The 60,948-nt window shown below is 50.0% G+C and overlaps 1 long non-coding RNA gene across 1 annotated transcript; it reads left to right on the top strand.

Annotated features, from left to right (window-relative positions):
- The first annotated feature begins 7,320 nt into the window (after nucleotides 1-7,320).
- On the top strand, nucleotides 7,321-31,086 carry LOC134477546 (uncharacterized). The gene is made up of 3 exons (XR_010049564.1): nucleotides 7,321-7,947; nucleotides 8,760-8,987; nucleotides 29,834-31,086. It is a non-coding gene; the product is annotated as an uncharacterized LOC134477546 (long non-coding RNA).
- Nucleotides 31,087-60,948: the final 29,862 nt, after the last annotated feature.

Below are 60,948 nucleotides of genomic sequence, written 5' to 3'. Positions count from 1 at the left end.
GTTTTGTCAAATGATCTCGGGGGAAGACCTGCAAATAATGTAGGGGAAGAAACTATTGACCCACTAGGTGTCCAACGTGAGTGCATGCTCTCTAAAACTGAAGAATGGATTTTAGGAACAAGGGAGGTTAAGAGCAGAATATATTTATGGAGAGAAAGAAAGCTTCTGTCTGAGAGAGAGATAGTGGGTTGCCTGTTTGACCTTTAATGGAGGATTAAGACAGGGCTCTGACAGCATTACTTTAGGTCACTCAGAGACAAGATAGCTGGTGATCACTGGGAGAATTGCCTTTCACTTTCTTTGTGGAGTGCAAGTGGAAATGATAGGTAACTGGAGACTGATGATTACCCACCCAGGGCTGTTGGGAGCTAGCGTCCACTGAGGGACCTTTGGGTGTCCACTGGACAGCTGCCCCAGCCACGACCCTTCAGTGCTCCCCTAGTTTTCACTCATTCCATGCAATCAGAAATCTGTCTGTGGAAAGGAATTCAGTTGCCTATCTGGTCAACATTCCATTGGCCATTTGTGTCAATGGGGATAATGGAGAAGCTTGTCTTCTGCTTTGAGAGTGGCAGCCACCCTAAAGGTAATTACTAGCTGGTAGAGTAACCACTGTTTGGTTTTAGAGTTCTATAAGGGACAGATAAAAGCTGGAACTGAATATAGACTATAGTTTTTTTAAAAAAGACCCATTTTACAGAGTTTTATATCAAAGTCCACTAGGTGGCACTCTAACAATAAAAACCACAGCAGTCACAAGTCAAACAAGTCAGAGGAGTCTAAATGCAACATACATGAAATGGAATACTAGACCTTGTCAGCAAAAGTAAGACATTCCCTAAACTCAAGGCATAAAGCAATTTATAAAAAGTGCAAGCAGTGACAAATGAGAATGACCATTATGATTACCTAATACAATTCAATAACCAAGAAATTAAAGCAAATCCTTGAGCTCCTATTAATTATTTTTATCTTGCAAAATGGAAAAATCAAAAGTGTGTGCTCTGTTTACTGAGAGCTGTTGTCCAGTGAGTAGCCTGGCCATGCTGTGCTACAAAAAACGATTCACTGTTCAGGCTTCAGATTGGGAGAGAGACTGGGGGCTTAGCTGGTCTGAAACACCCAGTGAGATCTAGCACAGCAGCTGTGGCCGGAGCTGCAGGGACCTCAGTCTGAGGGTGTTGTCGGGCAGTCTCAGCAGGGGTGGAGGTTTGAGAGAGCATGAGACCTTAGCTTAGCTCCCTCCTGGGTTTCTGCGCTAGATGAAAGGCTGGTGCAAGGCAGAAACCAGCAGAGACCAACAGGCAACATGGCCTGGAATTTACTGTGCCTGGGTGCAGGCAGGCAGAGGGTGAAAAGGCCATCTGTATGGACAGAGAAAAACAGAGGGCTTGGACAAAGTGGGTCAGGGACCTCAGGTGAAGAGACTTCAGCAAACATCCTGTTATAAAGTTTTATGAATGTCTGATACCTCAATGGGCAACATCTTAGGGGTGTCTTCAGCTGTCCTAGTGCTCAAAAGAGTCCATGCTCTATTTTATCTCTTTTCATGACATCCTGGGTGTGCCGAGGGCAGCAGCACTGGTGCTGAGCTGGGTTTTCTTTGGAAACAATGCCTCTGCTGACACACAGTTGGGTGCTGGGAGAGTTGTGCCCGAGTTGAGCCCAACACGCAGGATTGTATATCCAGCTAAATTATGATTCAACAGGAAAGGCAAAACAAGTTTGGAGTTTATCAACTCTTTAACAAGTGAAAGAAATGCTTAAATACTTTAACAAAAAACTGGAAATCATGCCTGAACAGAAGCAGTGGGACAAAACCAGCAGTGATAAGAACACTGCTTAAGTGATAAGAACACTTAGCAGATAGATATATCTAGGCAAGCATTGATTCTAAAAACTAGTAATTTTAACAACTGATTCTGTGAGGCTTAAAAAGTAAAAATAAAATGCAAGACAATGATAACATAAAGAACCTGGGTTGGACACAATTAGAGTATTGGGATGGCACTAAAGTTTAAGTCAGTTTAGTTAAAAATGAATGCATACAGCTGAAACACTTAAACACAATCTTAAAAGGACAGAAATGAAATATATAGCTTTCAGAACAGAAGAACAGGTGAGCAGGCTTCTTGCAAGGGGTCTTGGATGTGAGGCTGAGTTATTCACCATTGACTGCAGGAGGTGGAAAGGAACTGAATGCTTTTTAATTCAAAAAGAGTGTGGATCAAAGCAAAGCCCATTTCGTTGTCCCCTGATCCACTCAGGACAAAATTAAATCACTTATTCTCTACTCAAAATATCTTAAGAGTTACCTCTGTACCAGCATCGATCAGTTTATACATTCTTTTTGCACACATGTACTGTTTTCTCCTGAAGCCTAAGTCCTAAAGAGAAGGAGCATTTTGCAAGTTAAAAGTTGCAGGCCTTTCACAGAGTGCAGACTCTGGATGCCGTGGTTTACTGGAGGCGCTGTGGTTGTATTGATACAGTGTTTCATCACTGTTATGAAATAGCTGAGGCAACTAACTTATAATGAGAAAAGGTTTGTTTTGGCTCCTGATTCTGGAGGTTCCAGTCCAAAATCAAGTGGTCTCATTGATTTAGTTTGCTTTGTGGCTAGAAAGCACAGAGAAAGAGGGGGTAGATTTCAGCTCCCTTTGAGGGCACAGTCCCCACAACTCAAGGGCCTCCTACAGGGGTCACACCACTTCCCTAAAGCGCCACCCAGGACCAAGCCTTGAACACGTGCCCCTGGGGAAGTCTAATGCACAACCCATAGCAGTGGAGTTCTGTGTATCCGCCCCTACCAGCTTCCCATGGCAGCACACACAGCCCTCTTCAGAAGACTGTGGAGGAAGCTGCTCCAGTCAGGCTCTCTGTCACACTCTGGGAGCTGGAAGCACCTGGCAGCTTCTGCCCCAGAGTCCTGTAAGCCCAGGTCCTGCTTCAGGTTGGGCCCAACCCCGCGAGTCATTTCCCTTCTGAGCTCTGCTGAGAGTCCACTCAGCCTGGGCTTGCTTGAAAACGCTTTGCTGTTTGGCTTCTTTCCCTTCTCTGTCCCTCTCCACTTTCTCCCGTAATACACACCTTCCCTAGGACAGAGCTCACCACAAAGCATTCGCCTTTCATGGGAGGGCACATAGTAAACCTAGCTTTCCTCCGCTCCTCCCCACCCCCTGCCCAGCCTTAGTTCCTCTCTCTCTTCCCCGCCCTCCCTTTCTCAGTCCCTCTACCTTAGCCCAGGAAGAGGGCAGTGGATCCCCACAAAGTCCACATGAAGTGGTGGCCTTTGATACAGTCTTTTTACGGGATTTATTTTACTAACTTTCCAGTGAGACTGATCGCATAGATTTCCTTGTTCCTCATAGGTATTTTGTACCTATTTAAATAAAACAACAGGCATAGTTTTGCAAGATTAGTGCTCGTGGCACACACTTGTAGCAGACTGGGAGTCCTCAGGGACTTGGGAAAGCTCTCTAGCCGCTGGTGCCCGCCGGCCCGGCCAGCACACCTCCCACAGCAGGTGCGGGCGGCCACAGCCCAGAAACACCTGGGGTGAGCCTGGGGCCGTCTGGCTGCTCCGCATCGTCTGAAAGGCAGTAACAACTGCGGCGGAGGATTAACCATATGCCACTTAATTCCTGTTAATCGGGGTTGAGGGGAGCTCCGGCTTGTAAGTAGCAGATGAGCCGAAGGCTGTCCTGCCGGCCGGCCGGCCGGGCTGTGCTCACAGACGAGCTGGCCCAGCGCACGCCGGGCTCCCGCCGCCCCGGCCTTCGCCCCGCTTCTCTGGCTCTCTCCGCTCCGTGCGCTCCGCACTCGCTCCCCTGCAGCAGCCTCGCGGGTTCGGGCCGCGCGCCCGCTGAGCTGGCGCGTTCTCTTCTTGGCTGTCTGCGCCCACCCTTCTTTGTCCTCCTCGCCTCGCTGTCTTGTCCCTCGCTGTTCTCTCACACGCACTCCCTCAAAAGCACAGATGCGTGCGCACACGACCACATCAGCCTTGCGGAGCACGGCCTCCTGCAGTCCCCGCACAGAGCAGTCCAGACCCAAGGCGCCCTCCGGGCCGGGGGCGCTTGCTGCTAGCTGGCCTGACTCCGAGAACTATACCACGTGGAGCTCAGAACCAGGGGGCGCCAGAGGAAGGGACACCCCGCTTCTGAGTCTGACAGTGCTTGCTCTCGAGCTGGGAGCTGTGATATTGTTCTGATTCCATCACGCTACAGCTGTCCCGCAATGTGCGTGTGCGTGGAGTGTCCGTGTCTGCCTCTGTTTTTCTTCCTTTCTTTTGAGACAGGGTCTTGCTATGTAGCTCAGGCTGGCCTTGAACTCTCTGTGACCCTCCTGCCTCAGCCTCCCGAGTGTTGCGGTTGCAGGCGTGTGCCTGCCTTCTTGTATGAGGACACATGTGCACACGTAGGTCTGCAGGGCGCTCGCAGGAGGAGGTGTACAGGGAGTGCCAGGGGCTGAGCGTGGACTGTGTGGAGGTCCGCAGAAGAGCCATGGAGAGGTGTCTGGAAAGAACGTTTGCGGGAAGGCATACTTCATGATAGCCAGGAAATGAAGTGGGAGAACATTGTTATTTGCATGTCCGTGCGTAGGAGGGGCTTGGACCAAGAACGGAAAAGAAGCTTTCCTGTGTTTCTTAGAATCACCCAAATCTTCTCCCGGGAGAGTTCCTTAACAGGAACAAGTGTTCAGGGTGCGGCCGCCCTCCAGAACTAGTCCTGCTTCCAAGGAGCTCATTAAATGACTGCTAAAAAACAATCGCCGTGACCCTGGCCACCTGTTACTCGGCCGCAAGGACGCAGGCCCAGTGCCCCCGCCCTGCCTGCGGACCCTGAGCTGTCGCCCCCAGCTGCCGCAGGAGAGGGGATCGGAGAGAGCGCACTGCAGCTGCGGCCTCCACGCCTCTGGGTGTCTCCCAGCAGGCCCAGTAGGGGAAGGCGGTCCGTGTCCGTTTCCCCGCCTCGCCGCGCCACCTTGTGGTCAACTCGCACTATTACCAGTCCTTAATTCCCAGCTCGTCCCCAGCCAGCCCTTCTATGCGAAGGGCCCCAAGCGCTTGGTGTTGTGTTCTGTCCCCGCTGCTCACAGGGAACTCAGTGTAAGGCGTCCCCACATTTTTAAGAGTAGGCAGTCATGAACGGAGCCTGCGGCGTGGCTCCGAGCCCAGAGCTTGACAACAAAGTCTTCGAGCCCACGGTCCAGTTCTGCACGTTTGAGGGAGAGGCAGGCCAGAACAGTCCCTGGCGGTCCTGCCACTCACAGGGGCCCGAACAGCTTGTAGGGCGGCTTCAAGCACTGATTCTCAAAGTGCAGAAGTGCGGTTTCCTAGCCGGCGGCCTGCATGCTTTGCCCCTGGAAGCTGTCTGCGGGTGGGAGACCAGACCTCCCCACAGGGAGGGGCCCGCGTCCCGTGAAGAGATGCAAGTGTGCTTCTTGTCCAAAGACTACCAAAGCTGAATTGAGCAGAGAGCTGCTGGCTCTCCTGGGCCTCACCTCCCGTTCAAGGGCTGTGCTGAAGGCCTCCTGTGCGTGCTCAGGCAGAGGTGCTGCCTGGCTCCCTGAACCAGCGTCACTCACAGGCTGGACTTCGCCACATCATTCTTTGGACTTGGAATGCCTTCCCTACCCCATCTGCATGTGCCTCTAAATGCTAGTCATCCTCAAGTGAACCAAACTGCGCTTCTTCCTTGGGGCTTCTGATCCTGCCACCTGGGGATTCCCCCTTGCCTTCTTGGAAGCCCGCTCCAGGGAAGCACGGAGCCTTGACTTTGGCACATCACCCGTGCTTGGGACTGCACTCCTGCAGTCTGTACCTTCGCGGCAGGTCCCTTGCCAGGTGTGGTACCAAGCACATTAATCTCCATGCAGTGTGCCGGTGCAGTACTATAGCTCGCTAGGTGCTGGGCAGATCCCTTATTGAACAAAAAGGAATTGCTCTCTTTTTCAAAGTTCAGCTTAACTATGGTGTCGCTGGCAGGTGTCCACTGTTCCAAGGTGGGTGGCATGCATTCTCATTGCTGCTAAAATATGCCGTCCTTCTACCGCACTGTGCATCACGCTTCCTGAGGTCTTTCCCACTGGCTTCCCGCCACTAGACAGCGATAACTCCTGAGAAAACAGACTGTCTGATGTCTGCAGGACATGCAGGTGGCAAATAGTAAGAGACCAGTAACTGTTTGATGAGCGAACAGATCCAAAAACGATTTGATAGGTAGAGGCATGGAAATGGGAAAAGAGAGAGGAGCTAAAAAGGATCTTGGAGATTCTTTTAATTCCAAAGTTTTATGACAATGGATTTTTAAACTTTTCTCTTTTTATTTCAAAGAGAAAGTTGTCCAAGCTATTTGGAAAATGATAAGCTGGTCGGGCCAAATGCTGATTTTCTTTTGAAGGGACATCATTTTGCCTTTTCAAGAGGTCTGCTTCTCCCAGGGTATGGGGGATCTCATGTTCCCTGGGCTAAGCCAGGCCCACAACTTGGCAAGATCTCTAGGGCGTTCATTTTTGTCACCCAGCCCCGTGGGAGGGTTGGTGGGTGGGAGGGGAACTGTTTTGGGAAAGAGTGCTGGGGAGTGTTTATGTGTGCTATGAGTCAGGGCCGCAGGAGCACGGAGCCTTCCTCCCTGCCCCTCCCTGTGGGGGTAGTTCTCACCAGCCTCAGGGCGGAGGGTGGAGGATCACCAACTGTCTTTGGAAAGTTTGGGAAGTTTTCTTAGTCATAACTTACACCAAGTCAGCTGGAGCTTTATGTAACTGGGCCTTCACTCTGCAGAGGAACAGGGGTGCGAGGCATCGGAATGCTTCCAGTCTTTCTACAGCAGCTCTCACGTCCCCGGGCCTTGTTCCTGTTGCAGCCCTCCAGGTCCGGAGGCCACAGATGCCTGGACCCATCTGAGGGATAGTCCGGGTCATTTTAATGGAGCCCAGGGGAACTGTGCAGTGCCCTTGGGACCATTCCTTGTTTCTTTCAGTCCAGCCATGATGGGGAAGGGAGCAAAGCCAGCTCTGCATGGCTGGAGGCCACCTAAGGGTGCCCAGTGTGAGCTACAGGGGCCCTTTCCTGCCTTACTTCCCCTCCTACTGCAGCAGGGGCAGCCTATCTCTGTTCTCTTATCTCCTTACTCTCAGTGGTGAGAGGCATCACTGGGCTTCTTGTCTCTGACACTGCAGCCAATTTGCCTGTCATAAGCTGAGTTCCTCCAGAGACAGTTCCAGAGAGCTTGAAATGATATATGTGTGCGAGCATGTGTGTATAAACAGGATCCATACCCGGAGAGAGGAAGTTTCCTGTCTGGGAGGAACATGAATGCCTGTGACTCACCTGGCTGAGGGACCTGGCGCTGCAGCCAAGGGAAGCGATAGCAAAGCCTGGAAGCTGTGCCTTGCTCAGGGCTTCCCTGAAGCACCAGAAGGGGTACTGGAGGAGTCCAGCCTGCCCTCCTGTGTTGCTAGCTGGAAGGGCAGTGGTTCTTCCTTGTGCGTCAGGTCCAAGGAGCTGGGCTGCGCCTTTGGGAAAGATCAGACAAGGCATTGGCCTTGCCAGAGGCAGGAAGCTAAAGCGCAGAGTTCTGGTGGCCTCCCGTTCAGCTGTTCACCAGGACAAGGAGTGGAAGGAATGGAAACATTTGCAAAACCAAGCCAGATCATGAGGGTGCCTTTGCTGGCAGTGAGGATGATTGCGGTGGCCCAGTGGCCCAGAAAGGAGCAAGTTCCCCTGGATAGAGTTACAGAGTCAGGCCTGTGCCAATGAGGATGCACAAGCAGTAAGAAAAGAGCTTTGCAGGGAGGAGCAGCCAGTGGCTTCTGCACCCTGCAGCCCAGTGTTACACCCCTGGCTCCTCAACACCAGGAAGTTCTATGGGTCAGGCGGAGGAGCCAGGAGTGAGTGCCTCTCGGGATGTGGCCAAGTCTGAGTGAGACTGGCCAGCAAAGAATAAGGTGAGGGCTGGGCAGGAGATGGTGGGTGAGGCTGGAGGGTTCCCAGGCCGCATTCATCTCCATCCTGAGTTCTGAGCTATGCCAGCCTGATGCTGCGGGGAAGAGAATAGCAGGAGAGTGCTTAAGCCAGAGAAGACCCAGTGTGTTCCCCAGCTGGGAGCCTCTCTTGACATGCTCTGGATCTCCTGGAACTAGATGCTGAGGCTGGGGCTGCCTCTGAGTTCAAGAAGGAATATGAGCTAGGAAGAACAGAACAGAAGTTCCCCAGCATACCAGCAGGTGCCAGGTGGGGACAGCATGGTGAGGCGGGAGGCAGCAGCCCTGGGCAAAAGCAGGGCAAAGCTTGCCCTGAAATGAGATCAGGCAGCCACCTTTTGCTTCTGCACTTGTGTTGAGACTCTTTTAAACTCCTCTCCTCTCCTTTCCTCCCCTCCCCTCCCCTTCCCTCCCCTCCCCTCTCCCTCTCCTCTCCTCTCCCTCTCCTCTCCTCTCCTCTCCTCTCCTCTCCTCTCCTCTCCTCTCCTCTCCTCTCCTCTCCTCTCCTCTCCTCTCCTCACAGGCTGAGCCCAAGTCTCTGGAATGTCATGCCCTCCCACACCCCTCCTGCCTGCCTTCGAGTTGGGACATTTTCCATTGTTTCTGAAAGATAATTTAGGTCTTGAACAAAGTCTCCAGTGAGCCCTGCTGTGGCACTTGGCACTTCTCTGTGATCTGTGTCCACCCTGCACTGTCCTTGGCTTGAATCCATTTGCACAATTGCTTGATAGGGCAAAATATTCCTTAGCTAACCTTTGTTCTCACCCTCTTTCCAGGTCTCCGAATCCACCGGAGCCTCAGTTGCCTTGCTGGGCTTGCTGGCTGCCTGGCTTCTAGGAGCAGAGGAGGCTACAGAGCAGCGAGGCTGCACTACAACCACCAGAACCACCTTTCGGCCCAAAGGAACATTGGACGCTACCACCTACCAGCGACGTGACCCTGAGCAAATTGCCAGTGCCCTATTTCTGCCTCTGCAGCTAGGGCAGGTTCCCAGAAGATGAAAGGTGAGGCTTGGAATGCACCAAGGTGGGCTTTGCTCTGTGACACCCCACTCAGTAAGCTCTCCATGACAGTGGTTCTTGTTTTTAACCCACAACCAGCCTCACACGTCTAATTTTAACTGCCCCATCCCAGACAGTGCCCCGGGGATGCCGCCTCCTCCTGCCTTTGCAGGGACCAGCCCGTGCCCTGCCCCACTTTCATGCACATAAATGTCCTCCTACCTCCGGTGCAGACGCTCACACTCCCCGCTCAAGGCCTCACTGAGTGCCGCCTCCTTCCCAAAGCCTTCCGTGATCATTCAGCCCACACAGAGCTCTGTCTCATTGTGCTGCCAGCCAGTGCCTTGGAATTTAACATTTAGACCGCAGACTTCCAGACTCGAGAGCCAGAGGAGTTCTTGGGAATGACCCTGGCCAATTGCTCTTAATCAGCAGTGGTGAACAAATGGCAATAGTGCCACAGTATTTTTGTGCCACTCTCCGTGTGGGCATTGCCAGTCACCTATGGACCAATGGGCTGGTGGGCTCCTGCTGCCCCACAAGCTTTATCAACACAGTGCTCTCAGATGTCAGCCCATCACAGTGTGGCTACCACCCATGGCCCAGCGATGAGAAGTTATTCATAACTTCACTGCAGGTAGCTGAAGCCTTTGAGATAGATGCAAGTACTATATCTGCTTCCGGCCAAGGCACCAGAGTTTATCAACTCGGGTCCAATCTTTACTCAGTGCTGCTTATATCATACTAGGGACCACTTTGTTTTATCTTTATCTTTTTATATTCTCTGCCCATTGGTCTTCTTGTCCCAATTAAAATGATCATATTTGGAGGGTATAAACCAACATACTGAATTGTTCTAATATTCTCCACAGTGCCTAACACAAGACAGGATAATTGGGGGCTTACCTGCAGATGTACTGACTTTCCCACAATTCTTCTCTATCTGCTTTTTGTTTGTTTGTTCGAGTCTGTTTCTTTGCTATGCAGTTGAGCTCACTGCATAGCCCAGACTTGCTTAAACGTGTGGTGATCCTCTGGCCTCAGCCTTCTAAGTGCTAGATTACAGGTGTGCATCACCATCACCATAACTGGCATTTCCATACTTCTTGCTCTTCTTTGGAGCTTACCTTGCAGGGAAAATGGGGTTTTAAGGGGGTTCCATCTCTTTAGATCGGATCTGGGTGGTCGCCTTGAACACCTCCTCTCTGCCCATGGTTGTCACAGGTTCTATAATCACCTGGTAACTGGAAGCCAGGCAGGTGGTACTCTAGCTCTGGGTCGTCTGAGAAGGCCCCTGGAAGGAGTCCCTTCTTTCAGAGCTCACCATCACTACTGAGTTGATGGGGCTGGCTGGGGCCCTGTGTGGGGAAAGATGAGAGAAATGGCACTGATGCTCGTCTGTCCTGGGTCCCTGCAGCCAGCAGTGGGTGTTCACAGGGGACAGTGTTCACAGGGACAGTGCTGTGCTTGGAAATGGGGCACAGCCTGGTTCAGAGCACTGATGGTGCTTCCAGCCCTCGTGGCCCAGCTGTGGCCCCTGGGGATGCAGCTCCCAAATGCAGTCCACTCTTACGCATCCAAAGCCAGCTCAGGCCCAGAAACCACCAGCTGCAGAGCCTCCTGGTGCCCATGTCTATGCCCCCGCCACTCTCTTTTAGCCAAGGCCCCAAATTCTTATCCTTCTCCTGGTCTTGCTGCGACCCCAAACCTCTCACACCGGATCTTGTCCAGTTCCATATCGGCGCTTCATCAAGCTCTCTAGTCATCTCACAGGTTTGCCAATTTTCTTTCTAGGGCTTAGATTTTTATTATGTCATCCCCTGCTTAAAAATCATTGGCACCTCATTGTCTTCCAAAGAACATCAAACTCTTGTGCCCAGCTCTGCAGTACTTACATTTAGGGGGTTGCCTATGACTGTGGAGGTGCCCTCTGCATGGAGGAGTGTCCAACATCACCCCTGGCCTCCACCACTCTGCCCCTACCAGATGCCAGTAACAGTCTCCTCCCCCTCTGCTAGTTGTAAGGACCAAAAGGTTCTCCAGATAGACACAGGCCTTGTGTCCTGGGGGCCACATCTGGTGGAGAACCCCTGTCTTGGTGGCTGGTACCTTGCTAATAGCAGCCACTAACAAAGAGGGCCTACCTGGCTGTGGGCTAACAGCTTCTTAGGACATATCTCCCTTTGACAAGCCACTGAGGTGCAGGTTGCTTTGCACCCCCTTTCTCAGACACCCAGAAGGAACCCACTTTTTCTTTTTCCTTGCATATGGGGTAAGACAGGGAGATAATGAGCCACTTCACGAGATGAGAGCAGAAAAGCCTGAGACAGTTAGAGCCAGACGTGATCGGGGCTGCCTGCTGGTGAGATCGATTCTTCCCACTGCACCCTGAGCACCACACTTGCAGGCTGTGCAGTTCTCCACCTAAGATCCCCTAGATCTTGTGCCACTGACTCGGTACTCAGAGCTAGGACAACCGTTTCTGTCTGGTCCTCTGTGAAGGCCCCTGGGCTCCAGCAGGAAGAGGTAATTATTCTTCCTGAGCCTGCCCGTGCTTGTCTGGGGCATGTTCTGTCTGTGCTAACTGTGCAGGTATCTCTTTTCTCGCCTGCCTGTCTGGGGGTGGGGACATGAGGGCAGGGATCCAGCAGTCCTCCTTTGTGCCTCACGAATAAGTGAGGGTGTAGGTGGGTGGCTACTCCTCCGAGCTGGGTAGAGACAACGGTCACCAGAGGCTGTAACAGCAGCTGAATGAGACACCAGTTTCCTTCCTCCAGGCTGGCATGTCCCTCTCGGCACAATACACGGCTCGTGGAGCCACACACCTGGATTCTAACCCCCTCGGTAGGAGCCTCTGAGCTATGGGCAAACTACAGGATGTAGGAGTGAAGGATGCCCGGGGCTTGCTCAGTGCTGACACAAAGCCTCTGCATGTAGAGTATTTACCTAAGGGCCAGAGCATGACGTGAGGGCTCTGCTGGCAGAGGGTGCACAGCCCACCTGTGGTCCCGCAGCTCTGGGAGCACCGGCCATGCTGTGTGTTTCCTAGGGATGCAACACTGATGTGCATATACGGTCATATTGACCAAGAATCCAGCTCCAGCTGCTGCCGTGCAGTCTAGAACTGAGGCAGGCAGACCATCGCCTCACCCCAAGGCAGGGAGGGCACTTGAAGCCAAAGCTCGCTGTCCATTCTGTTTTCCTAGTCTGGGGGATGAGGAGCTCACAGAAAGGGCAGCATTTGGCCTTGCCCGACCGCTCCAGGCCCCACACAGCTGATTGGGGAGAGGTGTCTTGGGGCCAAAGGTGATAGCGGAGGCTGGGAAGGGTCACAGGGAAGCTCAGCACAGCAGTGGCTGATTCCTGTTCTCTGCCAACATCTACAATGATGTCACAACTTTGGGTAAGGAGGCAGGTGGCTGGGCAGAGAAGACAGGGCTGGGGCTCAGACAGGGCTCAGAGGGTGCCTGTGGCACTGTGTACATGGGCACAGGCTTTGGATTCAGGCAGGTGAGTGTGAAGTGGGTGTGCACGCATGGGAGTGACAGGGGCACTCTAGAGGTGAAGAACATGGTGTGTGTCTATACGGCAGCCGTCAGTGGGCTTAGATGGTGACGTGTGCAAATCCAGGCACATTTCTGGGCTCATCACACCTGCAGGTGTACACGTGTGTATAAAGGATGTGATAAAGAGTATGATATCTGTGTGAGCATACCCCGACTACCTGCCCTCAGACCCCACACACATGTGGATCTCTGCACCTCAGGTGGCGTCCACTTCTGAGCCCAAGTTTTAAGTCAGTGCACACGTACAGCATACACAGATCCAAATCCCTCTACATCTGAGAAAGACAAGGGGAGAAAAGGGCCAAGAGACAAGAGATATAAAAATAGCTGAACACAAGCTCTTCAGAAATCAGAAGGCTCTCTGTTCTCATGAGTCACTGATTTGCAGATTGAACACACACACACACACACACACACACACACACACTCACACACACATACACATAAAACACATGCAAACACAAACACCAACACACTGCCAAGCCGTGCTTGCATTGCTGTACATGTCTCCTTCATGTCCTGTGCTCTGTGGCTGTGTCCTCCAGAGGGAAGATGACCTGTGGCACAATGATGCTGTGGGCCTCCACAGAAGGCTCCCTCTTTGAGCCTAGATGTTGTAAACCTCTAGCCAGCCCCCCACAAACACAAATGCATGTTCCCCTCTTCCTTCCTGATCTTCTGGTTCTCTATATTTCCTGCTCTCCCCTCCTTTTGCAATGGGGCTTGGGAGGAAGGGGTGTTCATGCTATCCTACTAAGTTTACGGAACCTTCCTCAGGCAGCCAGGACACTGCAGAGGGCAGACGGCAGCCTGCACAGCGTCTCCGGAGCAGGTCCTGCTCTGGAGAGAGGAGACAGCTCCGGATGCCATGCAAGATTTATGAATGTAGTTTGCTAATTGCGTTAGTGGCTCTGCTAAGGGTGGTGCATGCTATGGCCTAAACAAGGCAAGCCTAGCAGAGGCATCCGAGAGGAGGCAGGACTGAAGCAGTGTGTGTGAGCATCCTGCTGTCCTGGGTCACCTGTCCCTCTCTTCCTTCCCTGTCCTTTGCTAGTGCAAGGCTCTTTCCTGCCTCTGCCAGGCTCCACCTCAGCTCAGCAAGCCTGATTCCCTCCTCTGGGCCCAGCCACAGATAAGAAAATGCCAAGTTAACCAATGCCTCTGAGAATGCTCTTCTCTCATTCTTTCTCCCTTCTTCTCTCTTTTTCTTTTTCTTTCCCTTTGTGTCCTTTACACCTCCATCTACTTTTGTGGAATCCAAATCTACATTACTCCAAGTGTTTAAACAATTTAGAGCCAGGCATGGTGACTGTAATCCCAGCACTCAGGAGGCTGAGGCAAGAGGATCACTGTGAGTTTGAGACTAGCCTGGGCTACACAGTAAGCTGAAGGCCAGCTGACTGCACTGCATAGTGAGAGCCTGTCTCAAAAACAACAACAAAAACAACTTAGGTCCCAAAGGCCCTTCGCTGGCTCTCTGCCCTGTCACTATACCCCTGGTGCATGGGGGCCTGGACTGGGTTGACTGCTCTCCACAGTGTCTCTATGTCCTGCACCTTGTCAGAGATGGGGGACTGAAGCAAGCAAGGGGTTTAGACTCGGAGGCACATCCAGGGATTGCCTAATGGGCCTGAGGACAGCGATGGCTAAGTGTGCAGGATTATAATGAGCTCTTCCACCCTGTGCCTCCCAAATGGCAACGCTGGGACTCTGTTTCCTATTCTTGTGCCCCGTGATCCCCAGACCTGGGATGCTGCAGTGCAATGGGCTGCCTGAGGCTGAATCTGGTCCCCACACACTGTGAGTCTGGTGAGTGAACGTCCCTGGGCCTTCCTCTCCTCAGGTGTCAAAGAGACTGCTGTACCAATGCCTACGTCACAGGGTCCTTTTCATCTTAAAACAGTGCGGGCATCAATAGCTGACCTAGGTCAGCCACTGACCTCTCTGAGCCTTGTTTCCTCCCAGAAGACCCAGCAGAGGCCAGGCCCCAGGTCTCCTGCCTGGCTCTTGCTCACCTGCTCTTTGCCCATGTTGGGCTCACTCATCTCCAGTCCTGCCCTCTGGCCCCCTCTGTCTCTGCGTCTTCTTCAGTGCTCTGGCTGGGCTGGAGCTGGACATGGGCAGAGGATGGGCTATTTTTAGCTCCAGACAGTAGCAGCAGCTGCTGCCCATGAGCCTCTCAGAGCTCCTCTCTCCATAAGGGATCCCAGCTATCACGGGCCAGTCTGAGGTCGGGGAGGAGGGCTGGGACCCGAGACGCTGGCCTCTCCTCTGTCTTCCTCAGACTTTCTGTTGCAGGGTCTGCTTCTCTCTGGCTTGCTTCCAGCCCTGTACCCCTTAGTCTCTGGGAGGCCTCCCCATGGAGCTGCAGAAGCTGCAAAGTGGGACAGGGAGGAGCAAACTGAATCAATATGGAGGTGAGGGAACAGGAGGCAGGTTCTGCCACAGCGAATTCCGCAGGCTGGTGTGCAGGGTGCTGTCATCCAAAGCCAGCTGGGCACCTCTGCGCCTCTTCCTAGAAACCCTCCCCCTGCCCCGTAGAGCAGCAGCCTCCCCAGAGTGCGTATGCAGTCATGGGACACAGTGACCACCTCAGGTGGTCTGGCCACAGAGTTTGGTTGCACTGCTTTGATCTCTCCAGTGTCCTGGTCATTCACATTAGACAAGCAGGTCCTGAAGGACAGTATGGTATTGAAATTCTTGCAGTTTTTGTGATTACTGGAGTCCCATGTGGGAGTGGTCATGGGAAAAGAAGTACTGTGTGTGAGTTTTCTGATGCAATAGAGAAGCAGGAGAAAAGAAAAAATGAAAGTGATCATTTATTGAGGACTTGGGGAGGAGCCCATAACTCACTGGGGTTTGACTTTCTCCTCAGCCAATTACAGAGGGGGTAGAGGGTTATATGACCTCTGATTGGAAGTGGCACATGGGGCAGGCATTCATGACATGCGAGGAACTGATTGGTATTTCCTTTGAGTGGAAATGGGACAGAAAGTAGCAATTTGGACCGAAGGGGAAGAAGGAGGGAGTGGCCATCAGGGTAAATGTTCCTGCTTTGGCTTTCTACTATGTTAGACCACCACCATAACTGTACAATAATTTATTGTAGGGCAAGAGCCCTTCACTGTGCAGACTCCTAAGCTAATCAAATTTGTATTTGCATCTTTTATGCCCAGGCACTAGGCCAGGTTCTAAGATACTTTAGATACTAGGCAAAAAAATAGACAAGAACTGTACCCTGAAGGAACTTACATTCTAGAGCACATTTGTATTGCAAAATATGTACTCATAAATCTAGGAAACAGTAGTCCAACACTCTCAGGTTTCTGAGTGCTGGTAAGGTGCCTAGCAACTGATTTCTGAGTGCTGACTTCCCCTAGGCTCCTGGTGCTTAAAACTGATTTTCAACCTTTTCTACATTGTATATGTCTCTCTAAATCAGAAAAATGTCCGGAGCACAGATGCTCTAAAACCTGCCTACAATTTGAGGGCCTATGTGTTTTTCATGGTGGACTCTGGCTTCAGAGTCCCTGTATGGGAGTGGGAGACAGCTGCTCAGCCCTGTGTGGCAGACCTGTCACTGCATTTTCCAGCAAGAGCTATGCAGCTGAATTTTAATCACAATGTTTTACTGATGTGGGTCAGGAGAAGCCAACCACCAACTAACCTTCTGAAAAGTTTGTAATTTTTACCAAACTACACTAGAAAGAATTTCCAAAAATCCTAGCAAGTTACATGTTGTGGTTCCCAAGGAACACTGTAGCATGACCTTGGCTGAGTCCCTTCTCCTCTCTGAGGTCTTGGCTTTGTTATCTGTGAAACAGACGTGGCTGGGACACTGAAGCCCCTTCCAGGTCTGCAGAGCTCCCTCCCTTTTCATGTCTGCCCTCTACTGATGGGAGTGGTCGGAGAGGGCTCCAGTCTCAGGTGCTGCAGGGGGAGAAGGCTGAGTCTCCTGACTGCCTTCAGTGGCCCCTGTCTCCTGCCTACCCCAGAGCTCCTACATCTTTCCAAGCCACTGTTCCTGCTGATTTTGAGGCCCCAGGCTGGGGAGACTGCTGCTGGGCTTCCGGATTTAGCTGCCATTCTGTGATTAAAGCTGAGGCTGCTTTTGTACTGGCAGAGGTTACAGCCTTCTAAATCTCAGGTCCATGGGGAAAGGCTCAGCACAACAAAAACACCCGGAGATGGAGATGGAGAAGTGGGGGTTTTCTGTGGGACTATGACTGCTGGGCTGAATGTTTGGATGTGCGAGGGTGTGGGGGGCTCTGTTTCTCTGGGCTCATGGCACATGTCTGTAAAGGGGCATGAAGGACAGTAGGAGCCATGCTGCTTGGAGGAGACCTGTCCCTGCAGTCCTCCAGCTGGGGTACCTGCTGGGAGGCTGGGGAATGGGAGAGACTGGGAGCTGGCCTGCCCCTTGTGCCATGGGCTGCTTTCCTGTGGGGCGCCAGGGGCACAGATGTGGGCTGTTCCTTGGGTCACCCTCAGAGCAAAACCCTCTGGCCCAGCCATGGCTTCGACACAAATGAGATGGGCTCCCCATTTGAGTTCAGAATTGGGTTTCAGGCACTGAGGTGTTAGGGTTGCGCATTTACCCTCCAAATACAAGCTCTGCTAACTCCACATCCCTTCTTTGAAATCCACACCGCATTTTCCTTCTTTTTTCCCCAGGCCTCCTCAGAACCTCCAGGCCAAAATTTAAATATTATTAGCCAGAACGGAAAGGCCTGGACTGAGTTGCTCCAAACCCGCTGCAGAGCCTGGCAGGGAGTGGGGTCAAGGCCATGGCACATGAAAGCACAGGTTTGTGGGAGCTGCCCGGGCCTGGGCATACTCTGTAGTGTGTTGAAGGTAGAAAGGCCCATTAAGAACACTGTGCAAAGATGACAGTCAGTTTTAGTGGAGAGTACCAGGAAATGCTCCTCTATATCTCTGTGTACCTCCAAACACAAATGGCTAAACTTTTTCTGTTATAGTGACCTAAATACGTGTGGATTCTGCTTACATCTCCACAGGCACACACACCGAGCCCCCCTTTTGTTTTTCAAACCCATGCACTGCCAACCATGCACTACTCACGGGGAAGTCATCTGAAAGTCATGCACAGGCTCTGATGGCCTCATAAAACACAGTGCACTAATGTGCTCGCTGAACACCAATGCTTATGCTGTGTGCATTATTGCGTGCAAAGACACCACCCCCTCACAGCACTCCTTCACGGCGGGCCACGCTCCTCCACTGCAGACCACACCTACCGCCGGCCCAGGCCGCCAACCCCACCCACGGCACCCCGCCCCTCCAAGCAAGCCCCGTCCCTGCCCGCACAGTTGCCTGGCTTTTCTCTTCTTGGTCCCACCCCCTACAGCAGTCTGTGGGTGGAAACTTCTGTGCCCCTCACCGCTTGGCGGTCTTCCTTTTGAGTAGGAACAGCAATGTGCTGTTGCTGAAGGATTATGGTGCTAGGATCCGGGCACCTGGACTCCCAGCTTAGTTGGGTGCATAATAAGGTACTGTGAGAGCTTATTTTTGTACACTCCACATGCCTGTGAGGCCTTCCACAGACATTCAGGTCCTGCCTTGGGTTTGTCTTATAAAAGCTGTTAAGTGATGTCTGCTTTATCTTGGTCATGGCAGGGAGCCCCGTAGAGGACAGTCATGTAAGAAAGCGCCCCTAAGGCCAAGTGCGTGCTGATGTGGACCATCAAGGCAGTTTATTTCATGTGCAAAGCTCACGAGCTGGCAAAGTTAGCGCCCGAGCTTCCCATGCTTCCCACGTTTGCATGATCGCCCCCAGTGCTGACCAGGTTCAGAGACTCAAAGCAACACTGGCACCCCCCCCCCCCAGGCTCTGCTGTCCTCCGGTGGCATAGGCCTCACTGTTACCTGCCCCAGACGTGTCACATCCACGGAGCGGGCAGCTTAGTGAGGGGTCAGAGGACCCCTGCACCAAGCTGGGCACACGGGCACATGGAGGCCTGGCATCTGGGAAAGCTCCTCTCTGTGCCTGAACACCGGTCCATGCCATGCTGTGAAATCCAGACCAGAGGCCTGGGGTGTGGTGGTTTGCAGAGCAGACTGGGCAGGACCATGTACCTGTGCTCCTCAGGCAGGTCGGGTTTGTACCAGGCAGTCCCATGAGCTTCGTGACACCAAAGTGGGCGAGGAAAGACAAATGAGACTCAAGGCTCTGAGCCAGGGCAGCTAGCAAGTCTGGGGAGGAAGCAGCAGCTAGAAGGCTGGGGCCAGTGCCAGCCTTGGGAAGGGCCAGCAGGGGGCACAGGGCTGGCTGAGGCACAGCAGGGGTGTGTGAGACGGTTCTGTAGGAGTGCTGGCTCGCTCTGCAGCTTAGAACTCATAGACCCAGACACTCGCCTCCCTCAGTTACTCCTCTCTGGAGCACTGAAGTAACAGTGGGACAGCTGGTCCTGGGCCTTGTATTGGAAATGGGGGTGGGGGAGGGGTAACAGGAGCTGTGCTCCTACAAAATCTCAGCGCTCCCCACAGTGAATGTGGGCATGAGCATAGATGGGGTGGATAATGGCCACAGAAGGTACGCCTGCCCCCTGCCAGCACCCCTCACCTCCCCCCAGTGACCTGGAGCTTCTAGCTGGGCTGGTCCGGAAACTATGGTCTGTAGGGCTCAGAGGAAGGGGGATGGAGCCTATAAACTCCTGCAGAGCTGCAGCCTGGCTCCACCCCTCCACTGCCGGAGCTCAAAAAGATGACGTCACCTTGACAGAGCCTTCGGCTGGCCTGGGCTTTTTCCTGGGAGCCAGCAGCTGCAGGGCCTGAGGACTTGCTGAGTTCTCCTGCATTACTCCTCTGTTCCTCTCTGGAATAGGTTCTGCTCTAGGGGTCTCTGTTCTGGGGTCTTGAAGGCACACCTGGCTCTTCAGACTGTTTGGAGACGGCGTTTCTTCCACTGAGCTCAGCCTCTTGGGCAGCTGGTCTAAGCACTGTGCCTCACCCTGCCAAATGCCTCTTTTCCTTGCCAGCACTAGCTGCAGCTCTTTTTCTGCAGCTCCAGGGAGAAAGATGAGGTCACTAATTCTGACCAGGCAGCAGGCTGCCCCAGTGAAGCCCTTGTCCCCTGCTTATGGTCCCCTGTCCCCTCCCCTACCCCAGACCCTACTGGGTGCTTGTGTTGCCTGCTTGCGAAACATATGCTTGGCTGGCTGCTTGGTGTCTGCTGTTTACCCGTCTCTTCCTACTTAACTTCTGTTTCTTCTTGGCCCATCTGGCTCCCATGGTACCTGTCTCTCACTCAGACTATGCCTGCGCTCGGTACTGCATCTTGCACCCTCTTTTCCCTCCCAATGCCACCTTCTCCCCCAGGGTCTGGCAGGTCTTGTTCACCCTAGCACTGCAAGCAGAAATCCTCGACCAGGGACAGAGTGGCCGGGGCACAGTAGGAGCCTGCATGGGGGTGTCACGGCAGTGTCCTGAGGATGCTGTTTTGGGATGGGACCGAGGTGGGTGGACCTTGCAGACAATGCCTTGGACCAGAAAGAGGGCTGGCTCCTGGTGGAACTGGCTCTTTCTAGCCTTTCTGGGCTTCTTTCCCTCTGGAGCAAATTCTTGGATGACATGTTACCACACAGAGTACTGCAGATGCTGCTGTAGGTCTTCAGTTAGCAGCTGGAGAGACAGGCCAGGGAAGCCCCATTTTGGTTTGATCTGGGATCCACACAGCTGATTTTGGCTTGTAAGAGGCTGTGGCCCCCTGGTCGCTCTGGTGGTGGTGAGGGCTCTAGAGCCCTCCAGGAGAAGGAGGCATCCAGGCAGGCAGCTGCTTGTTAAAGGAGGGAGGTGCTGGCTGCCCAGTTCCTCCCCAGCCCAGGAACAGCCGCACATACCACAGCGGCTCTCACTCGCCCTCACCCTCACCCTTACCCTCCAACGCAGCCCCTTCCTTAGGGACGAGCACAAGGTGGCAGCTCACCTGAGGCCTCAGGATGAAGCTGAGCAGGGGATGAAGCTGGAGAGGGCTGGTGAAGCAGAGATGGAGCCCTCATGCTTCTGGACAAGTCAATCCACCAAGCTGAGGCTCACTGCTTCCCAGGAGGCTGAGCTGGGCCCTGAGTCAACAAGGGTGCACGTTTTTGGGGACCCTCCGCTGCTGCTCCACCTAAGCACCTGCTTCGGCGGAATCCACCTGCCTGGCTGCCAGACCCCGCTGCGAGCCCACTCTGTAACCATGCTGTCGCCCATTGTGCCATCTGCCGGCTCCTTGGCTGCCTGGCTCCGCTCCTGTGGCCTTCTTACTCCTCTCCCAGCATCTTCTTTCTCCCTGCTCCCATTCCTCCAGAGATACCACATTCATGTCCTGGTTCCTGAGCTCTTGATCTTCCGTTGCCTTTTCTGCTGTTCTGGATCTCTGCTGTTTTCCCCATGTTCATTTACATTCATTCATATCTGTTTCTGTCTCTCTGCCTCTCTCTCTGTCTCTCTCTCTGTCTCTCTGTCTGTCTGTCTCTCTGTCTCTCTCATACGCATTCATTCAGTGGCTCCCTGAAAACTCACCTGGATCATTTGACTTGTGAAAAGCCTTCAGGGCTTGATCTTCTTAGTCTCTTCCTACAGACCTGCCTCGGACCACTTCTAGATTGTCTGGGTGTTGGCAAACTCACCCTCTCTGCACCCAGGGTGACTCCCTTCACAAAGCCTCCACCTCTGTTGGGACAGGGCTGTGTGAATGTATCCGGGCCCACAGAGAAGCTGCAGGGCCTGGGGCAGGTTTTAGAGCAACTTGAGGACTCAGCCCTGGAAACTGGCTCCCAAGTACTGACCCGCTGGTGGCTCTGCACGAGCTCTGTTATCGCTTCGGCTCTCGGGGAAGCTCGTAGATGCAGGCACTGTGGTCCATCCTGGAAGTCACTTCGCCACCGCTGCCTGGCATTCGAAGCACAGAGCAGAGTCAGGCTTGGCTCTGGGTTTTGGGCTCTTGGCTATGGCACACAAATAGGTGAAGGGCAAGGGGGAGAAAGGGAGCAGGACCGGCCCAGCCCCACGGAGGCGAGGAGTGGGTGAGCAGGTGCTGCTGCTCTGGGCCCTCCCAACCCCGCAGTATCAGGAGGTGGCCAGAGCTGCATCCCTTTGTCCTGGCCCACTGCCAGCTTACTTCCCAGCTCCCAAGCATGCCTCCGCCTTGTTATCACAGTGCCCCTGAGCCCTCTGTTTTATTCTCCCTTTTCCTACCCACCGTTTGACTCTTTTCTGTGTCTGCCTCTCCCATTCCGTGCCGCTCTGCCTCCTCCTAAACCTGGCTCTCTACCTCAGGGAGCCAGGAGGGGACAGGACTGGGGCCCATGGGAGAGGGACAGAAATGGGTTTGGGGCCCAGGAGCTCCCACCCATCTCTCCTTTATGCACAGCTGAAGGTTGTAACCCCAGGCCCCGCGTTGGCCCAGTGCAGGTTTGTTCTCAGTTTGTGTAGAGACCTGATGGTAAGGCCCAGAGCCTCAGCTCAGCAGGCCAGCCAGGTAGGAGGGATCTGACTGTCCTGCAGCTGGGAGGGACAGTCCTGCTCTTCTCCAGCGATGGCTCCTGACACCTCCCGCCCTGGCCTCCCTGTGAGGGCCCTGGGACTTCTGTGCCTTTGAGGGGGGCTTTTCTTTTACCACTAGCTGCTTCCTATTTTTTACATGGGACTCCTGGGCTAACGTCTTAACTTTTTTCTAAATTTCTCAAAACGAAACAAAGCAAAAGCACCAATCCTAACTCTTAAAAAACATACCTCATGTGTTTAACCCTTGGTCCCTGGCAGAGGGCCGGACGTTGGTCAGGGCCTCTCCTCTGAGGGGGTGGCACCCTTTCCTCAGCTCTCCTCACTTCGTGGAAACCAGGTCTGGCCTGGGAAGCCAGAGCTGTGCTGTTTGTGTGCAAGGAGACGGGGGTGGGGTGGGGTGTGGGAGGTGTGGGGGGGTGTGTCTTAAGAGGGAGCCTCCCAGAGCTCCTGGCAGAGTGGAGAGCGTGGAACCCGAGGCGGGTAAAGGGGTACCTCTCTCACTGCAGAGGACTGTTCAGGAGGCAAGCAGAGCATCGTGAGTGCCAAGGTGCTTGGCGAAGCCCTGGCAGGCCTTGCTGGATCCACTGTCACAAAACCTCTCAGCCTCACGTTCTCATCTTCCAAAAGAGCAATAATAATCCTGTCTCATACCATTGTTGAATGAAAATGAAAAGCTTTAAGCGTGAGTGCTTCATGCCTGACCATACGCTCTAGAGCAGTTACTAGTGACAGAGCAGTGGTGGAGAGTTTGGGTGTCAGTCACAGCACTTGCCCTCTGTGAGGCTTGGGGGCAGAGTTGAGAGGACAGAGGATGAACTCAGAGCACAGAGAGGCTGAAGCCTGCGCGGCAGGGGAGAGCTGTGCTGGCCCATCCCTCCAGGGTTGGAGGCCCCTGTCCCCCTACACAGGCATTGCTAGCAGAGTGGCAGACCACCCTCCATCCCTTGCCCTGGAAAGCAGAGTTTTATGGCTCGTTGGTGTGTATTGACCAAGGCGATGCCTGGCCAGGGAAGGGCATAGACAGTAGGTCTGCAGAGCAGAGTCCAAATGTGCTGGGGCGGCCTGACTTCCTCCCAGGATGAAAAGGTGAGAGACAGAATCAGGGCTTGGAGACCAGCATCAAAGCATGCTATCATTGTGGAATTAATAACTAAAGTGGGTAAAAGAAACATTAAAACATCAGCGACATTAAAAACCCTTTACCTGTTCCTGCTGCACGAGGGCAGCAGCTGCCTTTAATGCTTCTGTCTGCGTTGTACTCTCGTAGAATTGTAAGTTCCTCCTGGACAAGGACCTTGTCATCTTGGATTACATTTCTGTGCAGTGCTTTGCAGACACATCCACTTAATACACATTACTTGGCTGAGTGATTGGAAGAGAGCAGGCACAAAGAGAGAGGGAAGTGAGAGGTGAGCTGTTTTTATATAATCCTTTGTGTAGAGACCACTCACACCTGAGCTTTGGGGCAGATCTGGGTGCAGCTGAAATTTGACTTACTTCCTTAAAGGAAAAGAATGGTAACACTGGCTGACTAACTGCCTTGCTTTCTTTCTATCCCACAGTGGCAGGGTCTGGGTGGGGTGGGAACATTAGACGACATTCGACGTTTGATGGCCAAAGACAGGGGGGAAGTTAAGCAGTTATAGCTCAGGGAAACAAATGCTTTGGAATATTAGATAGGACTGACTGGTCCCATTGCCACAAAGGAGGAAACAGGCCCAGAGAGGCAAAGCGACTTGTTCAACCTCATTCATTCTGCTGGTGGTAGGACTAGGAGGAGAACACAGGTCTTCTGAATCCCAATCTTGAGCTGCTCCATTGACTACCTCTAAGAGGTGATAGGTATGTGTGTTCCCCTCCCCTGCCCCAGCTTGGCATAGGGGTCTTCTGCTTTGGCGATGGAAAGCCAGGCTAAGGCTGTGAGCCCATCCCAGAGGCCAAGAGAATGTGTGTTTCTGAGCCCTCTTCGTCAATCTGGGCAGAGGCTGTGGGCTGAGAGCTTTCCCAGGGAAGCAGAGATCAGAGAGGAAAGTTTGCAAAGGGCACCCTTGGCATGAGGACCAGAGCCCAATGCAGGTGTTTCTGTGGTCCTCACCATGGCACTCCGGTGGCTGTGGATCTCACGGTCTTCTCTTCCACCTGTAGTTGGAAGAAGACACAGGCTGAGAGCCTTGTTCTGGCTTGCAGGCTCTGGCTTCTGCTCTCCTGCTTGGACTGAGCCAAGGAGGGGAAGTGTTAGGTCTGAGAGAAGGGGGAGGATGGGAGAGGCGAGAGGAAGAAGTCCGTGGGAGGAATGGAGTGGAGGGCCGTAAAAGTAGTGGGCAGCGGTGACTTTATTCCGGGAATGCGGGGAGGGGGCCCCCCGCCACCGGCCCCGGGGCGCAGCATCTCTGCACCCCGGGGCCGGTGGTCTCTCCGGGAACACGAGGAGAGGAGACTGGCGCGCTGGCCGCTGGAATCCGGCGATCTCCTTGGCGATCTCTCTCTCTGGCGAACTCTCTCTGACACGTGGCGTGGGGGAATCTAAATAGCCTAAGCTTAGGGCAGCGCCCTAAGGCCATTAGAGATGCACAGGTATCTCATTGGCGCACAGGTTCTTAAGGATGGGGATATAGGATTACAGTCAAGTCCATAGGGGGCAGTGGGGGGGAGGAGTTTAGCAGCAGCCTTTCCTGGTTACAGTGTTCAGTCTGAGCCAGCAACTCTTTCAGGAAGAAGAATGGGAAAAGAGAAATAAAAAATGGCTGGAAGACAAGAGATGCCCATTGTGTGGGTGAGAGTCCTGGGGAAGAAGGTGCACTGCCTGGACTCTCAGTTACGAGGCTGGACTGGGAATTTCTGATTTTACAGGGCATGAAGAGCAGCTATGAATGGGGAAGGTCAGAGGATGGAGCAGCGGTGGTATGGACTCTGAGGCCATTAAAGTTAAGTTTGGGCATAGGTCCTTTGTGGTCTGATTCAAGTGACCTGACCTTTCCGTTCCATAACGTGGGGTGATACTATTGACCTTATGAGTTGCTGAACAGGTAAAGCAAACAAACGTACTGGGGTTCTTAGCACTATGCCTGGTTTCCTTTCTGTCACCAGCCAAGTGTTCCTTCCCTTTGCTCCCTGAAATTCTGAGAGCAGAGTTGGCCCAATGGTCTCCTGTAGATGTTCCCCTGGCTGCTGTGGCAGTGGAGGGCTCAGTGGGCCTCAGGGACCTTCTGGAGTCCACAGTGAGCCACCTGAATGTGGCCTTCTTGAATGACCTGGAGTTCTTTACATTACTATGCTAAGCAGTCCGAACAGTTGATCCTGGCTGTGGAAGAAGCTGCATTACTGCTCGGTGAGCAGATGTTTCACAGTGTGTGTCAGAGAAGGCATCAGGTTGCTAGGCCCAGAAACCCTACCCTAACCCCGCCTTCAGGGGCTTGTTCCTTTGTGAGAGGTGAAAGATCATACCTTGCACCCTCTGCTGTCAGCTAGTGCGTGGGCAGAGACGGAATTTGGGAGCAGAGAGATGCAAGTTCCAAACTCAGTCTTACTGCTTTGTGACTGCTTAGGCATCTCTCCAAGACTCAATTTCCCTATCTGTGAAAAGAGTATGATACCTTACTTAGAAGTTTGCTTTGAATACTGGGGCGGGGGATAGGTCAGTGGTAGAGCATGTGCTCAGCTTGTACAAGGTCCTGGGTTTTAACGCTCTGCACCAAAAAAGCCAAGCCAAACCAAACCAAACTAAACCAAACCAAAACATGTTGCTTTGAAGATTGCTTTGAGGTAGGCATACTGTAAAAGCATACAGTAAAGATAGGAAGATGCCCTTGGATGATGGTGGTGTTCACTGGCATCCTATAGCCAACCAGGTGCTTGATGGTCTTGGGAATCATAGCAACGTGTTAACCTGCTTCAGCAGCTGCTGGCTGTATCTACCCTGTAATCAGTTACATTTGACCTAGTGATAGCTGTTCTCAGGCTTTCACTACAAACCAGCCCCCACTTCACCTCCCAAGGAAAATCCGACAGCCTCTGAATGCTCTGAATGACTGTGTTAGAGGTTACCAGCTATCACCCGGCTGCAGGCTTCTGTGGGACATGACCAGTTGATCTCCTTAGGGTGACTTGTGAGCAGAGGCCCAGGCAGAGGAGCTGGCATCTCTGTGTTTGGGGCTGCTTCTCCCGCATTGGGTGTTCAACTGGGGAGCTGGCTCAGATCTCATCTCTAGCCTTTTGGTCTCCTGTGGGGCCCACTTGGTGCCAACCCTTTGCCCTCCATGCCCCCTTTGTCTGCTCATAGCAGACCCTTTCACACCTCAATTAGCCACTTAAGGAAAAGAAAGCACAAGTGCGGGCTGGGGAACCTGCCCAGACCATGATGAATAGTTTCCCCAGCCTGCAGTTGCCATAGCAGCCAGCTGGGAACACCGTTTCCAGGGCCTGAGGCGCTAAGATGCAGGGAGTGCTGCACTGCGGGGTGGCCCACCGTCCTCCCCCCACCCTGCCCTGCTGGCTCTCTTTGCAATAGCCACAGCCATTGCCATCGCAACCAGCATGTGTGCTGGCCAGGGGCAGTGTCCAGGGAAGGGAGATAGCATGTGCGTGCCTGTGTGTGTGTGTGTGTGTGTGTGTGTGTGTGTGAAAGAGAGAGAGAGAGAGAGAGAGAGAGAGAGAGAGAGAGAGAGAGAGAGAAGTTGGAGAGGAGCAGGAAAGAACAGCACTTGGCACTCTTAATCATACTAATACCCCCAAGGCTATAAGGACGCTTCCTGATTACGCCAAGAGCCTCATCAGTGATCTCTGATCATTCCAGACTTCTAAGAACATGCTTGTATATTGGAGTGTGTGTCGATTTTTCTGGAAAAATGGTTTGTAGTTTTCATCAGATTGTCAAAAATGCTGAAGATCCCCAGCAGATAAGAATCTTAGTTACCAAGGTTTTTACCTTTTGGGATCAGTGGAACAGGCAGGTTGAGAAAGGCTTTGGAAAAGGAAGGACTACAGTGGGCCTGAGGAGCATGCGGCTGGCGGCTTCTCCAGCCCTCGGAGTACCCAAGATCTGGCGACTGCTCTGGGAAGGGTGAATGGGGCTGCCTCCTAGCATAGCCCTTGTTAGCACTCTGTGCTCACCACCCCCTCTCCTCTTCAGCTCTGCTGTGGAACTCGGCTGTGCCAGGCCCCGGACTCACATTCTACAGCTGCTGTCCACGCTATCTGGTTCAATCTTCACTCAGCACAGCCTTTAAAACACAAGACACTGGAACAATGAAGCATTCTAAGTAACTCGCCCAAGTCAGAGTTCTGAGTCAGAGAAGATAAAATACAACATGTGTCAAGGAGGATGGCCTGGACCACAGTGCCTGAGAACCCCGGTGGACTCACGAGCTAGGTGACCTGGGTGATCACTCACGAGTTGAGGATCTGGACAGTTCTTGTCCCCTATCCCTACAGACCAGCTATGGCGTTAGATGAATTGAAGCTGTACCTGAAAAGTGTGCAGAGCAGTTCTATCCCTGAAAGCACTAGAGGGAAGTGGGCTTGGACTTGACCTGCACGTGGTGCTGCTGGCAGGGGATGTATGGAAGAGGGACAGTGACCGTGCAGTGTGTGCTGTCATTTCTCTTTACAGTAGCCCACCCTGTGCCATAGGGTATGCTTTAAAATACTTTTCTACCCTTTTTACTATTTTTACTTGGCCTAAACTTGCTCTGAAGAGCCTGTTTTATGCTGCCTTTAATACATGTGAAACGTTGCTGGTTTTGCTGCTTTTATTCCATTTTTTGTTTGGGATGAAAGGAACCTAGAGGTCACCTCTAGAGACCCCAGCACCTCAGAGCCTGGTAACCATAGGGTGAGTACTGTCTTGACCCCACAGAAGCACATAAGTGCTGAGCTCAGCTGGGCTGCTTACTCTGTGAGCATGGGCAATTCACTTGGCACAGCAGCCACAGTTTCCTTATCGCTAAAGGACAAGGATGATGACAGCACCATGCTCTCTCAGAAGACAACTGTGTGGTAATCACTATCGATTTCACAATGATCAAGTCAAGGTCTGGGAAATTCTTTGTAAACTGTGCCATGCTATAGAATTGTACTCAGGATCCGGCACTGAGACAACTCGAAGAGCTGTGTGCCCTTCCCCTGGCAAGCAGCTCAGGGCAGGGAGCCCAGAGTGATGCCCTGAGGCGGGCAGATGGCAGGGTGCCTGTCAGTACCCATGTGCCTGGGCCAGCAGCCAAAGTGGGCATGCTTAGGAATTCCTCAGAGGCAGCTGGGTCCGGGCCTGGTTGGCAGGGCCACAGGGAGGCAGGTGTGAAGATGAGGCTGAAGGGAAGAGGGCAAGAGGTGGGGTGGAGCTGTGGGCTGCCTTCCAAAGGGTGTTGCAGATCATGTGGAGTGTGTGGCAGCCTTCTCTAGGAGGCTGAGTAATTAGTGGGAATGAAAAGGAGCTGTGTTAGTCACTGCCGAGGAGAAAACACAACAGGTATTATCCAATCAGCTAATGGAGGGATTCATAGTCTCTCTTGGCTGCCGGGAGGGAGGGATTTCACGTCCCTTTTGATTTTGTCCCGGAAGACTCATGGTGCTGGAACAGATGGTGAGGGGGAAGAGGATGGGCCCTTCTTCTTGAGTCACTTAGCTGCCCGGGTACCTTTTAGGGGTTCTGGAAAGTACAGCACACAGCCAGCACCTCGGGTGAAGAGGCAGCTGGTTGAAAGAGAGGCGAGGGCCCCACGGGGGAGGTGGTGTATGGAGATGACTGGAGGCCCCGTCAGAAGCCATACTCGGAGGTGATGAATCCGTGAAGGAAGAAGAAGCAGCGGCTGGGAGTCATCACTGAGTCAAGCCTAGACTCCATCTCCCACCTGCCTCACCTGCCTCCGGAGGGGGAGCTTCCTGCAGAGGACAGGGTCTCAGAGGCTTTGGGAGAGGCACCTGCTATGCTGAGGAGCTTTGGAGGCTCTGCATCAAAGATCTTTGTCCCTTTAATGTTCCAGAGGTAACATGAGAAGGTTGCAGCTCCTCCCTGAGATGCAGGGGTTGGAGCTGGGGTGAAGGGGAGGAGCAGTGTGGGACCCCAACATGCCAGTCTAGCTTCCCTGCTTCCCACTGGGAGTGAAGTAGGATCTTGCTTATTCAAGGGACCTGAATTCGACCTCAAGAAGGTACTCACCAACCCTGTCCAGTGCCTCGCTCTCCCCAAGTCCATCATAGGTAGCTGCACCATGAACATCCTGAAGCCACCAGCTGAGCCTGACCACTCTGAGGACAGGCCTGCGGTGGAATGGTGCTCAACACCTGTGTCCCGGGAAAGACCACGCTGAACCTGTTCCTTTGAACAAGCGACATTCACTTTTCTTCAGTTCCTCTCCTTGTTGTTCCCAAGAGAAGCAAGAAAACTTGATTTGTAAGATGAACCAGGTTGGGACCACGTGTGTGGTCATCATGAGGGAGCAGTAAAGTGAGTAACACAGTGGCAGAATGCCAAAAAAGACAAGAAAAGGTAAATATTCAGTGAAAAGGACTGTTGTGCGTTTGTTGAGCTACCACCCACCTTGGAGGAGTTTCTAAAAGCAGACACACCTTGACAGGTCCAGGTAGTTTTCATGAAACCTCAATGGTGGTACTTTTTGTCTGACTGTTCCCCATGGCCATTCTCAGGGAGGTGGCCACCATGTCACAGGGCTGGGGCTGGCCGTGGTTGGGTTCCTCCAGGGCTCCATCTCAAGCTGGACGTCAGCAGGTGTGTGCCTAGAAGACATTCTAATGGTTTCAACTTTTCTTTATCTTAAGGGAGAAGGAAACTTACCTGTGCGAAGAAGGACAGTTGGACTCTGCACAGTTCCCAGGATGCGAGAGTGAGAGGGTGGACATGGCGAAGCTGGAGTGTTGCTTCCTGAACCTCAGGGACACAGAGCCAGTGTCACACTGTACCCTCAGGGCACAGCTCCAGGTGCTTCATCCTCCTGTGAGGATCCTTACGTGGGGAGCTGAGAGCCTGCCAGGGTCACCTTCAGATTGCCTTCCCGAACCCTGTCTCCTTCGCTGTCTCCTGCCCCATACATTTCATTGGCTGGTCAGTGTAGGGACACCTGCACAAGCTGGTCTGCTATTCACCAGGTTCAAAAAAATTTGCATGGAACTTTCCTTTCACCTCCACTGTTTGTTACAAAATGGGGGAAACCAGAGGTCCTTTGTCTCAGGAGCAACCCTGAGCAGGTTTGGGTTTCGGATCCATCAGAATTCTGTCCTGCAGATGATGCTCCTGAGCATTCTGTTAGTCACAAGTACTTTGACAGGCAGGATGATGACCATCGAATGGGTAGCCAAGTAACGGAGACCTTTGCTATAGAGATGATTAGAAATAAAGCCCCAACTGTCCCATCTACCTGGATGCAGACCTCTCTCACAGCAGGCCGATGGCTTCTTGAGATCTGAGGAGTGCAGCTCGTCTCCTGGAGCCTGGTTTCTACACACTCTTCATCCTTGGCCAGCTGCAGAGCAGTGGATATCTCTCCTGTGATGCTCCCCCTCACCTGACATTTGTGGGCTGCAGCCTCTTGCCATTTAATGCATAGATGGCAGCAATCAGCATATGGAATGGGCTGCTAATATAAGAACAGCGAAACGAAGAAAGGAGATGAGCATGTTATAGAGCTGAGCTGGCCTCTGGGCAGAGGATAGCGTCCCTGGGTAGGGCTGGTCAGCTGTCTCTGCTACTGAACAAAGGAGACGGAAAGAGTTTTAACAGGCTGTAGTATCACAAGGTCCCTCCTGCCACTTCTCATATACACACAGAACCAGAAAGGGAAGGGGCAGAAGGAATAAACTGGGCTTGGGATGCTGGTCTGCTTCTCTGTTTCCCCACGAATCTGAAGGTCACACACTGTGCTGAGTCCTGGCCCTGTCTTCCTTGCTGAAGGGCTTTCCATTGTATGTCATCCACTGGTGGTGTTCAGGCTTAGTCCTCCTGAATTATCACTCTAAAATTCTATGACAACTAGATCTTTGCTGAGTGTTGTCACTACAAGGCAGTTAAGGTGCAATGTCAGTTCCTGTGTGGGTGTGGGGGAGCGGGGGGGCTGGATTAGGGCACAGGACTCCACTTAGGCCAGAGGCTTGAGGGGCCAATAACCCCAGAATTGCAGCTTAGAATATACAAGTGGGATTCCAGAAAAGTGGCCTGAGGCTTCGTGAGATGAAATGGTTCATCCTGGACCTTGCTCACGGGTGGTAGAATGGGAACCGAACTCAGGCCTTGGAATGCTTCAGCCCTTCCTGTGTGGGTAGAGCGTCTACTTTGTGTGGATGACGTGGCTGTGTACCTCTGGTAACTGAACAACAGTCCTGTCCAACAATAGTCATCCAACACCCTTTGCTAGGTGGTTTGGATGAGTGTGCATATGAGGATACTGCTCATTCTGATGCTGGAGGGGAACCCACAGAGGGTGTCTCCAGGCCAAAGTATCCTGTTGCTTCCTGGGTCATATCAGCCATTGCAATGGTCAAAGCTCTAAACAAAGTCATGAAATCAAAGCAGTCATTTTCTCTCCACCTCCTTGTCCTCCTACATCTAGGGTGGTTCTTGATGACTTATCATTTCTGGTGACTTAGCATTTCCATATGCTTCGACTTGTCATCATCGTTACTCCCACAACTGGTCTGGAGGGTGCTCCCTCCTCCCTTGCATCCCTGCCTCCTTGGCACCTCCTCCACTCCACCTGTTGCTGCTTTCTGTGCACTGCACAGCTGGTCTTGTCCCCAGTCACAGGTGTGTCCTACTTTCAAGCTAGAGGAAAGCGTGAGAAGGCTCACAAGATGGAAGCTTACTGCTGTCCAAAAATGGGACCTGACTTCCACCAGCAGGCTGGACCCTTACCGGCACCACAAACAATTCCAACAAACTTCACTGCATGCATGCTCTGTCACATGTTGGAGGTGCCTTGTCACCTGAAACTGGGTCTCTATCTCTCATTCCATTGAATGAAGAAGCAGTAGTAAAGTAAGTGTCTTTGTTGCAACAGGATGGACCTGTGGTGGGTTGTAATGGGACTGCAGTGGGTGGTAATGCACAGAGTTTGCAGCACTAAATGGAGTGAAAGTCAAGTTGACCTAAGGATTAGGAAGCATTCAAGGAAGGTGGTGCTGGGATGGGGTGGTTGTTGGGGAGTTACTCTTTACTGTGTAGACTTGACGGGCTTTGGGATCCCCTTGAGGGACTGATGGAACACATTTCTGGGTGCATTTGAATGGGTCATAGAGTTTGATCTTATTTACTATGTCTGGTACTATGTCCTGGACTCCGTCCTCTCCAATGCTGATCCCCTTTGCTGCTTCCACCCAGGGTGGGGCTTGTCAATCACGTGTACCCAGAACTATGCTGAACCAATCAGTGGAATAACTTGGTACCGCACACCCATGATCCACTCATTCCCAAGTGTCCCACCTATGAGTGCACAGGTTTTTGAGGGGATGTAGAGCTGCAAACCATAACACTATACTTCAGTGATTAAGAAATGTGGACCCTTTATATTTTAAACCTTTTAAAGGAGAGGGTAGAGTGATACATGTAGGTTTTCACCAAACGATCGATTTTGGAACTGCTGATGATTATACCCTAGCTTCAGGATTTGTAAGTCTAAGAAAGAACTAGAGTCATGAACTATGCATACTCGGGCTCTTAAAATCCTAATCCTAGGCCCGCTTCCTCAAGACTCACATGCATGAGTCATGTTTTGTTCACAAAGTCACTTTCTTATTCTTAAAGGGAAAGATATTTACATGAGTAGAAGGCCTGCATCTTTCGCTATTTGGTCCTCATTCTGAGGGTGAGATGGCTGAGGCCTGGGGAGCAGCAGCCAGCAGCTTACAGTTAGCACAGTCACAGGTGACAGGCCCCAGGCAAGGGCACTGGACTCAGCACCATGGTTCATTGTGGTGAGTGAGCAATAGTGGATGAGCTCTACCCTGGGTCAGAAGCCCAGGAAGAAGGGGAGCCCCTCTCCCCTGGTGACACAGCAAGGAAGAGAAGAGACAGAGCCAGGAGCAGAGTCCCGGGCCCTGACCATCACTTAGGCCAGGCAGCTCGCACTCTCTGGCTTCTGGGAAGAAAGGTGCACTTTTCCTAGTCAAGTTCAAATGTGTTGGGAGGAATTGCAAACACCACACTGCTACTCTAACAAGCAGTGGTCAGGGCTGTCCAGGTGCCAGGGTGACTGATGCACCTGTGCTCTTATTGCTTTATCTGCCCTGGGAGAGGAGTGGACACAGCCAGGCCCATGAGTCAACAAGGTCGACTGGGTGTCCTGGGGGCTCATGTGTTTATGCAGGGTGGGGAGTGATGGGATTCAGGGTGTCTTCCTTCCTCTCACCAGAGGAACCCTCAGTGAAGCTGCCAGAAGCCTTGGAGAGGGCTTCCTTGCCGCTCAGCAGCCAGCCCAGGATTGTGACATGATGCTAGTTAGCAAGGCTCCTTCCCGCCAGCTGTCTGCTGCAACACCGTGGAGCTAACTAGCAGAGCTGCCGGAGTAACAGTCAGGGAGAGGGAAATTAGGAGGCATCAGCATGAGAGGAAAGACTTTTTTTTAAGCAAGGAAGGGAATGAGATAGCAATCAATAAAACACAGGCAAGATGCCTGTTCCAGGTGGCAAGAGACAGAGACATCTTGTGTGTGTCAAATAAGTCTAGGATGACAGCCATACACTCAGCAGAGAGGGTAGGGAGAAGAGCAGACTGCATCGACACAGAGGCGATGCTTTGCAAGACCTCCTAAGCATCCTTTTACCTGATCGTGTCTCTGCCCTCCAAGGCAAGGCAGGGACTGGCGCCACTTCTCACCAGAGAAGCAGCAGTGTGTGTTCACCGGTAAGGGCAATCTGCACGTGGTACCTGTGCTGTCTGATCACTGTGGTGCTCAAACCAGTGTGAGTGCACTGATAGATGCCCACAGCAGTGTTTTCTAGACAGGAGGCCATGCTGAGCAGGGAGCTGGCACAAGAATTTGCACACAGAATAAGGCCTTTCCCTGCTTCCAGCCCGAGAGACCACACTCTGCACTGCTACCATCATGCACCGCAGTGAGGGAAAAGATGAGTCTGCTCTTCCTGTCCTCTGCCTTGCATCTAAAAGGGATACCAAACAGCTGAGCATGGTGTGGGGTGTGCAGTCTCCCACATGCTTGTGCCTTGCCTGGGTGCCTGAATCAATTCAGGGACAGCCTTGAATTCCTGTGACATCATCTCTTCTCTATCCTGGACAGGAGAGTGTATAGTCTTATTTCCTTCACTTCCAAGTTGTCAAACAGCAGACATTTCATGACAGATGATCCTGTGTCTCCTGCCATATTGCCTTCCCATTGTCTCTCCAGAGCTCCATTCTCTTCAACAAGCCCCTGGGCAAAAGCATCTCCATTTAGCAGGCAGAAAGGTTTTTTGGTGAGCCTACGATCTACCTGGGCCATGGTCTGTTCTTGGTGGTACCCAAGTCTAAGATTCCACCACAAATAACCAAGAAAACTGACTTGCCAGTTACAAGTGGTAAGCTATGCACTGGAGATAAGCCCGGGGCTCACTGTTTGGAGTTGGATCCTTCTCTATCTGGATAAGACCACTCATTTGTCTGAGAAGGTCTTAAAGGTTTCCGCCCTAGCCAGGCATGGTGGTGCATGCTTGTAGTCCTACTAGAGGAAGCTGAGGCAGGAGGATTGCAAGTTCAAGTCTAGCTCAATTTAACAAGATGTTATGCTAAAAAAAAGTGAGAAGGAGGACTGGGGATATAATTCAGTGGTAAAGCATCTGTGGCCTTCACCTGCAGTACCACAAAAACAGACAAACAAACAAACAACCCCCCAAAAGCTCACCAAAACAAAGATTTCTGTCCAAACCCCTTATTTAACAGAAAAGGAAACTGAGGTCCAGAATGTCACATGACTTTCCTGATTAGCTTTCTGTGAGCTCTAACTCCCCTTTCCTTTGCCCTGGCCCTCTGTCAAAGGTACCCAGAGCCATCACCCTTTGAAGGACAAACCAGGTCTGGAGAAGGTGACCAGGTTGACTGTCAGTGCCTTGAGATGGGACATGGCTCCCTAACCTAGGTGGAGGCTTGTTGCCAGCCAGTTTTCCTTTCTTGCTGCTGTATTTTTTAAACTGCTTCAGTGAAGAGAGAGGAGGGGTTTTCACGCCTGTGTATTTTCCACAGAAGTCAGACAGGGAAGTATGACACTACCCCGAGGTCTTTCTTCCTCTCCTCTGGGCCTTCCTTACTGACAGTGAGGAACCAGAGCTCCCAAGCTCCTAAGCCGTGTGCTTAGCTCCCCAAAGTCAAATAGAGGTCAGTCCACTGGAGAACGGACTCTGCTTCATGAACAAAAATGTAATATCTTTAAAAGCTTTCTCTTTCATTCCACACCAAAGTTCAGTTTGATTTATTAGGCTAGATCCAGCACAGGCTTCTGGCCCCTAAGCACACCAGGAGCAAAAGGGAGAGGATGTGGACCCTCGCAGGGGGAACTGGGGGACAAAGGTAGAATGGGCAGGTGTCATGTCGAGTCGAGGGGTTCCCTGGCTGTTCCCCTTGGAATTCTCAGAATGCCCAGAGCATCTTAAAAAGCACTGGCAGAAATGCCAAGGAAGCCAAACTAAAAATACCCAGGGTGGCTGGGTCAGAAGTGGGGTGAGCGCTCCAGACAGGAGCCGGACCGCGTGGCCAGCTCAGGCTTCCTCATGGGAGACTGCGCGGGGATCAGCTGAGTGTGGTGGGGAGGAGGGGGCGCATCTGCATTTAGAGCTGTTACTTTTAAAAAATTAACCCAGTAAAATAGGGCAGCAAGAGCATCTCTCACGTGGCATAAACTACACATGCAGGAGTGTGCCCACAGCCTGGGAAGGTCGGCTCCTCCTCTGTGCTGTGCATTTTCACACATGTACGTGACAGACTTCAATCACATTTGTCCTCCCCTCCTGCTATCTTCCCCTGACCTCTTGAAAATCTGCATTTCTTTATGAGTATTTTCCGTACTTTCCAAGTGAAAATCATGTTGGGAAGATGAGCTCACATTTTAGGCTAACATGGTGCCATTTGCTGCGTTATTGAATGTTATAATAGTAGTTATTGTGAGGTAATGGTTGCTTCTTCCTTAAACATTCTCCATCCTTTTAAAAAAATATGTTGGTTTATTTTTTAATTGTCAAAAATCACAAGCGTACATGGTGTGTGGCAGGATGTCCCAGTGCCTGTATGCATCATGGAAGGGCCAGCTTGAGCTAATTCACACACGCGTAGCCTGGTGACTTTTCCTTGGCCGTGAGGATACTTGACCTTTACTCTCTTCCTGCTTCTCAAGTGCATAGCACGTTGCTGTTTTCTGTAGCTGCTGTGGCCCACAGCAGTCTCAAACTCATCCCTCTACTCACTGATGTTCACGCTCTTGGACCAGCACCTCTCAGCGCTGCTCTGTGGTCCAGATGGCCTCGGGTCCCTTTGTAGCAGTTGTAACTTGGCACAGTTGGCTTCCTGGCCCTCTGCCTACTCCAGTTTCAGTACCCTTCTGCTGACACTTAAAATGTATCCCCAGCTGGGCGTGGCGGCACACGGCTGTCATTGCAGCACTCGGGAGGCTGAGGCAGGAGGATGGCCATGAGTTTGAGGCCAGCCTGGACTACATAGTGAGGCCCTGTCTCAAAAAAAAAAAAAAAAAAAAAAAAAATCAAAAAATAAAAGAACCCTAGAAACAAACACACAACCCGAAAAACAAAACAAAATGCGTTCCTGACAAATTGTGTCTCTAGTCTGCACTTTTCAGTTATGAACTTTTTGTTCTGAATTGTGGAAACACTTTGCCACCAGAACATTCCACCGTCAGAAGTTTATAGGCTGCTTTCTAGGGCTCCCACTGGCTGTCACATAATGCTTGGTCTTGGGTTTCCCACAAGAGCACCTTGAGCCTTTCCACTAGGTTAATTCCAAACGCTACACTCCTTTCCTTGAATGCCTCTTATCTGGGGGCAAAGAGAGATGGGAGCACCCAGTGAGAAGTGATCAGGGCGGCCTTTCTCCTTGAGGGGCTGCCCAAGGTCATGTTCTCCATATCGATGGCAGAGCTGCCTACTTGTTCATGTTCTTTCTAAAAATAATCTAATCAATACACAATTGTGTATTTTTATGGCCTATCGTGCAGTGTTTTGATCCACATCCACAATGAGTAATGGTCGAATCAGGTAACGAGCACAGCCATTCTCTAAAATATTTATCCTTGTGTTGGGAACATTGAAAATCCTTTCTCCTATTTTGAAGTTTACAGTAAGTCATTGTAACTCTCTGGCCCTACTGTGCTGTGAGACTCTGGCGATTCCCTCCTATCTGCCTGTGTCATTGGCTCTAATCACCAGCTTCTCCCTATCCTCCCCTGCTCCGCCCTGCCCAGCCAGTGCTAATCACTACTGTGGTCTACTTTAGGAGACCAAGTGTTCACGGCCACCTACGGGTGCAAGCATGAGGTATTTGTCTTTTGGTGCCTCTGCCTTATTTCACTTAGCTCATGTTTTTAAATAAAAATCATCCGAGGCAGACACCTGCTTTTCAGGAATCAGATCTAAAGGCAGATGGCATGAATTGGGCAACCATGGGACAAAGACTGAGGTTTAAAAAAGTCCCAGGAGACAGTGCTCCTTTTCATTATGCAGAGACAGAGGTAAGTGAGCTTGTTGCCGTGATATAATTCGGTTAACCTGTCCCAGTGTTCCCTCAGGAATCTGTTCTTTACTTGCGCCTTAAATTATTTTCAGTCTACTCCTCAGAGGACCACGTGTTGCTCTGTGTGAGCTTCTGAGGTCTGGTCTCACTGGTGAGAGTGACTTTGAGACATGGATTGAACAAGTGGTCATGAAGCAACCCAGGAGAGCTGAGTGCTGTGGATAAGCTTTGGGGCAGTTTGTCAAACCGTGAAATACCTGTTTCCTTTCATTTGGCCATGACTTGGTTGTCTGTCTCACCTGTGTGTTCTGTGGAAGTGTCCCACACGTGCAGGGTATGTCACATTACACGGAGTGGACGTCAGCTTTACAGGAACACACAGACTTTGCTTTATCAGGCCGTCATCTGTGGACTCTACCTTCCCAAATGTGAGAAAAAATAAACTTACCTCCTAGTAAGTTGATTTATCTTAAGTCCATGTTTGAGTAATGATAGCAGAATAGGGCTAATATGGTAACAGAACCACTGAAACGATACCCAGGATGTGGAGGCAGATTTATTTAATGTCAGATGGGCACTGACAAGAAATCCATCATTATAAAAATGTCAGACCCTGATCTCTGGTGGTCTGGGGCTTACATAGGGCACGCAGGCAGAATAGCTTGTCCACTGGGGATTGGTTTATGTAATGTGCATCACAGTGACTGGCTGTTACTAAGAGACAGGAGCTATTGGAACTGGAACAGGAACTGTCCCCTGGGCAACTGATAGAGGCTGATGTATACTGACAGGGGAGGGGCATTTTTTGCTACAGATCAAGGTAAACAGGCACAGCAAAAGTCATTGCGATCAGTCTATCTGTTCTCACCTTCCATTTATTGAATACCATCCATATTCTAGGACTGCCAAACTCTTAAACTTATTTGGGGACGTACAACCCTTTTACTAGCCCTGTTTATTAATAACCATCAGCCCTAGCATTTAGGAAAGGAGACAGGCTTGTAGAGGTCAGGTCACTTTCCAAGATCACCCAGCAGGCAGGATTTAGTCCTGCGTGCTGTAAGAGGCATGGAGAGTGGAAGGGATGTAATAAATTAAAGTTTTATTGTTAAGTATACCCACAAATGTAACAGTGCCCAGGGCACAGGATTATCATAAACTAAAGTCCTGTGTATCTACCAGCCAAAGTCAAGGCAACAGGATTTCGTCAGTACTGCACTCTATCAGCTCCCTTCAGGACCCATCCCAGTCACCACCCGCCCACTGCCCGGAGGCAGCCGGCCCCATTTCTCCACAGTCTAACCACCTGCACGGCCATCCTCGAGGAATAGCTCTTTGCCCATTCATAAATTTTATGTAAGTGGAATCCTACAGAGAGCGCTTACCTTCTTTTACTAAAGAATATATTTAAATTGTATGTTTTAAAATTCATTCATGTTCTTTATTGAGTGTAGTATTCCTTTCTATGAATATATCACAATTTATTCTTTTCACTGGTGATGGACTTTTGATTTATTTTTAGTTTTTTTTTTTTTTTAACAAATCGCCCTGCTGCCTGAGATTCTAACATGTGTCTTGGCATGTCTGGCAGGTGCTGCTGTCACAGGAGATGCACACGTCCAGCCGTAGTGGCTTCCACCCAGCAGTCTTCCCTAGAACTGCTGCCAGCCACGTGTTTGTGTTTCCGCTGCTCTCGGGCCTTGTGAAAGTTCAGACTGTTGATCTTTTGCATTTTAACTCCTCTGATGTGTGTAGTGGTATCTGCCTTTTAACTTGAAATTTCTTGGTTGTTGAGATGTTTTCATATATTTAATGGTCATTTGGATATTTTCTGTACATTTTTCTTTTGTTATCTTCCTTTTCTAAATTTGCTAACTTACATGTGTAAATACCGTATTGTCCCCCTACTATAAGAAATGTGTAAGAGTCCATAAGATACAAAATCCTCAATAAATACAGTGAAAGGATAAGAATCTGCTCAAAGGGGAAAAAATAATATCTCAGGGAAAAGGAGGAAAAAGAAAAAAGAAAGCAAAAGAAAAAATCTAAAATTGTATAAACATACTGAGGGTAGCTAAGATGATTGTGCTACAAATACTATAACTTCATGGAACAAACAGTTAACATTCATAGCATTGGAACAATTTTGCGTTTGTGTCTGGTGATTTAAGGAACTCTTGAAGATCATCATGTAAAATAAAAACCTTAGTTATGTTCCTGTCACCTTGCTTTGAAGGCCTATATCATCATTGTTTTAGGCTCTTTGCTATAGTTATTTATTTGTCTTTTTTGTATCATGTTTTTCTAGTAATCTGTTTTGTTTTGTTTTTCCCTCTAATACAGAAAGGATAGGTGGGCTGGGAAACAAAGCAACCTGCTCATCTCCCTGGTAAGCGGCCATGAGCCTACCAGAGCGCGGGCTGAGAATCAAACATCCCATCTCCCCACCACCACCCCGGTAGCAAATGGGAGCCAGAGGTCTGAGCATCTCTTGAATGATTGATCATATGCAATATAGCAAATATGGGGCATTTCCTTCTACTATCTCTTTGAAGGCAAATATTGTTACCACTGTTTTGCTTTGTTCTGATTAATTGTATTGCTCTATTCAGTATTTGGTTTTGGTAAGTTCTATAATGTTCTGTATTTGGTTTGATTTTGCTATACCTGATTGAAAGGACAGCTATCATGAAGATTACAAGATGTGCTATGGTACATACTACTGTTATCCTGGTATCCTGCTGTGACGTTCTGTACCAATTTCACTGCATTGTCTCAACTGGCTTTGTTCTGTTGTATTTTACTACCTTCAAAATAATAAGTAAAAAGTTTTTTAAAAAGGATAGGTATACATGTAGAGGCTTATACATGCATAGAACTTATCTTAAACAGTTTATGAGAATTGATTATATTATGTGTGATGAAATGAACAGCTACTTTGAAGAAAAAGATACATTACGATATCCATTACTGATTCTGTATATTCATGCTGTAAAACCCAGTAATGTTTTTATTCTTTGTTCAGAGTGATTTTAGTCTGTTTTGTATTGTGTAGTTTCAACATATATGAAGGTAGTATGGACAGCTATTTTGAGGAGAATGAGAAACATTATGGCAGCCATTGTTGATTTTCCTATTGTATGGTTTTGAAGGCCCGTAATGTCTTCATTACTCTGTTCTGATCAGCTTAATACTATTTTGTTTTGTATGAATTCATTGAGTGGGAAGATATGTACAACTATTTAGAGAAAGTAAGAAACATTATGGTAGCCACTGTAGATTTCCTGTTGTCTTGCTTTGAAATCTGTGTCACTTACATTGTTTTCTTCTGATTTGCTTTGTTCTGTTTTGTTCTGTTTAGTTTTACCTTCTTTAAAAATAAAAAAATTAAATTTGCATATATATATATATATATATATATATATATAAATCATCTTCTCCTCTTCTCCTTCTCTTCCTCCTCCTCCTCATCCTCCTCCTCCTCCTCCTCCTCCTCCTCCTCCTCCTCCTCCTCCTTCTTTTCTAATGCTGAGGATCAAATCCAGTCCTCTATTCTGGGCAAGTGCTTGACCATTGAGCTACATATGTATATTTTTCTAATATATATTTTCATAGAGTATATATGTCCAGGTATGTGTATATGTTTATATACTCAAGCCAATTATCAGGGCAAGGATGTCTTTGTCAAGCCACTATGGAAGAGATTAGGTACCCAGGTCTGCTTCCCCCGTTAAAAAGAAACTATGTAGATCTTCTCTTTTAGGGTATTGTGCTAGACGCCAGGAATGCGTATTGGGAAAAAGAAGGCTGTAACACAGAGTAGGATGTGAAACCCAGGTACCACACAGGTGAAACATAGAGTTGGCTTTGGACTTGGATTTGGCACATTTCTCTGCCTCTCAGGGACATTAAGCTGTCACTACAACCCATCTTAGTTTCAAGGGCCCTGTGGGAAGGGGCATAGCCAGTGGCTTCTTGACTATAGGTTGGAGCAGCAGAGGCAAAGGAGCTGGCAAAGGGGTGAGTGGTGGGTGGCTTCTCCAGGCACCTGAGAGCTCTGGGCTGGCATGGACGGAGAACCGTCTTCCTTTTTTGTTGTTGGTTTTTCAGACAGGGTCTCGCTGTGTAGCTCAGGCTGGCCTTGAACTCACTATGTAGCTTAGGCTGGTCTTGAACTAATGACAATCCTCTTGCCTCAGCCTCCCAAGTGCTAGGATTACAGGTGTGTACACCACACCTGGCCGTGAACTGTCTTTCTGCAGAGCCAAGGATTCAGGGAGATGCAGTTATCTCAGTTATCTGCAGTTATCTTGACATTAGCATTTCACCCACCCCTGGACACTCTGCTGCTTTGCTTAGGGCGCTCTTGGCCATGTGTGTTTCATCTTGAATCCTAACACCTACTATGGATGCTGGAGGTTGGGAAAGCTGGTGGAGAAGCTCTCCCCTATGGATAGAGGCCCAGGTCTCTGCAGCTTTCTGTTTTTAGACAACACTATTTTCACGGGAAGGAATGTCCCATCAGCCCTCCCATCTCACAACCAGCATGCCTCTGCCCTGTGTTCTCCCAAGAGGGATACAGCCAGTACTCTGAGCAGGTCTGCCTGGTTTTACTATTCACCAGGATAAACAACATTAGCATGGACCACCAGGGCCTAAGATCATGGATTCTGCCCAGCACTGAGCCACCCCCTGCCCACGCCAGCTCTATGGTCAGCTTTGAAGGACAGCGACTTATCAATAGGCAGGTTTTCTTGGGTTTTCTCACCTTCCTTCCGTCCTGGAGTCTTCAGGGTTGGAGGAAAAAGGAGAGATGCAGCTGGCATCAGCTTCATTACCACTCAGCCCCTCAAAGGGGCAGCATGGCATAATCGTTTCTGCTCATGGGCTTAGTGGAGCCACATTTACTAAGGGCAGAGGCCCTAAGATTCACTCAGCACCTGTGAGCTGCTTGTGGGAGACAAGCACTCTCTCAAGGACAAGGCCCGAGAGCTCAGTGGGAAACAGGGCGCCCTACAATGGTGCTTTATAGCATAACACTTGTAAACGTAAGTTAGGTTTAGATTCTGTTTTTGTTTTTAAATTTTGATACTCAGAGAAGAGAGTCCTAAAACATCAAAAAATCTCATCCACCCCAGTTTTACGGTCATACACTCTATGGTATCCAGGTGAAAGTTCTTATTGCATCTTTCTTGGGATTGTTTTAAGATCACATGGGATAGAAAACTTCTGAAGTCTGGAATGTGGAAAGAGGAGAAGGCAGGAGTCTAAGCTGGACGCCACTGCAGAACTGGTGTGTCTTCTCTGAGCAACGGAAGACCACCGGCAGCGAGGCTGGGAGCGTGGTCTTGGGCCTCCCTGACACACCACTCCACTTGCATCCTGAATGGTGAAGCGAAGTCGCCTTGGAGAGGCCCGAGATGATCATGCCCTAATTGGCACTCTCCTCTCTGCCTTCTTGGGTGGCATCTTAGTCTGTTTTCTGTTGCTCTAACAAAGTACTCAAGGTGCAGCCACTTATGAGTGGAGATGTGTCTGGCTCATGTGCTGAGGACAGGGATGTCCAAGAGCACAGAACTGGTGTCTGCTCACCCTGGGGTGTGGCCTGCATGCTCTACCGGAAGTCAACAGTGAGATACCCTGGTGAGGTAGGCAAGCTTTCCAGCTTGCACTCCCTTCTTCTTGTTATAAAGCCGCAAAATGCCAACAGGTGAGGACTGAGAATTTAGCTCAGCGGCAAGCATGAGGTCATGAGTTCTATCCCTGGTACCACAGAAAAAAATGCCAACAGGAGGGGCCCACCCTCATGACCTCATCTGTCCTAGTGACCCGCCCCCCTGCCTCATCTCCAATACCACTAACCTATGCATTTAAGGATGAACCTTTGGAGGAGACATTTCAGCCGTAATGGGCTATGTGAGTCCTCCCAAGGCTCCACTGCCTCTGAATCTTTCACTCTTTCCTTGTGTTAACTTCTGGGCCTGGAGTCATGCTTCTGGTGGCCACCTTCCTAACAAATGTATTGTATAATTTCTAGTCCCTTGCCCTTAACCTGGGGGCATAGGTACATTGCTGTCCCGGTGCTCTCGTCAAGGCTGGACTCAGAATTCTCTTTTCATCAAGTGATGCACATGATATCCAGCCACAAGAAAGGCTGTCGCGATTCTGCCTGCTGGTGTCTGCATCCTTTGTAATCTCCTTCCATGAGGAACAGACCTGACCTGTATAACCAGTGGGGAATTGTGGGTAACAGGTGTGGTTTCTGAGACTGGGTCATCATGGCACTGTGACTTGTGGCTCGCTCCCCAAAATCCCAGAAAAAGGTGGCTTGGCAGGTGCCATGCTATGGGGACTCCTCTGCAGCACTGTTAGAAAGGATCAATGCAGAGGAGCAAAGGTGGCTTGCACTAACCGTCTGGGTACCTGGGTGCCATTTCCAAGACCCTGTCCCCACACACTGTCAAACCTGCAGAGAGCTGTTGCCCACGCTGGGAGCTCATGAGGTTTCCTGTGCCAGAAGCATCCAGCCAAACACATTTCCAGTCTTCTCTGTGAAACAATAACTATTAATTATTTTAAGCTGCTAAGATTGGATGAGTTCAGCAGCAATAGGTAACCAATACACTGTGCTTTCCAGTTTGTTAGAGGTAGGTTTCTTTCATTTTGTTTTCCCAATGATATTTCTTTAATGTAGGCAAGTTTGTTGATAAAGCATTGCTTTGTTCAAACCAAAGAAATGTTCCTCTTGTTTACTGAGTGCTTAGAAAGTAACTGGAAAACAGTAGGTCTCAGTATTTAAAATCAACTGATTTAATCAAGCATATCAATGAATTTCAGTGTCCACGTCAAGTGACAAGAGTATTACTGATAAACCAAAGTGAAACTCACACGCTTTTTCTCTTTTTCTTCCCTTTTTGATGCTGGGTTGGCTCCCAGGGCCTCTCACATATTAGGCAAGTGTGTCACCACTGAGCCACATCCCTAGTCTTGCTATGTGGTTTAGGACAGAAGTCATAAGTTTATGGCAAAAAGTAGCCTGGATTTCTCAGTTTCTATTAAAAACAACTGCTATTCACTAAGTATACACCATTAGGTGATGGCAGGGCATGGTCAGAAATACATTTAGCATTAGGCGATTCAGGTATAAATTACAAGAAGCCACAGGTACTCTTTCAACTCAGTGACCAGTTCCTATAAGACTGGGTCTGAATCTAGAACTTAAAAGTTATCTCTGTTGTCTGAGACTTAGCATTGAAGAAGTTAATGTTGCCAATATCCTAGTCACTGACTCTATCATCACGATTTATTTAGATGTGTTCTGTAGCTTTTACTTCTTTTGTTGTTGTTGTACTGTCCTCTCCCCATAACCATGGGGAGGTCAGAAAAGGACATTTAAAAAAAAAAACATTTTATTTTAAAGGGGATAAAATTAAACACAACAAAACAGAACAAAATAGGACATAAGACAGCAATGTAAGAGATACAAATTTCAAAGCTAGATGACCTGAGATCTTCACTATCTATCCTATTGTGTCTTGTTTTTTTCCAAATAGTTGTCCATGTTTTCACATACAGAGAATTCAAACAAAACAACATAGTATAAAACTGATCTGAACAGAATGAGGAAGGCGTTTTAGGTCTTCAAAACCAGACAACAGGGAAGTCAGTAATGGCTGTCGTAGAGTCTGTCGTTCTCTTCAAAATAGCTATCTATACTTTCATGTATATTGAAGTTCAACAAAACAAAATAGGCTAAAATAACAGCATTAATTAGAACAAAGCAAAACAGGGATAAAAGTATTTGCCTTCAAAGAGATGGTAGAAGGAAATCCCCCTATTTGCTGCATTGCCTATGGTCAACCTCTCAAGGGATGTCCAGGATCACTGGCTCCCACTTGCTAATGGTGGGGGAGGGAGAAGATACAATGTTTGATTCTCAACCTGAGTGCCAGCAGGCTCACAGCTGCTCACCAGGTGGGGAGGAGTTGACTGGTTTCTTGTTGCTCCAGGTCTCAGCATGGCGCGGGTCCCAGTAAATGCTGGTGGCTCCCTCCCTGGGCCACCATAGCTTGCTATGCTCACAGCCACTCATGGGGGGTGAGGTGGGATGGGGTGGCTTCCTGGAGCTTGGCTTCCTGGAGCTCCAGGTCCCAGCATGGCATGAGTCCCAGTAAACAGTAGCTTTCATTTCAAAAGAGAAGAAAAAATAAGAAAGTGGGACGAAAACCAGAATTTGCCCTATATCCAAGCTTGATTGACATAATTGAATTGAAACTTTGTTTGATAGGAACAGTTATTGTGTCTTTGTTACAGATGCCAAACCAGGGCCCCAAGATACTAATCAACTTGTCTAAATTCACAAAACTAGTGTCTTAGTTATTTTTCTTATTTCTGGGGCCCAGAACACCTGAGGAATGGATTATTTCAGCTCATGGTTTGTAGAGGTCTCAGTCCCTGTAGGGTAACATGGCAGAGAGGCATTACAGAGGAGAAACAGTCCATTGACACAGCAGGCAGGAGAGCACAAAGCAGCAGGTAGCAGCATCAGGAGTGAGTTTGCCTTCCCATTTTATCCCAAGCAGGTTGTACTCCTTTGGGTGGCTCCACATGCATCCAGGTAGAGCTTCCATTACCCACAACCAGAGCTATGTAAAACCAATTTGGCTATCATGTGCCCTTGATCCCAGCATCAGAAACACTACTCCAGCCCCTCCCCAAAGCCCGTTCTGTGAGGACATGAGGCTTTGGGGGGACACAGAGACGCAAGTCATGAAATTAGTAAATGTTGAAAACATTGTTTAAACTTGGGTCTGTCTGGTTCTAATCATTCCACTACAGCTTTCCATAGACTCTCACATCACAGGGCAGCTCTCAAGTCATCTAGACCAACTCCACTAACTCACATGGGGAGGTCCAAAGGCAGGACCCACGCTGATATTGGGCTTCTGGCTTTTCTTTTCATTTCGCCATCTGAGAAAATAAGACTTTGCTTATTTCCTCCAAGATCCAGGAAAGCTAACTCAAAGTTTGTGTGAATGCTGGGGATTAGCAGAATTTTAATCCAGACATTTGGAGAAATGTTTGTACTGTACTGTGGAAAAGGGGGTGGAGCCTGCAGTGACGTCTGTGGAGCACTCTGCCTGCTGCCCTTTGTGCCGACAGGTGCCCTTGGTGAGGCTGAGACCCAGGCTCACACCTGTGTCTGCAGATGTGGCTCGGATCTATCGTGGGCAGATGTGGAGGGAAGAGTGATGTGCCCAGTGTCATCAGTGGTAACAGGAGACCCTCCGGAAAATCACGGCAAATTCTGCACTCTCCTCTGATAATAGCACTAGTTTAATTATAATCCAGAAGTGTAAATTCCAGTTTGCTTACAACTCTAGTATGTTTCCTTTCAAATGTGACTTTCCAGCTCTTTCTCTCTTTTTTCTTTCTTCGTGCCATAAAATATTTGCATATTTGAATGTCAGATTTTTCCAAGTGCTGAAAGCAACAGGCTCTGGTATGTTCTTGAGTTATTTTGTGTAGCAGCATCTGTCTCGTTTCAGCAGCCACCAGAGCTGAGAAGTGACCCAGAGCAGCCTGGCAGGAAGACAAACACGGGCTCCCAGGGAAGTTCCTTGTTACACAGAGCCCAGCCAGGCCTGGGGGCCCTTCAGTCCCAGGCAGCTCCAGCACAGACTTTCTCTCCAGTTGATTTTCCTTTAAAGGAGATTACCAAACAGATCCGATAGTGAATGATGGCTGCACGATGTATCTTTGGAACTTGCTAGACTAATTACTGAGGCTCCAAAATCACTTTGAAAGCAACACATTTTGTTTTGCAATATACATTCTTGTTGCCAATTTTTTTTTCTAATTTCAATCAGAATCCACCTCAGGCTGGATAGTTGATTGTGGTGGAAGCGGGGTTGGGAGGAAATACTCCTCTTGAGACAGCATATTTCAAAGTGCTTTTTGACTTTTCTGCATATAGAATTATGGCAGCAACACTCTCACATAGAATATTCCCAGAGCCTTAAACAGCTTTCTTCTGAAATGATATCTTCCGCTTGAACAATTATAACAACAGCTGCTTATTGTGGCCAGGTAAGTCTGGTTTAATCCTTACAATTCCCCTAAGCAGTGAGCATTCTAGTTATTCCCATGTTTAGATGAATAAACTGCTGCTCCAAAGGCAAGTGACTAAAAAAGGTGACACTGAATTTGGGTGGATTTTTTTGGTGTTTGTTGTGTGTGTCATGCTACTGCTATTTGTAAGGAGATGATTACAGGAAGATCTACTAATTCAGTATCCTGGTGCTTGAATGACCTTGACCCGTGTAAGTATCACATTTTCTGGGCAGCTTCCTGATGATTTCTAGAGAATATGGTTTTCCAGTTAATATCTGATCAACAAAGTAAGATTCTAGTTTAAACACTAAGATGTGATTGTCTTGCAACCACACCTGCTGAAATGTTTATGAGTTCGGGAAAGCATATCATGCATCTTCCATGTGGTTGTCATGGGAATAGCATGATGAGCACATGTGGCAAGTCTATCCTTTACACTGTGGTGGCAGCAACTATTTTGGAAATTCACAATGTGATACCATGCACTCTACACAGATCTAAGACTCCTGGGGAAGGCTTTCATATAGGAATCCTTAGAAAGATTCTTACTCTTCACCAGTGATGCTGTCAGAATCCAAGCAGAGAATCTAGTTGACCCAGGCCTATCTATCATCCATCCATCCATCCATATGATTAGTAATGTAGCTAATATTTGCTGTGCACCTGGTATGCACCAGGAAGGGTAATAAATCAGTTGCAGCTTCTGTCTTTTTTGGATCTAAAGATCACATGTAAATATGCATTCGTGGTTGTAGTGAGCACTAGGCAAGACAGAATGAGGGGCAGGGGAACCTGCTTTAGAAGAAGCGGGATATTAGGGGGTGGGATCATGGGGCAGACAGCATGAGTATGTGTGCTGTGGTTCGGATCTTAAATGTTCCCAGAGGCCATTTGAACCTCAGCTTTGTGCTACTTGGATATGGTGGTCCTAGTGGGAGGCATGGCCTCAAGGGGATTGTGGCACCTGGTGTCTTTCTGTCCCTGCACCTGGCCTGATATTATGGATTAAAAACTGGTGGTCACCAGCTGAATTAAGTTAGCATGGTGCTGAATGTAGACAGCCTACCTGAAGAAAGTTGCCAGCATAAGTAGAGACCTGGTGAAGAAGAGCTAGGCATTGTGGGTTTCTCTAAGTGATACTGTTTCAAGTCGTTGGTTCTCCTGGAGGAGCGCATCATGACTAGCTATTTGTAAGCTTCCACAATATGAGTTCAGTCCTTAACATCAGAAGATCTTGGGACCTTGTTGATGAGAGTGGCTGTGGTTCACTTTGGGGAGCTCTGCTCCATACACTGAGCATCTCTTCCTGGCTCCGGAGGGGATGATGTGTGCTGTTTAATCTCTAGGAGAAGCTTATCACGCTGGCTTCCTAGCATGTTGGAGCATCATTGGAGGAGCTTCCTAGCATCGTTGGAGAAGCTTGGGACCGCTGTGTCACTGAGGAAGACTGAGGTACTTTTCAGGGCAGCCCTTGTTCTTATTTTGAGCATGACTTCTTGGCTCCAGCATAGGACCCTCAACCTATCAGCACAGCTTCTTCACCCCACTGGCATAGATTTTCTGGCTTCCACCACTGACCTTTGGGCTTTCCCAGCATGGATCCATAAAACAGACTGGTGTGAGTCCTTCTCCTGGACTCTAGATCTCCAATTGGACTTGTGGGAGGCATTGTCATGAGCTCTGGGTCTTCATCTGGACTCATGTGGGACATTGCTGTGGGATCCAGGCCCTTGGCTGAATATTCTGGGTCTTTAGTGTTGTGGACAGATTTCCTGTACTTCCTTGTGTTTAACTCTGGGTGACCATCATAAATAATATTATGAATTCTGTATCCTGATTGTAATTGTTCTCCTCACAACCCCTGACTATAACACCTGAGGTGAGTAGACCTCATCCATCACAAGATGACACCATACCCAACCATATTCCCAGAGGTCAAAGCAATAGGGTTGATTCAGTCATGGACCGAAAGCTCCAAAACTGAGAGCCCAAACACATTTTCCCTCTTTTGAGGTTAATTTTATCCAGTGTTTGTTGTAGTGATGGGAAGCTTACTGACACACTGTGCTCTGAGGGTGCTTGGTGAGAGTGTGTGGCCCTGACATCTGCACCCACGCACAGTTCAGGCTGAAGGTCAGCACAGCTAGCCAGCAGTGCAGAGGTGAATGCTCCTTCCTGCTGTGCATGATGCATGAGCTGGCAGCTCTGGAGGAGGTGCCACTTGGGGGCACAGAGAGCTGAGGGCTCTGCGGAAGACTAGCAGATTGTACGAAGGCACCAAGAGGAGGCCAAGAGCAGGCTGGGAATCCAGGTGTGTGATGGGCTTGGCCCACCTGGACCCTGGGCCTCACCGGAGCCCCGTGAGAAGCCAATGGAGGTGTCAGTATGATTTGTGTCTTCACAGTGACCTCTTCGGCTCTGAATCTCTGTCTCACCCCCTGGGCTCTGCTCTTCCCTGGACCTCAGTCTCTCCATTGCTTCTCTAAACCCACTTCCTTATCTATGGACAGGGATTAGTACCAACTCTCCCAAGCCTTTAAAATTCTGTAATTTAGAAACCAGAGAGGGCGACACAGGTAAAATCCCCCAAGGCCTCTCTTCATGCCTTCTGTGCACAGGACAACAGTAACTGATTCAGAAGGCCCTTTGTATGAGCCAGTACTTGGTGACAGCCGGACTTGTTTCCACTCGTCTAATCTTTACAGCAGAGTCTGTGACCACACGTGGACATCCTTCGTAGGAGTCCTGTTTCACAAGCCCAGAAAGCTGAGCACCTAGCAGAATGCCCTGGCTTACCCAACTGGTAAGAAGGCAGTCAGAGGGGCTTGGCCTGTAAGGATGGCGGCCACAGTCTCCTCTGCACTGCCAGTTACATTTTCTGTGCAGAATAAGAATTGTCCTCACAGTGATTCCAAAGAGGTCACAGGAGTTGATGGGACTATCCCGACCCCTCGTGCTTGCTGCTCCCAGTGTCTTCGAAGGGTGGTGTTTCCAGCCTCAGTGTCAGGGTGTATCTGTGGTCTTTCCACCTCTGTCATTTGGCAGGAAACTACTCTGCAGATCTTATGTTACTGAAAGCTTCTTTAGCTTGGAAAAACCATGGAAAATGCAGCTTTAAAAGAGCTGACACCTCTGTTATATTTTGGTATCTGTGGGAACGAGCGCCAGTATTTAGAGACCTGCTGAGCTATTGCCGACAGCTCGGCAGGTACAGTCTGTCCTGAAAGGTTTTTCCTCTGGCCTCAGGCTGGGCTTAGACTCTAAAGTAGGAGCCCTGGGGGTGTGGACATCTGGTCTAGGTCCCAGGCCATTGGCACCGGTGGCTTGGTGCTTATTTGAATATGTGTGATGTTTTCCTCATGTGATGGGCTGTCCAGAGCCTGGCGGGCCTGGTTTGACAATGCTGCTCATGAGTTGGGCAGAGTAGGCTGGAGGAAGAGCAAATGGAGAACCTGGGCCTTACTGTGGCTCTGCACGGACCTGGAATGGAGCAGGCTCCGAGGAGCTCATAGGGTCAATGTGAGGATCAAAAAAGATATATGGGCGATAGCTCTCAAGAAGGACTTAGAAGGAACTAAAAGCCAGAAATGCAGGGATTCTCTTGCACCAGCTGCTGTGTCCTGACCCTGGCTGAAACTCCCAAGTGACCCGGACTTCAGCTCCCCTGGGGAGAGGTAGAGGAGACCTCCACAACAGTGAGATCTGTCCCCTGAGGGATAAAGGACAGTAGACCTAGGAAGGGGATGTCTGCCAGGCTCCTGTGTCTAAATTAGATGTGTCTCTGTCATGGCTGTCAGCAGGGCATACTTGCCTTTGCAAGTGTGGCCAGGGACATGCAGAGTCGGAGGGGTGGGATTTGGGAGCCTGGGTCCAGCCTCCTCCTGAGTGGGTGGTATTTCATTAATCAAATGGCTTCTCATCACCTCGAGAATCTGGCCTCATCCTTCACCCAGCTCTGCTTCCAGAAAGACTGGTCCTATCCTGAGCATGCCTTTCTGTGTTCCTGCCTCTTTCTTTCTCAAGGTGGTAGTAGCATTGCCAATGGGGTGGTGGCCAGAGGGTTGGTGTGGGGGTGGAGGGTTTGGTGGGGAGTGTAGGGATGTAGGAGTGAAGCTGCTTGAGGGTCACAAGGTCACTGTCCTGTGCTGAGTATGTGCTTGGGAACATTTGGAAGTCAGCACTGCCTCAGGGTTAGCATTGGGGCATTGTGTCCAAAGAACCCTCAATCTCTGGACCAAGCAAGCTGGTCACCTTGGCTGGTACCCATGATGTCCACAGCAGATTCTCCACCAGCAGATAGCCTTGGTCATGCTGCCTTTTCCAGTGGACACAACACAGCCCTTTTTGATTTCCAAGCTTTGGAGCCAGACAAGTCCACGTTGCAGGCTTCCTCTGTGCTCCTGGCAGCACCCACACGCCTCGTGCAGCCTGCCCTCAGCATAGGCCCTCATCAAGCAGACATGTGTACAACTGAGAAAAACCAGGAAACCCATGTCCTGCAAGACTCTCACCAAAAGCCCACTGGCTGGGGTGGTCCAGGGCATGGGCAGCAGCTGCCAGAATCTGGACAAAGGACAGGATGGGGGATGGTGCCCGCTTGCCCTCCTCGCTTGGCATGACTGTGGCCCCAGGGACGCAGTGGCTCCTTGTCCTTCCTGAGAGTGAGGACGGACACCCACACCCCAGGGCCTGGGGACTGGTAGGTGCAGTGTCCCTGGCTCCATCCCTGCAGCCTGAGTGGCTGTGTCACCCTTTCTGTTGCTGACATGTGCTTGGAAGGATTTGGAAACAAGCTCCTGCTGTGTGCTGACATATCTGAGCACGTGTTAATGGTGGAAACCACAGCTAGAGCTGCAGGGACAGAACTGGGGCAGGCATGTATCACTGCCCTGGCCAAGGAGACTGCACTGTCTCTGTCTCATCACCAGGGCAAGACTCAGCCTTGGAGGGCATGAGGGTGTGGTGTCTCTTCCATCAGGGGTCTCTTCCATCAGGGCTCCAGGTGGGGACAGGAAGGATGAGGTCTGTGCTCTGACTCTGCACAATGACAAGATCAAATCACCCTGCCCCAGTACCTGAGGGTGCGGTATCAGCCCACTTCACAGATGGAACACAAGGTGGGGCCAGGCAGCGTGCTTAAGGTCCACAGTGAGTTCGAGGCAGGGCTAAATTAGAAGTGTGTGTTTTAATTTCCAGCCCTGGGATCCTTAGGGTTAGTTTGGGCTTCTAGGACTTTCTTTCCCCAAAATTTGTGAAGTCTTGCAGTGCTTTAGTGATGCTGCCACTGTTTCAGGGTCTTTAGGCAGAGCGCCTGAGGTCCTTGCTGGCTGTCTACCTGTGTCTCGGGTGTCCACGCCTCTGCTCTTTCTGCCTCTCTGGTTTCCGCGTTCTTTGTCCCACTGTTTTCTGTGGCCCTTTGCCAGGTGCTGGGCACACAGCAGATTTACGCTCTGGAAGAGAGGGTTCTCTCTGGGACAGTGCCCTGTCGGTGGCTGGTGATCTGGTAGATCTGTCATCGTACCTTCACAGAGGTTGGCGGCAGCCTGACTGTGTGCCCTGCTGAGGTTCTGCATCAGCACTGGCATCAGGAGGCCTGGGGAGCTGTCTGGGAGGAGGCATGGGGACAGGACCCAGCACTGTCTCTGAGGTTGGTCCTGTGCCCCATGCTGTGGTCCCAGGTGGGAAAGTGAGCTATCAACTTCACTGGGGTTGCTTTCACAGATGGCCCCTCTATCTCTATCAGCCGGCCCCAGCAGGCCGCCTTTCCAAGCTGTTCTCTCATAGCTGTGGAAGCGCTTACTGTGTGAGGTCACTCTCTTCTCTTTTCTCAGCAACTCCCCCTAGGAAGCCACCCTGGAAAAATAGCTTCCTGGGATCCAAACATGTCCAGCGTTCTGAACATGAGAATGTAGGCTGAAGCTTCCTTGAGGTCGTATCCCTGACACCCATCGGAAGAAAAGCCTCAGTCCTTTGGCCCCCTCTTCCACAGCCTCTCACTTCTAAGGGGCGAATGAGGGAGACAGATGAGGAAAAGGGGCATGGGCGGAAGGGGAAGCAATTTTCTCTGAAGGAAGCTGGAGGCAGCTGGGAACTGGGGTGGAGCAGGTCTCTATCTCCCCACTGAAAGGAAAGATGACATCCAGGCAGCTCCAGCTTTCTCTGTCTTGGGACTGTTGACATCTGGAGCTGGAAGTGGAGAGAGAGATTCCTGCTTTTGTTCTTGGGGACTAAGCGCCTCCTGACATGCAGCATCTGTGCCGCCCAGGAGGGCTCTGCAGTGTGTAGTGAGCCCTGCTCAGCAAGGAGGCCCTGGAGTCAACATTGGGAGATCGCAGCTGCGGCCTGTGGCAGGAGGGGAGGAAGGAAGAAAAAATGCGGGTGGGAGTCACCGTGTGAGCCCTCTGCACCCCTCACCCCTCCGCGCCATCATGGGCTCACTCATTCATCCAGTTCGCAGCGTATCCATGTGTGGCAGACAGCAGGAAAGGAAATGGTTCCTCCCTCATGGAGCTCACACAGCAGCACCAAGACAGACAGTAAACAGATAAACTGTAACAAGGGACATGAGGGAAAGGGGGAGGGGTTGGGGTGACAGTGTGCGTGTGTGTGCATGCTTGCGTGTGCATATGTGTGCATGTGTGATTGCATTTAAGGCAACTTCCACTGAAGTCTTCCTTAGGGAAATTTATCTTTTATATTTTAGCAAAATTTAAGGCATAAGTCATGTGGGCCCCGGGGGAAGAGAATTCCAAGGGCAATGAAAATAGCCAGTGTGGACCCTGAGATGGGGCCCGAGTGTGATGTGCTGCAGGCAGCCGGGAGGCTGGCTTAGGAGTAAGTCCACAGCCAGATGGCAGAGGCCTCTGAGACGCAGGAGGGTTTGCTACTGTGTTGGGTGGCTGGTGGCGAGTCCTCACGTTTAAAGGGTTCATTCTGGTCATGGTTTTGCTCTGCTTTTCCAAGGGCACTTACCACATAGTGAGAGCTATGATTTGGACGAGTGTCCCCCAAAGTCCATCTGTTAAGGGCTCAGTAGTAGCCCAGGTGCTACTGGGAGGCAGTGGGACCTTTAGGTGGAATCTAGTGGGAGGTTTATGTCCTTGGGCTGTGGCCTCAAAGGGGACTGCAGGACTCCAGTTGCATCCTCTTACTCCTCCTCTGCTGTCTGCTCCTTTACCACGGGCCCCAGAGCAGCAGGGCCAGTGATCCGTGCACTGAAACATTCAACACTGTGAGCAAACAAAACTTCCTTTTAATAAGTGAATCATCACAGGTGTTTGTGAGAGTGGCAGGAAACTGGCTCACAGTGCACACTGTTAGGAGGTGATGCTTGTGGGTATGTCCTAAATTACAGAACCTTTCCAAGGTAAGTCGCTGTGCCTCCTCCCTGAGGCACGGTAGAAAGATCATGGCATGTAAGTGTAGGGGGACAGCTCTGAGGCCCTGGACATACTGCTCTGGGGTTTCTGAACCCTACTTTTTTTCCTGAACATTTCTGAACCCTACTTACACAAATTGTAAAATAGGTTTATTAGGTTATAAGGTGAGTTATAGGGGTGAAGCCACTTAGATGATGCTTACAGACAACATCTACTCTGGGCCTGTAACCTTTAATACCCAACAAGGGGGCATCTTGCTCCGTGCTGCATTCTCAGCCCTCTTCTCCCCATTTCGACCACTGTGAGTAGCCCTTCATTATAATTTCTTCATTTGGGCCAGGAGGAGTGAACTCAGTTTTTCCTGCCGAGACCCTGACTGATAAAAATTTCAAGGAACGATAGTCATTTCTGAGGCCTGGAGATCATGCTTTAGCTTTCCAAATCTAAACTCCGCTCATTTTCTCTTCTTAAAGACCCAGACTGGTGCTGGAGTTCAGTCTTTCTGGATCCTAGATGTCTGCACATATCACAAGCAGGGCTGTGGAGCCCTGTTTTCTCAACTGTCTTTCCTAGAATATTTGTTCCAGGTCTACTTCCTGAGTGAAGGGCAAATATGTTGGGGTCCAATGTAATAACGTCTCCTTGGCAAAGACCAGCTGGGCTTACACTCTGTTTTAAAGGGGTGCAGCCTTGTGAGGCAGTTCTTCACCTGGAACACAGCCTTCCCGGCTCTTTCCATGTTGTCCTGTGGAAGCCAGAGCTTGGGAAATGCTAGCACTCTGGGTTCTGTGGCTGCTGTGCATCTCACAGCCCCTCATTTTTGTCCCAGGAGGAATTGTGCAGCACCCCTGAGCCAATGGAAAGCCACTGCACTGACTTACAGTGGGGTGAAAGCTCAGGCCCGTCATGTTTCCTCACAGCTGGGGCTTTCCACTGCTCACGGGCATGTTCTTTCTTTCTTTCTTTCTTTCTTTCTTTCTTTCTTTCTTTCTTTCTTTCTTTCTTTCTTTCTTCATTTTTTCCTTCTGTGTTTATGTATTTATTTATTTGGGACAGGATTTTGCTATGTACCTCAGAATGGCCTTAAACTCACTGTGTCACCCAGGCTGCCCTTGAACTAGTGGTGATCCTCCTGGCTCAACCTCCCAAGTGCTGGGATTGCAGGTGTGCATCACCATGCCTGGCCAGCATGTTCTTTTAAATACCTTGCCACCACCTTAAAGTTTACCTGCTTAAAACTAATACTATCACCATATTAAACAGCTTTTTATTGCAGTGACCAAATATAGTTCCCAAGAGAAACCACTCTGAGCAGGAAATACTCTGGCTCGTGGTTTCAGGGGTTGTGATCCTGGTCTGCTGGCTCTAAGGCAGAAACGTCATGGTGGAAAGGTGTGGTGCGGGAGGACTGCTCAGATCGTAGTGCCAGGTAACACACAGAACAGGAGCAGCCACCAGGAGGGGAGGGGCTGAAGACAGGCCCCGCCCCCAGCCCCCACTCCCAGCCACCATGTCTCCACTTAGTAGTGCATTCAGCTGTGAACTCGTCTGTGGGTCAACCCACCGAGGAGGCTGACACCCACGGTTAATCAGCTGCCAGAAGGCCTGAGTCTGAACATACCAGCCATACTCACCTCAGCAGCAACATTAAAGCTGAACATGCAAGCCTCTAGAAGACATTTTTAATTCAACCACAGTAACCCCCACTTCCAACTCTCCCCCTTCACCAGCACAACATTCCTGTGGGCCCAGGTCTTTGCCACTTGAGGAAGTTATCCCCACCTCCCTCTCACTGCTTACCATGTCCAGCCTTTATCAAGTTCGAGGATGACCTCTTGAAAACGTCCCTCATAGCCACCACTTTCTCATTCTGCAGTCAGCAAGCCCACCAGTGCACGGGCACCAGAGCCAACCGGACAGTGTGGTTTCCTTGCAGCGACCCTCCTCTGGGTCACGCTGTGGTTCAGCGGTAGACCACACCTGCAAACGCAGCAACAGCAACAGTGCGTTGTTATTCACTCTAAGTGAGAGTTGTCTATTTGTACAATAAATGTCTTGAACTTATTCCCCTGACTAACTGAAAATTTTTATTTTTTGAGCAACACCTCCTCTACAGTCTCCACCCATCCTTCCCCTGGTAACCACTGCTCTGCTCTCTCAGTAGGTTCCATGTTTTAGATTTCACACAGAAGTGAGATCACACAGGTATCTTTCCATGCCTCGCTTACTTCACTTAGTGTAATATCCTCCAGCTTAATCCATTTTTCCCCAAAGACAGGATCCCTTCCTTTTAAACATTATGTTCTGCTCCACTGTGCGTGTGTACACATTGCCTGCAGCTGTGGGTGGACATGTAGATTTATTCCATATCTTGACGATCATGAATAATGTATAGTGAACACAGGATTGCAGATAGCTCTCTCTCTGTCTGTCTCTGTCTCTCTTTCTTTTGTATCAAGGACTGAAGTCAGGACCTTGCATGCAGCTGCCTTTTTGACAAGTGAATTTTGTTTATTTTGGATGTGTAGTTGGAAGCTAATTGCTAGGTCACATGCATTCTATTTTTCATTTTTGAAGAACTTCCATACCATTTATATCATGGCTACACTAATTTATGTTCCCCTCAACAGTGTTCAAGGGTTCCCTCTTCACACCCTCTTTGACATTTCTTATTTTTCACTTTGTTTGGAACAGCTGTAATGGTTTGTATCTAGGTGTCCCCCCAAAGCCTCATGCAGTCATAGATGGGGCTTTTTAGCCCTGGCTGGATCCACAGTGTATGATGCTGGGTTAAGGGTGGTTTGGCACTGCCCTAACTCAGCAGCCTGGATACAATGTAAGAGGCAGAGAGAAGCTTGTGTTCTCCCCTTGCTTGCTTTTTGTCTTCTGCCCCCATGAACTGGTTCTCTTCTGTGATGCCCCTCTGCCAAGCCACCCTGCCTTGCAGCCAGCTGATTTATGGACTGAAACCTCCACAGACTGTGGGTTAAATAAAGCTTTCCTTCTTTAACCTTGGGGGTTGGGTTTTTGCCTCAGCAATGAGAGAAAATTAAGTAACAAGTGAGAGTTGCTATTCATGGTCCACCCTACAGGTTCTGGAATGGGTCACCTCCATAACTGCACGAGCCAACTCCTCAGGCCTCTGTCTCTTCGCCTCTGTCTCTTTCTCTGTCTATCCTTCTCTGCCTCCTATTGTTCTGTTTTTCTAGAGAGGTAAGGTAGGTATTGTTTAACTCTCTGTTCAGTTAAGTATTCAGATACCTGGCATAATTTGCTTATAAAGAGGAAAGGTTTATGATGGAGGCTGTAGTCCATCATGACTGGCTGTGTTGCCTTTGCAGCTGTAAGGAGACCCATGTTATGTCCACAGTGTGGCAAGCGTATTTGGCAAGCCAGGCAGTAGAACAGAGAAGGGGAAAGGCACAGAGCACTGGCTGGAAGACTCCCAGCGGGGCCAACCTTTCCCACAGGGCCTTTGGGGGATGCTTACAATAGAAGCTGGAGCAGCCAGCTAAGAGAATGGAAAGCCTGCTTTCTCAGACTGTAACTCTCCAGCTTTCTTTAATCATTTACCACCTTTATCACTTCTCAGCTCTGTTTTCAATTACTTTTTACCTCTAAATTCCTTTTTCTTGGTATTAAGGTTCTCTGTAATATTGGAGGTTTTTTCTTTTCCAGTAAGTAGATTTTGCAGGCAGCAGAGCCCATAATGTAAACTTGAGAGAAACAAATTATCCTGTAGGCTAAATGTCAAAGGTACACATTTTCCTGGTGTGGTCATCCATGCCTATAATCCCAGTGACAGAGCAGGCTGTGGCAGGAGAATCAGGAGTTCGCAGTGAGCCTGGCAACTAAATGAGGTCCTATCTCCAAACTACTGTAGCAGAGCACTTGTCTCATATGCACAAAGCCCTGGGTTCAATCCCCAGCACTGAAAAAGGTATAAACGTGCTTTGCAGATATGACAGAATAAAACATCTCTTAGGCGAAGTAGGGCTTTGAGGTCAAGTCCCAGTGCTAATGTTCTTGCACCCTAGCAAGAGTGATGGGCTGCTGGTGTGAGCTGGACAGCTGTTGTATGCTAGTGGTTTCCACATGGCCATGTGGTGATTACCTAGGGTTGTGCTGTGATATGGTCACCACTTGCCATGGCTGGCATTTTAAATTAATACAAGGAAATAGAATTAGTACTCAATTTTCAGGTGCATGTGAGTGGCTGGTAGCTACTGCATTGAACACCTAAGATCTATCCCCACAGAAAGTTGTAAGGGAAAGCACAGGAGAGAAACTAGCCCCAAATGCAAATCTCACTTGGCTCCTAACGCCGGTTGGTTGTTCATAAGGAAAGTCTGAGAGAAGGCGTAGAGCCATAGATTCTTCCAGAAGGACAAGGGAAGGTGCTTGGTATTAACAGTGGTTGCCTGAATGAGAGGTCTCTCCCTGGCTGGGAGGTATAGACCAAGGCCAAGTGCACAGGTTGGCAGCAGTAGAGGTACACTCTGTCTACAAAGGGCAAGACAACCCCAGGGAGGCCACATGAGCTATCCAGCTGGAGGCCTCAGTGGGGTGCTGTTCCCAGCTTGTAGGTGACTTTAACAAGTCTGTTAGATGTGCTTGTAAGAATGTGCCATCAAGTGCAAACACATGATGTAGGGAAGTTTGATTTTATTGACAGTGTGTGATTTATGCTGTGTAAATTACACCATCATGATAAACTTACTTAATGTGAAGGGAAACAGCATATTTATAGATTTGACATAGTTTTTCTTGAGCAGAACTATAAATCCTGAGGCTACTTGGAAATTATTCCAGTAAACAGGACCATTATACCTGGAGGAGGAGCGGTACTGGACAGTTGGACCTCTGTGTCCACAGATTCATGAAACCCTGGATCCAAAATACCACTTGCCTCCATACCGGGTTTGGATTGAACACTCTCTTTTTTTGGAAATTATTCTCTAAATAGTAATTGTACCAACTACTTATGTAGCATTTACACTGAATTAAACATCACAAGTAATCTAGAGATGATTTGAAGTGTAGCAACAAAATATGCGTGCTATGTGCTGGTACAATGCTGTTTTATATAAAGGAGCTGAGCATCTGTATATTTTGGTGCCTGCCTGAGTTCTAGAACCAATCTCCCATGGATACAGAGATAAAACTATATTAGGAGAAGACCATTTCTGATTTTTCATTTTGTTTTCCTCCTATTACATCATAAGATTTCCCTTTGAATAATTTCAGCCTTGTATCAGCTGATACAAGACAAAAACACTGTCCATGCTTTGCAGAGACCTTAGTGGTCAGGTCAGTGCCCTGAGGGGAGAAGAGGAGAGTGCCAGGCAGACAGGGGTGAGGCTGACAGTGAAGGCAGCCTCTAGAGACCATATTTGCTGCGGTGGGTGGGGGAGGAGTTTTCTCTGCCCAGAGAGACAGTCTCTACTGTGTGACCTGAGGGGAAATTTTGAAATAAAAAGCTTTGTCTCCAAAACGTCTTTCCTCCCATAAACTTCTCTAGTTCCCAGTTTCTTAGGCATTAAATCTATATACCTGGTAAAATGCTGGTAAGGTAACGCTGAGACTTCCCATCACAGGTGGTGCATTATTCATAACGTGTATTTTTAACCAAAAGCTTCAGTAGACAGTGTTGGAACTAAAGGCAGGGAGCAGATATGTCCAGGCACAGTAAGAGGGAGCTTACCATCATGAGCTGTGTGGGAGCT

Source organism: Cavia porcellus, unplaced genomic scaffold, assembly GCF_034190915.1.
Source record: "Cavia porcellus strain 051 isolate PalLab524CR breed Dunkin Hartley unplaced genomic scaffold, mCavPor4.1 scaffold_9, whole genome shotgun sequence".
Taxonomy (NCBI): domain Eukaryota; kingdom Metazoa; phylum Chordata; class Mammalia; order Rodentia; family Caviidae; genus Cavia; species Cavia porcellus.
This window is presented reverse-complemented; position numbering and strand designations above follow the sequence as displayed.